This window comes from Eleutherodactylus coqui, chromosome 10 (assembly GCF_035609145.1).
Source record: "Eleutherodactylus coqui strain aEleCoq1 chromosome 10, aEleCoq1.hap1, whole genome shotgun sequence".
Lineage (NCBI taxonomy): Eukaryota > Metazoa > Chordata > Amphibia > Anura > Eleutherodactylidae > Eleutherodactylus > Eleutherodactylus coqui.
The window spans coordinates 53,959,941-54,032,029 of NC_089846.1; the positions used below are offsets into that span (position 1 = coordinate 53,959,941).

The 72,089-nt window shown below is 48.3% G+C and overlaps 1 pseudogene; it reads left to right on the forward strand.

The window, feature by feature from the left end:
* Nucleotides 1-22,014: 22,014 nt before the first annotated feature.
* LOC136580435 (proteasome subunit beta type-7-like) lies at nt 22,015-52,082 on the forward strand (annotated as a pseudogene).
* Nucleotides 52,083-72,089: the final 20,007 nt, after the last annotated feature.

Below are 72,089 nucleotides of genomic sequence, written 5' to 3' on the forward strand. Positions count from 1 at the left end.
TGAGGGCTTTTCAGAAGTAAAAATTGTTGGGAGGGGGGGCACTCTTGCCGCTATTGTGGCTTAATAGTGGGACCTGGGAACTTGAGATGCAGCCCAACATGTAGCCCCTCGCCTGCCTATCCGTTGCTGTGTCGTTCCCATCACTTTCTTGAATTGCCCCGATTTTCACAAATGGAAACCTTAGCGAGCATTGGCGATATACAAAAATGCTCGAGTCGCCCATTGACTTCAATGGGGTTCGTTACTAGAAACGAACCTTCGAGCATCGCGATAATTTCGTCCCGAGTAACGAGCACCCGAGCATTTTGGTGTTCGCTCATCCCTAGTGTTGACATTTCCCAGCCTCACCAATGCTGAGGCCAGTAATTGACTACTGTGATCACGTATTTGTCACATGATCCCACAACGTGGAAGACGGCGAGTAATAGAACGGCCATTGCAGCTGACACGGAGCTACAGAGGAGTATGGACTGAGTTTTCTTTTAATTAAACACACTTCAAATTAAAATCAGGAAAGCTTCACTGCTGTGCCTACCCACCAGCCTGGGTTCCCCCTCCGCCCCATCTCTAGTCAGCGAGTGGAGTGCGCCTCGGCCACACAGAACTGTATTTAGAGTGACCCTCCAGGTTCCTGGACTGGAGGTTGGAGGTAGTGTTGCCACCTTTGTCACAAAAAAATACTGCCCTAATAGTGTCCTCCTTAGTGGCATCAATATTATTAGTGACCCACCCCCACCTTAGTGTTCTTCGTAGCAATAATGATCCCGCTAGTGGCCCCAGTATTAATAGTATCCCACTATAATAATAATAGTGCCCCCTCTTTGTGCTCTCCCCACCCCTTAACCTCCAGCTAGGCAGCAACCCACACAATCAAGTATTTCACTCATCCTCTACTGTAGCTTCAGTCCAGCCACTGCTGACATAATCAGAGACACTGACTCTTTCCTCCCTCCTGGCGAAGCTAGCCTGTATGTCTTGCATGCAGCAGAGACACTCGATGGGGATATCAGGAGTCAGAGTCTCTGATTACATCAGCAGCAGCTGGACCAGAGCTAGAGAGGTGTGGGGTTACCACCGCCATCATGACTGCAGGAAAATGACAGCCGGAAGTGGCAGAATGGAGAGACTGTTGAGAAGATCATCTACGAGTAATATACCCCTCCACATTCTGATCCTGGGACTGAATTTTGCCCCCAAACCAGCGGTTTGCTTAAATGGGGTTGTAGGCTATTAGAAAAACATGGCAGCTTTCTACCAAGAAATAATCGCAGCTGCTCACAGGTTGTTTGTGGTATTGCAGCTCAGCAGTATGAATGTGAAGGGAGCTGCAATACGACAAACAACCAGTGGACAGGTGTAGTGCTGTCTTTTGCAGACAGTAGCCATGTTTTCCTAATCCTGTACAATCCCTTTAAATCTGTGTCCCTCTAATTTCAAGTTTTGGAGACTGTAGTAATAATCATTGTCTTGAAGGGCAGGAGTATGGCTCCGGACTAAAGGGAGTGGAGATTTTAGTACAGGTCCCTTTCTGTTTTATCTCCCTGGCACCCTGTCACCCCTCCCCCGGTTTATTTCTCCCAGGGAAAGGGCTATGTAATTAGGTGGTGCCCCCACCTCGCCTCTCCAATTAGGGTTTGTATGGAGAGGATCAGGGGTGGGGGCGATCCCGCACCATCTGTAGTGTCTCAGAACATTATCCTGGTCCCCTCCATAAATGTCATACATGTTTGTCTCGTGTGGATGCACTGTGCAAAGCTGTCTTGTTATTTCCAGTGTGTGTGTGTTGCACAGCTGCAGGGCTTGAGAGGTTAACTCCTGTAAAATCATTGCCTGCCTGTATATGTATCAGTCTGTCACGTCAAGTGGTATGAGTAAGGGTATGAATAGGAGTGCTTGAGAGTGGGAAAGGGGTCTTCAATCTGTGTTCAGTTGGCGCTTTCATCTGGTCTTCAATCGGAGAGAGTGCCAAAACCTTGAGCCACATGAAAACACTTTCAGCTTCCTTGTGGTGAAGATGGAGGAGAAGGAGAGATATCCCATAGTGACTGCACTTTGAATGTGAGTGGAGTGAGCCCCAAGCCTAAGAGAGAGCTTTGTAAGTAATCACTTTTTCTGACAAGACACAGTTCAGAGGTACTAATTCAAACTCACAAGTTTTCCTATGCGGCCGTCCGAATTCAGGATCACCGTGTAGAAGTACTCTCCTAAGTCACACCCACACATCTCCAAGTGCAGGGTGCAAATCCTAAAAGTAAATAATACTACCAATGTGTCTGTGGAGTGACCCCTACCCCCTTCCTCCTCCTGAGTGCTCCCAGTCCAGGAGCGGTACCTGACAGATAACGTGGACTGTAGGACTGGTTTCATTCTGTGTATCCTCCCTGACATCTGAACCTTCTTTCTCTACCTGCACTGTGAAGAATTGTACCTGAATTGCTGTAAATAATCATTTTGCCGAAGTTATTCCAAGTTAAGTTTATACCGGGCCCTAACCGTTCCTGGGGACCTGAGGTACTAGAAATCAGTGTTTATGTTTATTCTCCGCCATGTGATATATCGGTCTGTAGGCACGGTGGCGTCACCTGTGACAACTACTACCCCCATCATTCTGTTTATTGGTATTCTCTATCATAGGGGTGTCAACGGTGGCCTGCAATCCTGCTCTGGCCTTGGCTGCATGTCATCCCTCTGGGAAAGGAGCCTGGTAAGTGCCACCATGACAAGCCAACACTTAACCTTCCCAGCTCCCCACATTTGTCAAGTGTCCGGGGTACCCCTCAGGGGTGTTGCACATACATAGCAGGTTTTCGGCTGTTTCTGACCCATCCGCAATAGCTCTGATCATTGCTCCCACTAAACGCAGATATTAAACCTTTAACCCCTTAGTGACAAAGCCTGTTTGCGTCTTAGTGACGGAGCCAAATTTTGGAAATCTGACATGCGTCGTTCAACGTAGCTTAACTCCGTAAAGGCTTTACATATCCAAGTGATTCTGACATTTTTTCGCCACATGTTGTACTTCATTTTGGTTGTAAAAAGAGACCGATATAATTTGTGTATATTTATTAAAAGCGCCCAAATTGGGAAAATTTTGAAAAAATGGTCATTTTTTTCACATTTTCAACTGTAATACCTCAAATATGTCCAAACATACTGTACAAATTTTTTATAAGATATATATTTCCATCTGTTTACTTTATTCTGAATGCACATTTGAAAAACTTTTGTGTTTTTTTTTTTTAACCATTTAGATGACCTACAAATTTAAAGGAGATGTCCCGAGGCAGCAAGTGGGTCTATACACTTCTGTATGGCCATAATAATGCACTTTGTAATGTACATTGTGCATTAATTATGAGCCATACAGAAGTTATAAAAAGTTTTATACTTACCTGCTCCGTTGCTAGCGTCCTCGTCTCCATGGAGCCGACTAATTTTTGGCCTCCGATGGCCAAATTAGCCGCGCTTGCGCAGTCCGGGTCTTCAGCAGTCTTCTATGGAGCCGCTCGTGCCAGAGAGCGGCTCCGTGTAGCTCCGCCCCGTCACGTGCCGATTCCAGCCAATCAGGAGGCTGGAATCGGCAGTGGACCGCACAGAAGAGCTGCGGTCCACGAAGGTAGAAGATCCCGGCGGCCATCTTCAGCAGGTGAGTATGAAGACGCCGGACCGCCGGGATTCAGGTAAGCGCTGTGCGGGTGGTTTTTTTAACCCCTGCATCGGGGTTGTCTCGCGCCGAACGGGGGGGGGGGTTAAAAAAAAAAAAAACCCGTTTCGGCGCGGGACATCTCCTTTAACATTACTTTTCAGCATTTTGAGGAACACTTTGTTTTCCTGCACCAAGCCAAGTTTGCAAAGGCTCATTAGTGTCAGAATAATAGATACCCCCCCCCCCAATGACCCCATTTTAAAACTACACCCCTTAATGTATCCACTGAGGGGTGTCATAAGTATTTTGACCCCACAGTTTTTTTTCAGGAATTAATTAAATTTAGAGGAGAAAAAAAAAATTTCATATTTTTGCAAATATGTCATTTTAAAGACATATATTTTTTTCCTATATTGCCCATGAAAATGAGGATTTACACCCCAAAATGGATACCCCCGTTTCTCCCGTGTTCAGAAATATACTCATTGTGGCCCTAATCTTATGTCTGGATGCACAACGGGACCCAAAATGAAAGGAGTAGTCCGTGTCTTTCAGAACATAAATTTTGCTTGAAGGCGTTTTAGGCCCCATAGCACCTTTGTAGAGCTCTTAAGCGGCCAAAACCAAAGAGAACCCCCACAAATGACCCCATTTTGAAACGTAGACCCCATAACGAATTTATCTATGGGTGTACTGCCCATTTTGACCCCACAGTTTTTGAATGAATTCAAGCAAAGCAAAAGAAAAATGTCAATTTTTTTGTCAATTCTGTCATTTTAAAAACAGCTTTTTTTGTACAGCACACACGTGAATGAAGCCTTGCACCCCAAAATGGATACCCCTGTTTGTCCCGTGTTCAGAGACATACCCATTGTGGCCCTAATCTTATGTCTAGATGCACAACGGGGCCCAAAACGAAAGGAGTAGTCGGTGGCTTTCAGAACAGAAATTTAGCATGAAGGTGATTTAGGCCCTATAGCACACTTGTAGAGCCCTTGAGCTGTACATAGGAATGAAGACATTCACCCCAAAATGGATACCCCTGTTTCTCCCGTGTTCAAAAACATACCCATTGTGGCCCTAATCTACTTACAGGACACATGGCTAGGCCCATAATGGAGGGAACATCCGTTGGATTTCAGGGCACAACTGAATAAATTACAGGCCCCATTGCCCACTTGTACGGAATAAAAATTGACACCTTAAAAAAACATCCCCTCCCCCACACACTCCGCACCCTTTTCAGCGTTCCCTAAATCTTAGATAAAATAATAATGTGAACTGTGTACTATTTCCAAAGATAGGGGTAATTACGGAGGCTGGTTGGGATGGGTACATGGGGCAATAAAACCGGGTATCCCCCCTCCTCTCATGCTTTTTGGGGGTATTTCTTGACCTCAGTGGCGGGTATGGGGTGTAAAAAGTGGTGTTCCGTGAGTCTCCGTAAGCTTGCCGAGGTGCAGCGGTCTCACACAAAAGGCGCTCAACAAGCTGCTCCTGGAACTGCATGAAGGCGAGCGTTCACGGGGCTTCTTGTAAATTACGGATTACAGGTAGCGGTCTGAATAACGCCGGGCTCACGCAGCCGTAGGCGGAATCCGCTTGCGGAGGCATGAAGCGGATCCCATCTGTGAGCCCAGCTGTGACCCTGCGTACGGCCGCGTAATGTACTGCGCATAACTGCCTACTCACACAGGCGGTCATGCGCAGTACACCTTTTTTGTTGTTTGCATTTCCCGCACCGTCGCTTAGCGATGACGCGGGTACCCGCAGCCCGTATACAACGTAGTTGCGTATGGGCAGCGGGTATATTCGCGACCATGGAGCACAATGGGCTCTATGTTGCGGATATCCGCGGTAAAATAGAACATGCTGCGTTCTCTTTTCTGCGAGTGGATTACACAATTCCGACCCGCTAATGTGAGCGGAATTGTGTAATCCAATGCGATTAATCTGCGTAATACCGCGGATCAGACGCAGGCGGAATCCGTAATTCCTATCCGGTCATGTGAGACCGGCCTAAGGTAGATCGCTACTAGAGATGAGCGAACACCAAAATGTTCGGGTGTTCGTTATTCGGAACGAACTTCCCGTGATGCTCGAGGGTTCGTTTCGAACAACGAACCCCATTGAAGTCAATGGGCGACCAAAACATTTTTGTATTTCGCCGATGCTCGCTAAGGTTTTCATGTGTGAAAATCTGGGCAATTCAGGAAAGTGATGGGAATGACACAGTGACGGATAGGGCAGGCGAGGGGCTACATGTTGGGCTGCATCTCAAGTTCACAGGTCCCACTATTAAGCCACAATAGCGGCAAGAGTGGGCCCCCCCCCCCAACAACTTTTACTTCTGAAAAGCCCTCATTAGCATGGCATACCTTTGCTAAGCACCACACTACCTCCAACAAAGCACAATCACCGCCTGCATGACACTCCACTGCCACTTCTCCTGTGTTACATGCTGCCCAACCGCACCCCCTCCCCCCCACAGCGCACACCAAACTGTCCCTGCGCAGCCTTCAGCTGCCCTCATGCCACACCACCCTCATGTCTATTTAGAAGTGCGTCTGCCACGACGAGGGACCGCAGGCACACACTGCACAGGGTTGGCACGGCTAGGTAGCGACCCTCTTTAATAGGGGCGGGGCGATAGCCCACAATGCTGTACAGAAGCAATGAGAAATATAATCCTGTGCCACCGCCATCAGGAGCTGCACACGTGGGCATAGCAATGGGGAACCTATGTGCCACACACTATTCATTCTGTCAAGGTGTCTGCATGCCCCAGTCAGACTAGTTATATGCACCTTAACAGTAACCGCGTTGGTGGTAATGTGGTGGTGACTGCGGACCTAGTACCACGGTTGTATTTTGTTGGTTTTCGGAATGTGGCCAGGATTAAGTGGGCCGTGGCGGGGGGATGGTGGGGGGGCTCTCTTGTAGTGTCGGTAAAGGTGAAATTCTTGGACTGCCACCAGACGAACCAATGCAAAGGCATTTGCCAACAATGTTTTCCCTGTTGGAGGAGGAGGGGGATGTTTTTGAGGCACTACGTGTCCTCTCCACGTGTCCGTGGTTATATGCACCTTAACAGTAACCGCGTTGGTGGTAATGTGGTGGTGACTGCGGACCTAGTACCACGGTTGTATTTTGTTGGTTTTCGGAATGTGGCCAGGATTAAGTGGGCCGTGGCGGGGGGATGGTGGGGAGGCTCTCTTGTAGTGTCGGTAAAGGTGAAATTCTTGGACTGCCACCAGACGAACCAATGCAAAGGCATTTGCCAACAATGTTTTCCCTGTTGGAGGAGGAGGGGGATGTTTTTGAGGCACTACGTGTCCTCTCCACGTGTCCGTTCCATGTAAGCAATAGTAGCACTCAAGACAGGCCCCAGTAACAATTCTGAAGCAGCAGTATAGCGGGAGCGCAGTCTTCGTTCCATGTAAGCAATAGTAGCACTCAAGACAGGCCCCAGTAACAATTCTGAAGCAGCAGTATAGCGGGAGCGCAGTCTTCATTCCATGTAAGCAATAGTAGCACTCAAGACAGGCCCCAGTAACAATTCTGAAGCAGCAGTATAGCGGGAGCGCAGTCTTCGTTCCATGTAAGCAATAGTAGCACTCAAGACAGGCCCCAGTAACAATTCTGAAGCAGCAGTATAGCGGGAGCGCAGTCTTCGTTCCATGTAAGCAATAGTAGCACTCAAGACAGGCCCCAGTAACAATTCTGAAGCAGCAGTATAGCGGGAGCGCAGTCTTAGTTCCATTTCAGTAGCCTTAGTATAGCCAAGGCACAAGTGACATTTATGTAGCTAAAGTGTAGGCCAACCCCACACACCTTTCTGTACCATGAGTGCAGGCGAAGAACATAGAAATTACTATGATTACACTGTAGGTGAGGGCCCCAAAAAATTGGTGTACCAACAGTACTAATGTACCTCAGTAAAAATTGGCCATGCCCAACCAAGATGGCAGGTGAATCGCTTTGGTTAATGTGGCTTAAGTGGTAACTAGGCCTGGAGGCAGCCCAGTGTAACGAAAAATTGGTTCAAGTTAAAGTTCCAACGCTTTTAAGCTAATTGAAACTTATAAAAATTGTTCTGAAAAATTATTTGAGTGAGCCTTGTGGCCCTAAGAAAAATTGCCCGTTCAGCGTGATTACGTGAGGTTTCAGGAGGAGGAGCAGGAGGAGGAGGAGGAGGAATATTAGACACAGATTGATGAAGCAGAAATGTCCCCGTTTTGGATGGTGAGAGAGAACGTAGCTTCCATCCGCGGGTGCAGCCTACGTATTGCTTAGGTATCGCTGCTGTCCGCTGGTGGAGAACAGAAGTCTGGGGAAATCCAGCCTTTGTTCATCTTGATGAGTGTTAGCCTGTCGGCACTGTCGGTTGACAAGCGACTACGCTTATCTGTGATGATTCCCCCAGCCGCACTAAACACCCTTTCCGACAAGACGCTAGCCGCAGGACAAGCAAGCACCTCAAGGGCATACAGGGCTAGTTCAGGCCACGTGTCCAGCTTCGACACCCAGTAGTTGTAGGGGGCAGAGGCGTCACCAAGGATGGTCGTGCGATCCGCTACGTACTCCCTCACCATCCTTTTACAGTGCTCCCGCCGACTCAGCCGTGACTGGGGAGCGGTGACACAGTCTTGGTGGGGAGCCATAAAGCTGGCCAGGCCCTTAACCCATTCCCGCTGCAGGGCGTAAGTTTACGTCCTGGGAGCGGGGTACTTCCCGCAACAGGGCGTAAACTTACGTCCTGGAGATAGCGCTGGATCATATGTGATCCAGCGCTATCCCGCAGCGGGAGCCGGCTGTCAGTCACAGCCGGCGTCTCGCTGCAGCAGCGGGGGGACATCGGAGATGCGCCCGCCACTTTTAACCCCTTCCCTGCCGCGATCTAAGTAGATCGCGGCAGGGGAAGAGTTCACAGCGGGAGCGCGGCTCCCTCTGTGTCTCCGGCCGGAACTCGCGATGTCATCGCGAGAGCCCGGCCTGTCACCATGGCAACAGGACGCCAGACACTGGCGTCCTGTATTGCCTATGCCTGAGATCGCTGTATGAGCGATAAGGCATGGGAGAGCAATAGCTCTGCCATGCCTTATGACAGCGATCATCAGGGCAGTGATTAAAGTCCCTCAGAGGGACACAAACAGTGTAAAAAAAAGAAAGATTTAAAAAATGAATTAAAAAAAATGTAAAAAAAAAAGAGTAAAAAAACCATTTTTTATGCTTTTTCTCAGATTAGCATAAAAAAAGGTAAAAAAAAAATAACCCCCCACATATTTGGTATTGTCGCGTCCGTAATGATGCGTACAATAAGTTGCACATGCTTTTGACTGTGCACCGAAAAAAACGCTAAAAAAAAAGCTAAAAAACTGAGGCAAAATGCTCATTTTTAGCATTTTGCCTCACTAAAAACGCAATAAAAGTGATCAAAAAAGTCGTATGTACGCCAAAATGGTACCAATAAAATCTACAGCTCGTCTCGCAAAAAATAAGCCCCCATAGAGCTCCGTACATCAAAAAATAAAAAAGTTACGTGACTTTGAATGCAGCAATTTAGAATAGAAAAAAGATTTCCAAAAAAAAGGGTTTTTATTGCAGAAAAGTGGGAAAACCTAAAAAAAATGTTAGAATTTTGGTATCGTTGTAACTGTACCGGTCCGCAGAAAAAATGGAAAGTCTCATTTATGCTGCATGATTAACGGTGTAAAAAAAAAAAAAAAAAATCTATGGCAGAATTGATGCGTTTTCTCTCTCTGCTATCATTAAAAAAAAAAAAAAAAATTTACAATATAGTCTATGTACCCAAAATTGGCATCGATAAAAACTACAGTTCGCCACGCAAAAAACAAGCCCTTATACGGCCGCGTCCACGGAAAAATAAAAAAGTTATGGCTTTTGAAAAATGGAGATGGAAAAATACCAAAAAATCGCTTGGTCCTCAACGCCAAAATAGGCCATGTCATGAAGGGGTTAAAGACTGTTGCACTGCCTGGGATGTACATGCTGCTCGATCTACGCACATCCCCTGCAACATGGCCCTCGGAACTGCGCCTTCTGCCACTAGCGCTGTCGGCTGGGAATTTTACCATCAGCTTGTCCGCAAGGGTCCTGTGGTATAGCAACACTCTCGAACCCCTTTCCTCTTCGGGAATCAGAGTGGGCAGGTTCTCCTTATACCGTGGATCGAGCAGTGTGTACACCCAGTAATCCGTCGTGGCCAGAATGCGTGCAACGCGAGGGTCACGAGAAAGGCATCCTAACATGAAGTCAGCCATGTGTGCCAGGGTACCAGTACGCAACACATGGCTGTCCTCACTAGGAAGATCACTTTCAGGATCCTCCTCCTCCTCCTCCTCCTCCTCCTCAGGCCATACACGCTGAAAGGATGACAGGCAATCAGCCGGTGTACCGTCAGCAGCGGCCCAAGCTGTCTCTTCCCCCTCATCCTCCTCATGCTCCTCCTCCTCCTCCTGTACGCGCTGAGAAATAGACAGGAGGGTGCCCTGACTATCCAGCGGCATACTGTCTTCCCCCGCCCCCGTTTCCGAGCGCAAAGCAGCTGCCTTTATGGTTTGCAGGGAATTTCTCAAGATGCATAGCAGAGGAATGGTGACGCTAATGATTGTAGCATCGCCGCTCACCACCTGGGTAGACTCCTCAAAATTACCAAGGACATGGCAGATGTCTGCCAACCAGGCCCACTCTTCTGAAAGGAATTGAGGAGGCTGACTCCCACTGCGCCGCCCATGTTGGAGTTGGTATTCGACTATAGCTCTACGTTGTTCATAGAGCCTGGCCAACATGTGGAGCGTAGAGTTCCACCGTGTGGGCACGTCGCACAGCAGTCGGTGCACTGGCAGCTTAAAGTGATGTTGCAGGGTGCGCAGGGTGGCAGCGTCCGTGTGGGACTTGCGGAAATGTGCGCAGAGCCGGCGCGCCTTTACGAGCAGGTCTGACAAGCGTGGGTAGCTTTTCAGAAAGCGCTGAACCACCAAATTAAAGACGTGGGCCAGGCATGGCACGTGCGTGAGGCTGCCAAGCTGCAGAGCCGCCACCAGGTTACACCCGTTGTCACACACGACCATGCCCGGTTGGAGGCTCAGCGGCGCAAGCCAGCGGTCGGTCTGCTCTGTCAGACCCTGCAGCAGTTCGTGGGCCGTGTGCCTCTTATCGCCTAAGCTGAGTAGTTTCAGCACGGCCTGCTGACGCTTGCCCACCGCTGTGCTGCCACACCGCGCGACACCGACTGCTGGCGACATGCTGCTGCTAACACATCTTGATTGCGAGACAGAGGAGGAGGAGGAGGAGGGTGCTTTAGTGGAGGAAGCATACACCTCCGCAGATACTAGCACCGAGCTGGGGCCCGCAATTCTGGGGGTGGGTAGGACGTGAGCGGTCCCAGGCTCTGACTCTGTCCCAGCCTCCACTAAATTCACCCAATGTGCCGTCAGGGAGATGTAGTGGCCCTGCCCGCCTGTGCTTGTCCACGTGTCCGTAGTTAAGTGGACCGTGGCAGTAACCGCGTTGGTGAGGGCGCGTACAATGTTGCGGGAGACGTGGTCGTGCAGGGCTGGGACGGCACATCGGGAAAAGTAGTGGCGACTGGGAACTGAGTAGCGCGGGGCCGCCGCCTCCATGATACTTTTGAAGGACTCCGTTTCCACAACCCTATACGGCAGCATCTCAAGGCTGATGAATTTTGCGATGCGGACGGTTAACGTTTGAGCGTGCGGGTGCGTGGCGGCGTACTTGCGCTTGCGCTCCAACAGTTGCGCTAGCGACGGCTGGACTGTGCGGTGCGAGACATTGGTGGATGGGGCCGAGGACAGCGGAGGTGAGGGTGTGGGTGCAGGCCATGAGACGGTCGTGCCTGTGTCCTGAGAGGGGGGTTGCATCTCAGTGGCAGGTTGGGGCACAGGGGGAGAGGCAGGGGTGCAAACCGGAGGCGGTGAACGGCCTTCGTCCCACCTTGTGGGGTGCTTGGCCATCATATGCCTGCGCATGGTGGTGGTGGTGAGGCTGTTGGTGTTGGCTCCCCGGCTGAGCTTTGCGCAACAAAGGTTGCACACCACTGTTCGTCAGTCGTCAGGCGTCTCTGTGAAAAACTGCCAGACCTTAGAGCACCTCGGCCTCTGCAGGGTGGCATGGCGCGAGGGGGCGCTTTGGGAAACACTTGGTGGATTATTCGGTCTGGCCCTGCCTCTACCCCTGGCCCTGGCCACCGCACTGCCTCTTGCAACCTGCCCTGCTGATGCCCTTGACTCCCCCTCTGAAGACCTGTCCTCCTGAGTAAGCGTTGCACACCAGGTGGGGTCAGTCACCTCATCGTCCTGCTGCTCTTCCTCCGAATCCTCTGTGCGCTGCTCCCTCGGACTTACTGCCCTTACTACTACCTCACTGCAAGACAACTGTGTATGATTGTCATCGTCCTCCTCACCCACAGAAAGTTGTTGAGACAGTTGGCGGAAGTCCCCAGCCTCATCCCCCGGACCCCGGGAACTTTCGAATGGTTGGGCATCAGTGACTATAAACTCCTCTGGTGGGAGAGGAACCGCTGCTGCCCAATCTGAGCAGGGGCCCGAGAACAGTTCCTGGGAGTGTTCCCGCTCCTGAGCAGGTGTCATTGTAGTGGAGTGAGGAGGCTGGGAGGAAGGAGGAGCAGCAGACAGAGGATTCGGATTTGCAGCAGTGGACGGCGCAGAACTGCGGGTAGACGATAGGTTGCTCGAAGCACTTTCTGCCATCCAGGACAGGACCTGCTCACACTGCTCATTTTCTAATAACCGTCTCCCGCGTGGACCCATTAATTGGGCGATGAATGTGGGGACGCCAGAAACGTGCCTCTCTCCTAATCGCGCAGCAGTCGGCTGCGACACACCGGGATCAGGAGCTCGGGCTGTGCCCACACCCTGACTTGGCCCTCCGCGTCCTCGGCCGCGTCCACGTCCTCTAGGCCTACCCCTACCCCTCAGCATGCTGTATTACCAGTGATTTGATTTAACAGGCAGGAAATAAATTGGCGCAAGACTGCAGGCCAAATATAATTTTTGCCCTTTTGGGAAAACGAAAGGCCCCACTGCCTCTAGTGAATGAATAATCTAAGTTTAATAACTGTGCTGTGTCCCTGCTTATGTGTCACAGAACGTGAGGGTAGCAGAGTTATTATAACTCTGGCAGAGCAGGTATTTTTTTTCCCAATTAAGGAAAGCAAATGGCGAAGCCAGCAGTAAAGCGTAGCTGGGTGCGTATGATTTAGCAATGTTTTTCACGCAGCTCACACGTGTCCACAGGCGTTAGGACGGACAGAGGCTGGACAAATAGATTTGTTTTCAGTTTTTTCCCACCAAAAGGCAGCACTGCGTATATTCAATGAACATGAGAAGTTTAATAACTGTGCTGTGTCCCTGCTTATGTGTCACAGAACGTGAGGGTAGCAGAGTTATTATAACTCTGGCAGAGCAGGTATTTTTTTTCCCCAATTAAGGAAAGCAAATGGCGAAGCCAGCAGTAAAGCGTAGCTGGGTGCGTATGATTTAGCAATGTTTTTCACGCAGCTCACACGTGTCCACAGGCGTTAGGACGGACAGAGGCTGGACAAATAGATTTGTTTTCAGTTTTTTCCCACCAAAAGGCAGCACTGCGTATATTCAATGAACATGAGAAGTTTAATAACTGTGCTGTGTCCCTGCTTATGTGTCACAGAACGTGAGGGTAGCAGAGTTATTATAACTCTGGCAGAGCAGGTATTTTTTTTCCCAATTAAGGAAAGCAAATGGCGAAGCCAGCAGTAAAGCGTAGCTGGGTGCGTATGATTTAGCAATGTTTTTCACGCAGCTCACACGTGTCCACAGGCGTTAGGACGGACAGAGGCTGGACAAATAGATTTGTTTTCAGTTTTTTCCCACCAAAAGGCAGCACTGCGTATATTCAATGAACATGAGAAGTTTAATAACTGTGCTGTGTCCCTGCTTATGTGTCACAGAACGTGAGGGTAGCAGAGTTATTATAACTCTGGCAGAGCAGGTATTTTTTTTCCCCAATTAAGGAAAGCAAATGGCGAAGCCAGCAGTAAAGCGTAGCTGGGTGCGTATGATTTAGCAATGTTTTTCACGCAGCTCACACGTGTCCACAGGCGTTAGGACGGACAGAGGCTGGACAAATAGATTTGTTTTCAGTTTTTTCCCACCAAAAGGCAGCACTGCGTATATTCAATGAACATGAGAAGTTTAATAACTGTGCTGTGTCCCTGCTTATGTGTCACAGAACGTGAGGGTAGCAGAGTTATTATAACTCTGGCAGAGCAGGTATTTTTTTTCCCAATTAAGGAAAGCAAATGGCGAAGCCAGCAGTAAAGCGTAGCTGGGTGCGTATGATTTAGCAATGTTTTTCACGCAGCTCACACGTGTCCACAGGCGTTAGGACGGACAGAGGCTGGACAAATAGATTTGTTTTCAGTTTTTTCCCACCAAAAGGCAGCACTGCGTATATTCAATGAACATGAGAAGTTTAATAACTGTGCTGTGTCCCTGCTTATGTGTCACAGAACGTGAGGGTAGCAGAGTTATTATAACTCTGGCAGAGCAGGTATTTTTTTTCCCAATTAAGGAAAGCAAATGGCGAAGCCAGCAGTAAAGCGTAGCTGGGTGCGTATGATTTAGCAATGTTTTTCACGCAGCTCACACGTGTCCACAGGCGTTAGGACGGACAGAGGCTGGACAAATAGATTTGTTTTCAGTTTTTTCCCACCAAAAGGCAGCACTGCGTATATTCAATGAACATGAGAAGTTTAATAACTGTGCTGTGTCCCTGCTTATGTGTCACAGAACGTGAGGGTAGCAGAGTTATTATAACTCTGGCAGAGCAGGTATTTTTTTTCCCAATTAAGGAAAGCAAATGGCGAAGCCAGCAGTAAAGCGTAGCTGGCTGCGTATGATTTAGCAATGTTTTTCACGCAGCTCACACGTGTCCACAGGCGTAAGGACGGACAGAGGCTGGACAAATAGATTTGTTTTCAGTTTTTTCCCACCAAAAGGCAGCACTGCGTATATTCAATGAACATGAGAAGTTTAATAACTGTGCTGTGTCCCTGCTTATGTGTCACAGAACGTGAGGGTAGCAGAGTTATTATAACTCTGGCAGAGCAGGTATTTTTTTTCCCCAATTAAGGAAAGCAAATGGCGAAGCCAGCAGTAAAGCGTAGCTGGGTGCGTATGATTTAGCAATGTTTTTCACGCAGCTCACACGTGTCCACAGGCGTTAGGACGGACAGAGGCTGGACAAATAGATTTGTTTTCAGTTTTTTCCCACCAAAAGGCAGCACTGCGTATATTCAATGAACATGAGAAGTTTAATAACTGTGCTGTGTCCATGCTTATGTGTCACAAAACGTGAGGGTAGCAGAGTTATTATAACTCTGGCAGAGCAGGTATTTTTTTTCCCAATTAAGGAAAGCAAATGGCGAAGCCAGCAGTAAAGCGTAGCTGGGTGCGTATGATTTAGCAATGTTTTTCACGCAGCTCACACGTGTCCACAGGCGTTAGGACGGACAGAGGCTGGACAAATAGATTTGTTTTCAGTTTTTTCCCACCAAAAGGCAGCACTGCGTATATTCAATGAACATGAGAAGTTTAATAACTGTGCTGTGTCCCTGCTTATGTGTCACAGAACGTGAGGGTAGCAGAGTTATTATAACTCTGGCAGAGCAGGTATTTTTTTTCCCAATTAAGGAAAGCAAATGGCGAAGCCAGCAGTAAAGCGTAGCTGGGTGCGTATGATTTAGCAATGTTTTTCACGCAGCTCACACGTGTCCACAGGCGTTAGGACGGACAGAGGCTGGACAAATAGATTTGTTTTCAGTTTTTTCCCACCAAAAGGCAGCACTGCGTATATTCTATGAATAATAACTGTGTTGTGGCCCTGCCTATACAATTCTTTCCCTGCAGTATCAATGGAGGGTGGAATGCTCTGCAGAGGCGATTTTGAGAAGCCGAAAAAAAATGCAGCACAGCTAACAGCAGCCTGGACAGTACTGCACACGGATAAATATGGCCCTAGAAAGGACCGTTGAGGTTCTTGAAGGCTACACTCACTCCTAACACTCTCCCTGCCTATGCAGCACTTCTGTCCCTAATGCCAGGTGCAACGCTCTGCAGAGCCGATTTTGAGGAAAAAAAAAATGCCACTGCTAACAGCAGCCAACACACAGCTATCAGTGGCCCTAATAAGGACCTTTGGGGGGTCTTGAAGCCTACACTAACTACCAATTCTTTCCCTACAGCAGCTCCGGTATAAACAGCACTGTCCCTCATCTAACTCACACCGCATCTGAGGCGAGCCGCGGGAGGGGCCGACTTTTATATTAGGCGAACACCTGATCTCGCCAGCCACTCACAGCAGGGGGTGGTATAGGGCTTAAACGTTGCAGGGGGAAGTTGTAATGCCTTCCCTGTCTTTCAATTGGCCAGAAAAGCGCGCTAACGTCTCAGGGAAGGAAGTGAAAGTAACCAGAACACCGCATGGTGTTCGTTACGAATAACGAACATCCCGAACACCCTAATATTCGCACGAATATCAAGCTCGGACGAACGCGTTCGCTCATCTCTAATCGCTACCTTTTTATCATGTGACCGGGGACCACTCAACGAGGCCACCCGTCACTGCTCCAGGCTCTCGGCGACCATTGGTCGCCTGGGAGCAAGGAGATTTTAATTTTCCTGCACTCCCTGACTCCTGCGCATGTGTTCGGTGTTTTGCCGGCGGTCGCATGTGCAGAATCCGGGAAAGTTCACGGAGGAAGATCGCGTCGGAGTGAAATACGGAGGCCTCCGGTAAAAGTTTCATCTCCTCTCACCGATCGCATCGGTGAGGGGAGATGAACCTTCACCTTTTTTTACTTTTACGTGATCGCCATTATCCATTGGATAACGGCGAACACGTGATCAGGAGAGATTTTAAATTATCACAGCTTTTGCGTCTGCGTCTGCCATTGTGGCGACGGCGGCATGCGCAGAAGTTGGGGTAAGGTCCACGGATAAATCCACGGGCCTTAGGTACATCATTTCATCCTCCCTCACAGATATGATCTGTGGGGGGAGATGAAATGCAAGCTTTTTTCACTTTTTAAAACTTTTTAAAACTTTTTTTTTTACTTTTTACACTTTTTTTTTTTACTTTACATGATCACTGTCATCCATTGGATGACAGTGATCATGTCCCTGGTGACATCTCTCTGCTCCGGGCTACACATGGCAGCCTGGAGCAGAGGGATTTTAAATTTCCCGGGGCCTGAGCCCCTCTGTGCACGCGCCCGATGTCAATCATCGGGCGCGCATGCACAGACGGGCACTTCGGGTCCTGGGACATCGGGACATCGCAGAGGACCCGAGTTGAGTATTTTCACCTCCCCTCATGGATCCAATCCATGAGGAGAGGTGAAACTTTCCTTTTTTAAAACTTTTTGTAACCTTTTCGCGATCGCCGCTATCCAATGGATAGCGGCGATCGCGTGCCCAGGGACCGCTCACAGCGGTCCCCGGTAACACCTTCTGGTTTCCGGCTACTTTCAGGAGCCGGGAGCCAGGAGTTTTTAAATTTGCCGGGGACTCCCGGGCTTCTGCACGTGCGCGTGATGTCATCGTCTGGCGCGCATGCGCAGAAGGCCGGCGGCGGGTGCAGGAGGACCAGATCTTCAGCGGGCAGCGGGGAGAAGGCGGGTGAGTATTTTCAGCTGCCCTGATGGATCCGATCCATCAGGGCAGCTGAATATCTAACTTTTTTCACTGTTTTATTTACTTTTTTGCGATCGGCGCTATTCATTGGATAGCGCCGATCGCAATACCAGGGGGGACTGCCCGCATCCAGGGATGACAGCTCCATGCTGTCGGCTACCTGCAGGCACCGACAGTATGGAGCTGTCACGTCCTCAGGCAAGTGGGCATTAATCCAAAGAGGATGCATAAAACTACGTCCTCTAGGATTAAAGCCCACTTACTGAGGACGTAGTTTCCCGATGGGGCAGTCGTTAAGGGGTTAAATGCCACAGTCATTTCTGGCAGTGGCATATAAATGCCTCAACAGATGTTCAGGAGTCCGGACCAGCCCCTTATGATGAGATGGCAAGGTGCCGTTTGGTTGCTATGGCAGCTGGGGGCCTTCTGAAATCCCTCAGGGCTGCAAATGCAGATTGCCTATCAAGCCATACCTGTGGAGTGGCTTGATACATTATACTGCAATCTGACATGAAATCTAATACTATGGAATTACATCATACTGCAGGAGCGATCAAACCACCGCAAGTCCCCCCCCCCCCTCTCTGCTTGGCCCTGTCATTTCCCGCCGTAAGCTCTGTGATTGGCTGGTGCTCGATCCAATCACAGCGCTTACTTACACAGCCCTGACAGCGGGGGATTTGAAAGCCGAGCAGGGAGATAATAGCGGGGAGAATTCAAGCAGCTTGCCGCATCGCCACCGGGAACACAGAGATTGAAGCAGCTTTCCGCACCGCTGCTGGGGACACAGACGCTGGCTGGGAGGTGAGTATGGAGGTTTTCTTTTTTTAACCCTTTCCTGACTCAAGTATACGTCAAGGAGGCTTTTTCAGCACAACAAAATGTGATGAAAAACTCTGCTTATACTCGAGTATATATGGTGTGATAGAGGTGAGCAATGGCCAACGTAAAATGTCTGTTTGTTGCACAGCTATATGTATTTCACTATAGTTATTTGACTTAGGGCTGACACCCACTGGCATTTTTTTTCTCTCTTGCGCTGCGAGAGTAAGTGAAAACACTCGCCTCGCAGCGTGATAAAAAAGCCAGTCTTTTCAATGGGGCCAGCGGCAGCAGCGCTGGTCCCATTGTAAAGATAAGGAGAATACCGCGGGGCTTCTGCAACAGCTGTGACAGCTGTGGCAGGAGTTTCCTTCATCCCCGCGGGTACTGCGGGGATGAAGGAATCCTCTGTGACAGCTGTGGCAGAAGTGCAGCATACTATCCCATTGCTTTCAATGGGATCGGCGCTGCTGCCAGTCCCATTGAAAGCAGTGATTTGTGGCAAACCCCGCAGTATGATTTCTGGGGAAGGACTTGAAATATAAGCCCTTCCCTGAAAATCATCTATAACTGGTTAAAAAAAAGTAAAAAATAAAAATTACTCACCTCTCCGCCGCTCAAACGCGTCCTCCGGCTGGCTCCCCGACACTGCTGTCCAGCACTTTCAGCAGGCTGGGATTTTAAAATCCCCGCCTCCTAAGAGGGCTGTGCTGATTGGCTAAGCGCTCAGCCAATTACAGTCAGTGCTTGATGTAGTCAAAGCCGAACATCATGTTCATGAGAACGTGCCTAATGTCTACACAGACTCTCGCTATGCCTATGGCATGGCTCATAACCACGGACCCATCTGGAGAGCGAGGTCATTCTTGAAAGCAAATGAAAAAAAAAAGGAAAGCAATTCAAAACCAGAAAAGGTGTACCAGCCCTAATGGAAGCCCACTTGCTGCCTGAGAAAGTGGCCTGAAAATGCAAGAAAAGGCCACTCCAAGGATGGCACAAAAGAGGCAACCGTAAATCACCCGGCTGATCAGGCTGTGAAGACAGCTAGACAGAAGCCCACACTTGATTCTCCAGGAGTTGGGACGATACAGTTACCCACTCAGATGTCACCCCCAGTGGATTATGACCTGTTGATTCAGTTACAAAGGCAGGCAACCAAAGGGGGCAAAAGGAACAATGGGAACCAGCGAGAGGGGCAGAGAGACACCTAGAGATAAATGGATGGTATCCAACAAGCCTTGTCTCCCACAGGCCCCTATCCCGTCACGGTTCCAGCCCCCACGGAAAATCACACCTGTCAAAAACAGCTATGACAGATGTGGTTGCTAGTCACTGGTCTGCAACAGGATTTAGCGTCACGGCAGCCAAACGCACACAGGGCTGTCTGATTTGTGCACAGAACAACGTGGCTAGGTCTGTATAAGCTCCCATGCAGTGCACCCCTCGTCCTGACTGCCCGTTCCAACGTCTTCAAGTAGACTACTTCCAACTGCCAAGGGTGGGCAGGTACGCGTTTGTTCTGGTCTGCGTAGATCCGTTTTCAGGGTAGCCAGTCTGGCATACCCACTTACAAATTCCACCACCAAAAACTGATCTCTGAGGTGGTATACAGGTGCAGAGTACTAGAGACAACTGAGAGTGACCGAGGTACTCCCTCAATGGGAGAAGTGATGCAGAAAGTAATGTAAGTGTTGGGGGTACAACTGGCCTTTAATGCTCCGTACCATCCACAAAGCAGTGGTAGAGCAAAAAGTTTAAATGGTACCTTAGAAACCACAATCCAGAAGGCCATGGCAGAGCTCAATAGACCGTGGACCGAGTGCCTACCCCTGGTACTCTTCTCCATAACGTACACACCTGACAGAATAGGCTTCAGCCCATATAAGGTACTTTTTGGGTCGGCCCCAAGGTTAGGATTGTATTTACCACGATATCTCCAGATGCACCCTGGTAGCTTGACAAACTGTGTTATTGCTCTCATAAAACACTTAACTAATGTATATTCTTGAGTGTTTACTTCCCTTCTAGATCCAGAGACTGACACGGGGACCCATGACCTGCTCCCCAGAGATTGGGTCTATGTGAAGAATTTGTTAGAAAATACTCCTTGAACCTCGTTTTAATGGTCCCCACCAGGTGCTCCTGACTACTGCCACAGCTGTGAAGCTGGACGGAAAACCTACTTGGATCCACGCTTCACATTGTAAGAAAGCCTCACCTCCAGAGGAGCAGGCCTAGTCATGCTGTGGGCGTTGCTCCTGTTGGGACTGGTTAGAGGGGATGAGGGAGGGGAATTTCCATCTACATCGGGAATTACACTTGCTATGCAAACAGACAGGGTGGACGGAGATTTTTAGGGAACTTCATCAATGGATATTGCTCCTTCTACAGTACATTGGGGGGTAGGGATAGACACATAACCAGGTTGAGTCCTTAGGAGATGTTTATTGGCTTTGCGGGGACATGAAGTTGAGGACCCGCCTGGTAGGTAATTGGAAAAGAGAGTGTGCCTTAGCCAAAGCCCTTATGCCCCTCCACATCCTGTCAGACAATGTTGGGGATAATGAGGTTGCATCCAATAGTTACCATAGAGTAAGAAGAGAGGCCCCAGGTGGTAGTTTTGATCCGCAGGTGTATATTGACGCCATAGGACAGACAAGGGGGGTATCTGACGGGGGGTATCTAATTTAAAGCTAGAGACCAGGTTAAGGCTGGGTTCGAGTCCATTTTCCCAATCATTATGGTAAATAAAAATGTTGACTAGATTAACTATATCTCTTATAGTCAGCCACGGTTTATAAATTATACTAGAGACTCCCTACAGAGACTAGGCAATCAATTAGGGCCCACCTCGACTATGACTTTTCAAGATAGAATGACCCTAGATATGATATTAGCAGAAAAGGGGGTGTCTGTAAGATGATAGGGGAGACTTGTACCTACATCCCAGACAATACAGGACCACACGGGTAAAGTCACAGTTGCCATTAGGAAGCTGACTGCACTATCGGAAGAACTATAAAGGAGCACATAAAGGCACATAAATCACAGTTTGCAATCAGGAGGCTACAAAATACCCCAACTCCTGCTGGAGAAATTTTGATCCAGAACAACAATATATACATTTGGTAGCGTAGAATTTGTACTGATCCATAGCATAACATAATCATGTCATTTTGTCATAAATTTATCATGTCATAAGCGTGTACAGCATAGAAACAACCCCCCCCCCACAGATGGTGCAATTTCGTTGTGTTTCTATTTCACTCTACCTTGAAGTTTTTACAATTTTGCAGTACATTATATGATACCTTACATAGTACCAGTGAAGAATACAACGTGTCCCGCAAAAACAAGTCCTCCAACAGCTAAGTTAATGGATAAATAAAAGAGCTATGATTTCTTAAAAGTGAGGAGGAAAAAACAAAAATTAAAAAGAAAAGGACTGCGTCCAAACAGGTTAAATATGTATAAGGGGAGTGGAGGCCTCGATGGCGGACTTGCCCGGGGTGTAGCCTCCAGTTGGCATTTTGCTTCTGAGTAAAATGGAAGTTCATGCAATTTAAGTATGTTAATGTACAGTTATAAAAATTCTGTGATAAATTCCCATCCAGGAAAAGAATAATAGTTGTTGTGTATTCTGGCCTCAGGCCCAGGTGACTGTGCTAAATTGGGGGGTATTTTGGGTTCTGACATCAGTCCAGAGTCTTTGGGCCCTAGTCCAGGAGCGCGGCGTGTCATCTAATATACATACACTCTTAACTTCTATCATGTGAATGGTAAGAAGATGAAAGTGAAAGCAGAATAGACCGGAGGGGGAAGAGACGAGAAATCAGACTGAGCAGAGAGAGCTGACACGGAAAGGATCTCAGGTAGAAGAAAGGGTTAACACCCCATACAACAAAGACTGTCAGTGACAGGAAAGCTGAAAGAGGGGCGAACGGAAGACCTCTGAACACCCAACACTCAAAATGCTGCCAAGTAGCTCCAGATATGACACCCCACAAGGAGGGTTCAACTTTGAGAACTGTCTCAGGTAAAGTCTTCGACCTGAAAAGTTACTTTTTTCATCCACTATGGGTGATGTGGACCTTCACAGCGGTCACTGACCACCAGTGGCGGAGCACAGACAGGGCATGGATGAGGGGTAGGCAAAGTAGGTGACTGTCTAGAGCGCCACTGATGGAGGGACATACGGTAGTTTATATTTGCCTTTAAATTTCTTTTTAAAGCTAATCAGTTGCAGCGTCTTGTAATAGAGACTCATAATGCTTACATATCACATATGTGTTCGGCAGAGGAAGCGTGTGTAATACTGGTTATATTCAGGGTCTCGCCTACAAACCCTCCATTACTGAGCTGACCAAGAAAGTGACGCCATAAGGACAAACCAGGGCACATTTGACTGATAATGCTGCCACTGTCGTGGAACTTTACACTTACCAAAGGTTTCACTTTCTCTGCACACACAAAATGTCCACCGGCCGATGTATGGTAATGGCGGCTGCTGCCGTACCCTTTATACATGGACCATGGACAATCCGAATACACTGATGTCAGGCTAGCTCTATTGGGTTCATTCCTATCAATCTTGTCATGGAATACTTTTGCTGATGCCAGATTTGCTGTTTTTTATTTTTTCTGGATCACTAGGTAAAGGAATTTCACTATATATATATATTAGTATGAGGGTTGTGCTAAAAGTAATGCAAAAGTGGTCATAACTTCTCTATTAACTGCTGTAGATCATTCAAATTACACATGTACTTGGAGTGACTCTTCCTTTATACAAATTTGCTACTCAATATAGTCTCCATTAAAAGTGATGCATTTGCGCCATGTACCGCTCGCTGATGATGGTACGGCTTTGTTCCAGAAAATCAAGGAGAATGACGCCCTTGTCATCCCAAAAAACAGTCACCATGATTTTCTGTGCTGATCACTGACTCTTGAATTTCTTACGCCTTGGAGAAGAGGTGTGCCGCCATTACATGGAGCGATTGTTCGTTTCCGGATCATAAAGATACGCCCATGTTTCATCCCCTGTCACCAGATCGGAAAAAAACATCTCTTCATTGGCTTTGAACGCTTCAAGGAGATCAGAGCAGACTTCCATCCTTGGAATCCATTATTCACCAGCAAGGAAGAAAAATATTCTAAACCACCTGTATAGAGAAAGAGTCACTCCAACTACATGTGTGATTTCATTACAGCAGTTAATAAAGAAGTTATGACCACTTTTGCATTACTTTTAGTACGGCCCTCATAGCCCCCGTGTGTCTGTGTATGTATGTATGTATGTATATGTGTATACACTAGTAATTGTTAGGACATTATAATACCAGTGTTTCTGGTGGTGTAATGCGCCACTTACTGATATACTATAGTGAGAGGGATTGGAGTTGTAAGTGCCCTGCTGCTGCTTTAGGACCTGTGATGACATCACTGTCGTTGCGCCTCTATGGTGTTTGATAGATAATAGATAGCTCTGCTACATGCATGTCACACACATACACAGCTCTGCTACATGCACGTCCCACACAAACACAGCTCTGCTACATGCACATCACACATACCACACACAGCTCTACTACTTGCACGTCACACACACACAAATCTCTGCTACATGCACGTCATACACACATAGCTCTGCTACATGTAGGTTACACACACACGCAGCTCTGCTACACGCACGTCATACACATGCAGCTCTGCTACACGCATTTCACACACACAGCTCTGATACCTGCACGTCATACACACAGCTCTGTTACATGCAGGTCAAACACAAACACAGTTCTGTTACATGCACGTCAAACACACAGGTCTGCTGCATGCACATCACACACACACACACACACACTCAGGTCTGCTACATGTACATGACATACAGCTCTGCTACATACAATCATCTCATACAACAGAGATCACAATCAGCACAGCAGAATCCTGCACACACTGATCACCTCCTGGTCATGTAATCCCGGACTCCTCCCATACAGGTGACTGATGACATAAAGTTTACATCATCACAGATCTTGTAAGCACATGGCTGCTGTCAGACTCCGCATGTTTTAGGATCTGTAATGACGTGACTGTTATGTGATCAGGGGCGGAGCATGTAATTTACTCACGGGCGAATATGTGGTCATTAGTATTTTTGAGATTTATAGTGGGGATTCAGAAATAGGAATGTTGTAGGCAAATGACCTTCAGGGCTTCGATTGTAATCATGGGGGTAATCTCAGACCCTGAAGTATTTGATATCCCAAAACTGAGATCTTAATTTATTTTTGGGTCCTTTTTAGTAATATCTGTTTCTGGGAAAGCTGGATGATGAAGTTTGGCTATAACTATGGTTGGATTGACACTGACTAGTCATGTAGTGATAGACAAGATTGCCATTCAAGACTCTAGGAAAGTTGTGTGATCCTTGTGAGATCTGTAATAGAGACCGTATGATTGTCACATGCAGCTCAAGGAGTTGTATTGACAGGGAATTTTTGGTTTATAGGCTATTGGGAAGGTTGGATTAAAATAAATTTAGCTGAAATTGTAGGCAACATTGATACCCAGCTGTCCTGAATGGAAAACTGACTTATACTGTCAAAAGTCCCTCTGTATCATATAGCGCTGCATAGCTAGGCAGAATTGGTATTAAATCACAATGGGGGCTGTAACATAGATTATATTGGTTGTCACCCAACTTTACCAAAAATAGATGAAAAGTCACAGTAAGGGCTAGTTCACATGGGTGTCATTTTGACCCCGAGTTAGCTGCGCTAAAAAAAATGTCTAACTCAGCCACAAATCGGATGAACCAAGAATACCCACGACCAAGTCGTAGCTTTTCTTTGCGATTTTGTCATCCATTCAGACAGCTGGTTGCGGTGAAATAACACTGCTGCCCCGAAATTGCTAGTTCATTACTTTAAGTGCCTCACTAGAGGTACCTGTCATTGTTTAGCAGCGCTCCCCCTCCCTTTTTGGATGACTCCCCATAGACTGCCACATGTCCTATTATTTAGTGCACCAAGAATGTTCGGCGTTGAAATAACGTACCTATGTTCTATCTTTTGACGTGCAATTTTTTAGGTTTGTCAAAAAATCCTTTGCCTGAATGAACCCATAGGAAATCATTGGTTCTAATAGACACAATTCTTTGGACTGCCTACATCTCGTCAAAATGACGCCCGTGTGAAAGAACCCTAGGGCTGGGCGCACACTTGCTGTGTGGACGAGTTGCTCACAAAAGGTTCAAGTGCAACTTGCAACAGACACCACATGGACACCTGTATGTGTGCTGGCCCATACACTGACTGCCCGCACATTGCATGTTCTAATACTTGTCCATGATGCAGACAAGAATATGAAATGCAAGTTTTTCAAGCGGGCCAGAGGCTAAATTGGCCCATGTGCTATCCATGAATTAACACAGACATCACACGGACCTAAATGTGCCTTGAGTCGTCCTTCTCTGACTATTTCTAGAAAAACTGGTGGACAACCAATATTCCTATTAGATCTTCTGGGTGCTGCTTTCCAAAACTCCCAAGTGGCAAATCTGCCAACTTCATCCCACTACTGCATTGTTGATTAGGTAGGCAGATTAGCCAATCAGGAGTCTAGGAAAGCTATAGCCGCAATCATAATATCACTCCGATAAATATACATAAGATGTTCAGTCACTTTATAAATCCCTTCCTTTCATGCTCTTGTACTGATCATGTTCTCTTCTCTATTCACATCTATAAAGCTAAATATTGAATTCTGCCAATTTCCTGTGATCAGAGAGCAGTGCTTTGTGGGAGTTTACTGGTCATTGTCTGATGATGGGATGTAGCCAAACTGTTGTCACTTTCCAAGGGCAACCAGTAGAACTTTGCAATAACCTACAGACATGAATGGAGATTATAAAATATATACGTTATAAAACCTGAGCATCACTTCCTTGTGTCCTCTGTACATCCTCAGAAACAGCTCCATAGAGGCAAATGCGTCAGCTCTTGGTCTCAAACCACCGAAAGCTCGTAAGACGGGGACCACCATTGCCGGGATCGTATACGCGGTAGGATGGAGCGGCAGGGGTTGAGTTGCCCATTGACTGAGGCTGTTGTCTAACTGACCTGTGGTTGGTTCTATAGGATGGCGTTGTCCTAGGAGCAGACAGAAGAGCCACCGATGACATGGTTGTGGCAGATAAAAACTGTGCCAAGATCCACTACATCTCCGACAACATATAGTAAGTATGACATGAGGGTGGGCCATTGTTCACAGATATCCCGCCTATGGTAGGACGCCACATAAATATCAGTAAGAGTCCCTGAGCTTAGACCCCCAATAACTCCCAGAAAGACGGGATTCATGGCCCTCCGAATCTGAGATTGTCTGCTTCTGAGGGTCCCACTGCCCTAAAAGGGGCCTGTCTGAGATTTGGACAAATCCCCCACATTGGGTGACAGAGGCAAAGGATCTAACCTACTAGGGGATATGTATTGGGTGGGCTACCTTTACAGCCCCGATGGTAATGCCAGCATTTACATGAAATACATGACCCCCTATTTCCTCTTTGCCCTTAGTTGTTGTGGAGCTGGAGTAGTCGCCAATGCTGAATATGTGACCCAACTATTATCCTCCAACCTAGCGGTTCATGCTATGACCACAGGAAGACCCCCTCGTGTGTGCACTGCAACTCGAATGCTAAAGCAGCTGCTGTTCAGGTGAGTACGAGGTGTAGCAAGAATAGTCAGTAATGGAGATAATAGATGGGAGTAGGCAGGTGACCAGAAAACTCAGCTGTATTACCTTCAAAATGTCTGACAATGGTTGTAACTTGTTTCAAGTTATAAAAGGAAAAACAGCTCTGAAGCACAAACTGCTGTCTGTGAAGTGCTGTGCAAGACTATGAGAGAACTAGTGCTCCTGTATCTGTCCAGAATATATATCTGCCATGATATAAAAATCATGCTTGGTGTATAAAGGTTGCTGTTGTGTGTTCCCTCTCAGATATCAAGGTCACATTGGAGCATCGATCATCATAGGGGGGTTTGATGTGCGTGGCCCCCATATTACCAGCATCTACCCTCATGGATCCACGGACGTCATTCCCTACACGGCTTTAGGTGAGACTCATGATGATCTGTATATCATATCTTAAAGGGAAGGTGTCATCGGATAATGACCTATTGTATGAATCAAGATTTTACAATTGCAATCACATTTATTCAACCCTCATGCTGGGGGTGTTTTCAGCGACTGCGACAGGGAGACCGGTCAGGGTTGATGGAAAGCTGAATGGAGCAAAGTTTAAGAGATATTCTTAATGAAAACCTGATCCGGAGTGCAAGGAACCTCAGACTGGGCAGAAGGTTCACCTTCCAACAAGACAATGACCCCAAGTACACAGCCAGGACAACACTGGGGTGGCTTAGGGACAACTCTGTGAATGTTCTTGAGTGGCTCATCCAGAACCCGGACTTGAAGCCAATTGAAAAACTCTGCAGAGACCTGAAAATGGCTGTCCACAGACGGCCCCCATCTAACCCGACAGAGCTTGAAAGAATGTGCAGTGAAGAATGGCAGAAAATCCCCAAATTGGGGGGGTGCAAACTGTGTGGCATCATACCAAGAAGACCGGAGGCTGGAATCACTACCAAAGGTGTTGCAACTGAGTGCTGAGTACAGGGTGTGAATACTTATGTCAGTGCAAAATGTTAGTTTATTATTTTTTAAAAATTCACAAAGATTTCTAACATGTTATTCTCACTTTGTCGTTATGGAGTACTGAGTGTAGAATGATGGGGAAATGTGACTTTTTTTTTATTTGCTCAAGGCCACAACTTAACAAAATATGAAAAAAGTGAAAGGGTCTGAAGACTTTCCAAACACATTGGAAATGAACCTCAGAGACCGGCCTCCATGAAGGACATTTATGCCATGGGTCTTGCAGATGCATAATCACAGCAAGGGCTCTGTGTTGACTGTCAGCCGAGCTCTCGCTGTAATGGCCAGGATCAGAGACAACTCCGATCCTGGTCATTTAATTCTCTAGATGCTGTTGTCAGTAGCAACCATCGGCCTCCCGCAAATGCAATCACAGGATGCTAATGGGTAGCTATGACAGTCAGAGGCGTAGGAAAGACCTCCAGGCATATCACTATTGTATGCCCATTAGGCGACGTCTTCAGCACAGCTTATTACATTGCTTTGCAGTTTTAGATTCACAGCATAGTAACTTGCCTAGTGGGACTAAATAACTGAAGGTAAACGGGGGGGTCCAAGTTATATTTTTTCAGTAAAAGTATGTTCCCCATGCAGAAAAATTAATAAATAGTCAGATACTCACCTCGGCGTGCACCCGCTCTGTCCCACGCCAGTGCTCGCTCCTCTGCTGCTCTGTATATTCACAAGGGCAGTCCCGCCCGGTTTACGAGACGTCACATGTGATCGCACAATTGCTTTGGGGCAGTGTAAAAAAGCAATTGCACATTGCATTCAGGGCTTATTCACACCAGCGTATATTGGCCGCAGTTTTCACAACCAGCCGATATACGCTACCATCTGATGCATTGGATTGCAATGCATCAGATCACATAGGCGTATTCCTGCGGCATAAAAGTGCCCGGCTGGCAAATATAGTGTTGGGTGCTTTTACGCTGGGCAGGAAGGATAGTCCTAGAACTATCTTTCCAGCCGGAATACGTTGGCCGCCGCATAGATTCTTATGGGAGCCTATGACAGTGCCGGAGAAGGGAGGTGGGAGGGAGTTTAGCGCGTGACTGCCAAACTTCCTTTCCCTTCTCTCCTCCTCTCTGTTTGCAATGGGAGGGGGCGAGACAGGTGTGGAGCTAAGATGCGGACAAGACCATTGCAAACAGCCGGAGGGGAGGAGAGTGGCAGAGAGACGGTGAGGGGTAGGTAAGGCATTGCGGCCTAAGCGTATATGCGCTAGGCCTGGGGCGTCTGAACAGGCGCACAAACGTTACATTTGCAACGATCGCAGCATCTGTGGGGTTAAACATTATAGAGTGATTAGATGAGCAAGTCCTCATCATTTCACTACTTTTTTGTAACAACCTCAATCCGACCCCACTTCAAACAGCTCTAGCTTCGATTAGAAGCTACCGACATGCTGTTGGTGTTATTTTAAAGCCAGTAATCTTAGTCTTAAAATGACACCAAAAGCTTGTGGGTAGCCCTGATAGAACTGGAGCTACAGACGTAAATAGAACAAGCCCGTCCTAAACTGCTGGGGGTTAAATTGTTCTTGTTTGTTTTTTGCAAACAGCTGAAAGTTTGTAGATTTAGCAAATAAATCTAATTTGCAATGGGGGCTGAATATTTGCCATTGCAATAGTATGTTAAATATATATTTTTTTTAGAATTTTGGGTGATTTTTTTTTTTTCGATGTCACCATCTACATTTCAAAAAAAATAATCGGCCTATGTAAACAGGTAGTCATTCATCTATGAACAACTGCCTATTTACTCGGAATGGAGACGGGAGGCCGAAGAGATCTCTAGCACGCTCTGTCTCCATTCAATGAGCGATTATTGCTCCTGTGTGAAAGCACATACCGTATATACCAGCGTATAAGACGACTTTTGAACCCCGAAAAATCTGCTCTGAAGTCGGGGGTCGTCTTATACGCCGGTAATACAAAAAAAAAAAGTGTCAAAAAAAAAAAATCAGTACTCACCTCCCCTGGCGTTCTGTCGCGCTCCGGCATGCTGTCGCTCCCTCCTGGTCCCCGGCAGAGCATTGCTTTCTGGACGCAGGGCTTGAAATCCCCGCCTCCAGAAAGCTAATACTGTGATTGGCTAAAACACACGTGGCTTCAGCCAATCACACTATTCAATGACATCATTGAATGGCTGTGGTTGGCTGAAGGCGCACGTGTGTTAGCAATCACACCCATTCAATGATGTCATTGAATAGTGTGATTGGCTGAAGCCACGTGTGTTTTAGCCAATCACAGCCATTCAATGATGCCATTGAATGGCTGTAACTGGCTGACGGCGTGTGTATTAGCTTTCTGGAGGCGGGGATTTCAAGCCCCGCATTCAGAAAGCAATGCTCTGCCGGGGACCAGGAGGGAGCGACAGCCTGCAGCTGCGCCGCAGAACGCTGGGGGAGGTGAGTAATGATTTTTTTTTTCTCCACTGTATTACCGGCATATAAGGTGAAAGTTGGGGGGGTCGTCTTATACGCCCCGTCGCCTTATACGCCGGTATATATGGTAAGCAATGATCATTGGAATGACTGTTGGGCACATAACTGCTTGACATTTGTCCTGTGCACTAACACAGGAGCCACCAACAGGGGCGCCAACACAAGATCCACCATTCACAGTGCAGCTCACCTCGTCCTTCTTCCTGCACATAGATCACAAAGCACACCCACAACACCCTCCCATGGACGTTAATGGGTCAGCTCGTGTCTATTGTGTATGTGGTCCATGTGGCTGCTGTAAAACATCTCCCTAAATGCTGTTAAAAAGGTTTTCGGAGATTTAAAAGGATGACAGAGAGACGATAAAAGTGTAAAATAAAGAAAAAAGCAATACACTCCTTTACAATGGCGTCCTCTGTTTAGCGGCGCCGCTCTCTGCCCTGCTCGACTGATCCCGGAAGTTACTGCAGCGGCCACTATCATATATTAGTAAAAAATATATAGGTGATACATTCCCTTTAGTGGAAGAATGTTCATAAGTGAATATTCAGATGACGGCCAGGACGTAGTGGTCCACCTCATCTGTTCTGTCTATGAAACCAGCAGGCCCAGTCTAGAAATGTGTCTTTTATCGGATCCGTCTGCAGAGATCCCCAGGACCTTCCAGAGATCTTCCTAGAGAAAACAGATACAAAAGAGGGACTGAATTCGCACGCTGTGAATAAGCCTTCATACAAGGGCTGTCTCTTTTAATGAGTCATGCACATATATTAGCTGGACTCCATCAGGATGAGTATTAAATCTCTGGATGTAAACAATGATGTTTATATTTACTGACAGCAAGCAATTATTTTGAAAATTGCCTTTTTTAAAATGAAACCTGTAACCTGATTGGTTGTTATGAGCAAATGCATCATTTTCATTGTGCACCAATTTTGATACATCTCCCTTGCTGATTCCAGGATCCGGTGCAAGCGCAGCCATCGCCATCTTAGAAGATCGAAACCCAATATGCAGGTATGTGTGTAGTATAGGTAAGTGTGTATGTTGTACTGTGTCACCTATACAGGCAAACCTCTAAGAGCTATGCTATGGCTAAGGCCTCCCTCACATTAGCATATTTGTGGCGGTGTGATGTGCGTGTTAATCAACAGACAGCACATGGCCCCATTATAGGTCTACGGGGCTATGCACATTTACGGTTTTTCACATGGACCGATGGTCTGCGCGAAAAAAGTTATGGCCTTTCCTAACAATGTTTGTTTCACGGATGAGAAATAGGATTCATCAATGTATGTCACTGGGCTGCCACCGTGTAAATTGGGCAGCACACAGACTGCTTTCTGTGTGCCGTCCGATGCAAGTTTCGCCCAAGCCTGTTAGGTGATAATCACGCTCACAGCTAGTGTGCACACAGCCTACAACAAAGCTTCCGCAATCTAGATACACTGTATATTGGAAATTACATTGTTAGCAACTGTATACATTTGTTACCCGTATAACCAATAGCATCGTCAGTCGAATTCAGGTTCCTTTAGTTAGAGAATTAGGTCTCCCTCACACAGGCATTTGCAGAAACGCAGCATTCTTCAACGCTGCGTTTACCGCAGTTTCAGCAGGGTTGTCATGCATTTTTGACAACATTTTGGCTGCATTTTCAGCACTAGCAAAAGCTCCTCTGTCGACGATGACAAGTGCCCGGCAGCCTGCCCGGAGCTCCGGAGAGCAGCGGCTGGGACCCGGACGGCGCCTGCTAGGTGAAGATTTGTTTTTTAGGTATTGCAGCTAGCACTTGCATGTAGACCTATCTAAAAACATGGTACCAAATTGTGCCACATTTTAAGCAGCACTAAAACCGCTGCCCATTCATTTCAATGAGCAACGCAGGGCTGAAAACGGCCAAAGATAGAACATGAATCACTCTCAAAGTGCAGCGTTGAAGACGTTTCTTTTTGTCTCTTGTGTGAGAACCCCCATTGAGATAAACGGAAGCGCTGTACAGCGTTGAGCGCAGCGCTGAAAAAAGGCATCGCTAAACGCTGTACAAAAACGCCTGTGTGAAGGAGGCCTTAAGAGGGGCGAAAACTGCTGTGATGGTCCGTCACACTTTCTAGCAGCTCCTGAGGTCGGTCCATTCATAGAATACAGGCTGTCATAAATAGCACCTGTATTCTGATCATGTCACCAAGAGGAAGCAAAGTGCAATGTGCTGTTTTTGCAGTCCCTTAAAATAAAAAAGTGCCCCCTTCTGTCAAGATATTATTATTCCTTTCCATCAGTGGCAACTAATATGGTCACCAGGGACCGGCACTCAGCTTTCTCAGACTCCTGGATGCCAAAACTGCCTCAATAGCGGGTGCTCAGCTGTTGGATAACAGCCTGGTACCTTTTCAAACAGCGGGGATCAGAGAAACCTTCGAATCCCGTTGTTTAACCCTTTACATGTTGTGGTCAGTGTGACCGTGGCAGGTAGAATGCTGAACCCCAAAATGATTGTGCCAATTTCCAACCCACACATGCATGTCTTTTGATTGGTTCTTCCTCTTATTGGTAATCTGCATTTCATTTGCACTGCATCGGACTCCACCGTTCACTAACACGGTTCCACAATGATAGCGTCAGCCATGGAATGCACTGTCAAACAGCTCCATGCATGTGTAATAGCAGAAGGAGGCCACTTCAAGTACGATTTTCTTACATCAGACAATAGCGGGCACACGGAACTTAGAAAGATGCAGAAAGTGGATTTCTGCTTCTCAGATGCTCTTTTTCAACTTTGTAATTGGGTTCTACTCTCTATTCCTTACAGTGGCCACAACATAAAATTAAATTCCATGTACCAGGGCCCCCAGGGGTCTGTGCACCATACCATTGTGTAGCGCTACCATGCCTTTCTATTTAAGTATGCTATTGTAGGACAACAGTATTGAGATATAGCGCTGGATCTGTCTTTTTCACTACACTCTATATAACATACAGCACATATCATAAGCTGCATTAGTGACTGCTGGCGGAATTTTCATTTGAATAGGAATTTACATCATCTATATATATAAAGACGAAAGCCCTCACTGACTCACTCACTCACTGACTCACTGACTCACTGACTGACTGACTGACTCGCCAAAAGTTCTCCAACTTCCCGATGTCGTAGAAACATGAAATTTGGCGCAAGCATAGATTATCTCAAAAATAGGAAAAGTAATTGGGTCCCAACTCCATTATTCAATTCTAGCGCAAAAGAATTGGCGTCGAAATTTAACGTACATAATCTAAATCTCTCACTTCTCAATGTCATAGAAACGTGAAATTTGGCACGAGCATTGATTATGTCATAAATAGGAAAAGTTAATGGGTCCCAACTCGATTATTCAATTCTATGCGCAAAAGAATTAGCGTCCAAATTTTACGTACGGAATGTAATTTTCTCACTTTCCGGTGTCATAGAAACGGGAAATTTGGCACGAGCATCGATGATGTCATAAATAGGAAAAGCTAATGGGTTCCAACTCCATTATTCAATTCTATGCGCAAAAGAATTAGCATCCAAATTTTACGTGCGGAATGTAATTTCTTCACTTTCCGGTGTCATAGAAACAGGAAATTTGGCACAAGCATTGATTATGTCATAAATAGGAAAAGCGAATGGGTCCCAACTCCATTATTCAATTCTATGCGCAGAAGAATTAGCGTCCAAATTTTACGTACGGAATGTAATTTTCTGACTTTCCGGTGTCATAGAAACGTGAAATTTGGCACGAACATTGATTATGTCATAAATAGGAAAAGTTCATAGGTCCCAACTCGATTATTCAATTCTAGCGCAAAACAATTGGCGTCGAAATTTTACGTGCGGAATGTAATTTTCTCACTTTCCGGTGTCATAGAAACGGGACATTTGGCACGAGCATTGATTATGTCATAAATAGGAAAAGCTAATGGGTCCCAACTCGATTATTCAATTCTAAGCGCAAAAGAATTAGTGTCCAAATTCTATGTACGTAATCTAATTCTCTCACTTCCTGATGTCATTTTATATAAAGGAAACGTCGCATGGTTGCCTCCATGTGGTGTTTCCTGGGTAACACAGAGAATTATGCAAAATGGTGAACATATGTTTTTCCTCAGTATCTCTAAAGTAACCACGACTTCATAAGATTTTCCGTGTGAACACCAGATAAACACCAGTACCAAATTAACTCGGGCGAAGCCAGCTATATCAGCTAGTAGTCTATATGGCGCAGATTTTTCCATATGCAGAATTGAAAAGTGCGTCATGGGAAAAAAAAAGATGTGACATGACTTTTCTTGAGGAGCGTAGTATCTGCTTCAGGTTATCCGCACACATATTAGCATAATGGAATGGAGATAATGCAAACACGGATTCTCAGCAGCTCTAATGGAAATGTGCACTTGAATCGCCACGATTTCCATTGAAATCCGTATCAGATTTTCCCTCTGTGTGATCATAGCCGCCATATACTGGGGCAGTATGGGCTCCTGGGATTTTCCTATTCAGACGGTAAGATTTAATTTACTCTCCTTCCACTTTATCAGCTGGAGGAAGCAAAGCAGCTGGTGACAGACTCCATAACGGCGGGCATCCTGTGCGACCTCGGATCGGGCAGTGGAGTGGATCTATGTGTCATTACGCGAGAAGGGGCCCAGGTATTCAGGGGTTACACACAAACCGAGACCAAGGGACCAAGGTAAGATAATAATATATTGATAATGCAACATGGCCATACATATTTGTAGGTGGATCCAAAGATCGGGTGTAATGGCTTCCCAGGTCATCAGTTATCGAGTGTATAAAGGGGTTATGCCAAGATTACAAGTTATCCCCCATCTACTTGTTGATTGGTGGGGGTCTCACCCAAGATTCCTGCCAATTTTGAGAATGAGGGTCCTGTGTCCCTCATTGTCCTCACTGCAGGGTTAAGACTTAATGAAGCGCTGGTCGTGCAAGCGCCCTGAAGCTGCATTGACTTTCAATGGGACTGCAGAGATAGCTACTCACTTGCTGCTTGGCTATTTGAAAGCATGCTCACCCAGCGCTCTATTCATTTTGACATCACCGCAAGGGAGAGAAGTGACCCCCGCAGTGACAGGCAGAGTTAGACCCCCACCCCCTTGAGATGCTTGCCAAAGGTGAGACCCCCACAGATCAGCAAGTTCTACCCTATCCTGTGAGTAGGGTATAACTTGTAGTCTTGGTTCAAATGTATAGTGAAAAGTTTTACCACTCTCTTATATTTTTTGCATTTCAAACCTTCACCCATTTAGTGATCTCTGCTTGCTTGCTTGCTGTGAATGGAAGCATTCAGTTTACACATAAGTGTGAAAACCCATCTAGCAATGAGAGAGCTCTGATACACTATGACAAGCCCCACATCTCTTTCAGTAGAACATTAAGAATGTAAGCAATGCAAGTTCCATTCACTGACAGTAAGCAGAAATCTTGAAAATGATGGGAAAGTGTATATATGTAAGCTACAGAACTATCTCCGTTCTATGCCGTTCTGAAAGAGACTATAACTTGTTTCGATCTGGTGGAAGAGACTGTTCAACTAATGTACACGGAATAACCAAAAAAGGGGGTCACCTCATACCAATCCACAAACCATCAGCTTCATGCCTACTAATTATACCGAATGCTACAAAACCTGCTTCTGCCGCCAAATAAAACATGGAACCGCTTTGCCATACAGAAGACAATGCTACCAATGCCTGCTGGACTGTGCTTGTCATAACCGTACGGTACATTATCTGCTCCTCCGCGGGGCGGCCATATGCTCTGATTCTCATCATCAACACAGCGATGATTTATAGTATGTGTCAATTTTTCTCTAATAAAAAATCTCAAAACTGGAGTCATGAGAAGACTGTGTATGGAAAAATAGAGGAGTCAGACCGTTCATGCGCTCATGATGTAAGTACGGGGAAATTCCTCTCGGCTACATCTGGTAGTCAGGAGCAGGGAGATTTTAAATTACCCTGGTAAGCTGCGGCTTTTGCGCATGCTTCTGTCATCTTTGCGACGGGGGCGCATGCGCAGAAGCCGGGGTGAGGTCCATGAGTAAATCTGGGCGCCGTTGGTACGTAATTTCATCTCCCCTCACGGATATGATCCATGAGGGGAGATGAAACATAAACTTTTTTAAAACTTTTTTTTAAACTTTAAATGATTACTGTTATCCATTGGGTAACAGCGATCATGTGACCAGGAACCGCATACAGCGGTAACCGGTGATATCTCTCTGCTCCGGCTACACATGCAAGTCAGGAGTAAAGGGATTTTAAATTTTCCGGGGCGCAAGCCCTTCTGAGCACGCGGCCGATGTATGACATCAGGGGCGTATGCACAGAGAACGACGTCAGGTCCTGAAAGGAACAGATCACCGCGAGACATCGCGGAGGATGGGGGTGACTATTTTCATCTCAACTCATGGATCCGATCAATGAGGGGAGGTGAAACTTTAACTTTATTTAACTTTTTCGCGATCACCGTTATCCGTAGGATAGCGCCTGTCAAGGATGCAATCTTTTTATTGACAGTTAATGCAAATGTCAATAGGACTTTGTTAAAAACGCATTGCACAAAAATCGCAAGTTTGTGCTTTGCGATTTTTGTGCAATGCCTTTTTAACAAAGTCCTATTGACATTTGCGTTAATAAAATGCAGCGATATCGCGATCACAAGTGTGAAGGCACCCGAAAAGTTTTCCCCATGCTCCTTTCTGAGTGAGCGCTGTCATTCCTCCATAACAGACCCTCTAAGTGTACCAACCATGCATAACCCCACCCCAGTCAGAGTACCGCCATGGTGATGATCAGCTGACCGATGAATGTTCATTCATGTAATACAATTAGATCCGCAATCCAAACCGCTCATAGGGAAGCATGAGCGTCCGCAGCTGAGTTAAAGCATGCAGATTTGTTTGGCAGATCTTTTGGTGTGGAAAACAAATCTCAGCACGCTCCATTTTAGTGCGGATTCCATGCGGACGGCTTACAGTGAAGTCAATGGAAGCCGTCCGATTCGCGGCCCATCCGCTATTAAATTGGCAGATGGACCGTGGACTCCGCAGCAAAGCAGGAGTTTGAAAAAAAACAAAACTCTACTGCGCATGTGCTCTGGCCGGCACGTATGCACACATCCGCAGTAGAGAAAAAAGAAGACCCGGACAGGTACACAGGGTCCTCGGGCAGGGGCGGATTCCGCTGCGGGCTCCCGCATGTGGAATCCGACCCGCATGTGGACATGAGAACTACGGCCTCATGCACACAGCAGGTCAGAATTTCCGCCTGTGGAATCTCGCACACAATCCGGCCCTGATCGCGGCGGTTCACCCTGCATACCTGTGTGCAGGTGGCCTTCTTCGCCTGCTTCTGCGCGAACCTGTCTTCTTTCAGTTTCACTGTACTGCAGATGGTTCGCACGGTTCGACTACGGACATGGGCAGTACAGATTTTTTTTAAACTCCTGCTGTTCCCGCGGATCAGTGGCTTCCATTGACTTCAACGGTAGCCGTCCGCGCCGGAGGATTGCTCCTTTACTGAAGTGATTTTTGTGAGAAAAAACCGCCTCGCACCGGCGTAAAAATGCACGCTGGCAAGTAATGGTACCAAAATGGTACCAAAAAAACTACAGCTTGTCATGCAAAAAGCTAGCCTATGCACGGCCCCATCCAGGGATAATAAGAAAGGTCTCAGTCTTTGGCCTAATGCACACAGACAAACACGGATTCTGCATAGGGAATCCCGCATGGAATCCGCCCGTGCCCGCGGCCAGCAACCCTGCGTACCTGTCTTCTTTTTCTGTACGGCGGATGGTCCGCAATGGCCCGCCGTCGGACATGCACAGTACAGTGTTTTTAAACTCCTGCCTTTTCCGCAGAATCCGCGGCTTGTCAATTGCGGACGGACCGCGGGTTGGACTACTTCCATTGACTTCAATGATGATTGCAGAATGGCTGTGGGACGGACGGCTTCCAATGGACATCGTCAGTGCATAGCCCGCACAAAATCGCAGCATGCTGCGATGTCTTCTCCATGAGTGGAAAATCGCAATCAATTTCTGCTCGTGGGCAGGAATTCGCGTTTTTACATTGCATGCTATGGGGCTGGATTTACTGCGGAGTCCAGAGGCGGAATCCTGCTCCGGACTCCGCAATGCAAATCTGTCCGTGGACAGGAGCCCTTATACCGCATACTGAACACTAAAAAAAACGGAAGAGTTTATGTGTCCTTTCATTGTATTCCCCCCAAAATGAATAAAGGATCTACAGTTATGTACCCCAAAATGGTTACAATAAAAAGTACAGCCCGCCACGCAACGAACGAGTCCTCATACGGCTGTGTTCACTGGAAAAAAAAAACTTACGGCTTTTGAAAAGCAGTGAGTACGATGCCCCAAAATTGTTGCACCCTCAAGGGTTCCTTCACACGGGCGTATTTGTATGTGTGCAATATGTAGAGGATAGAACCCGTTGATTTCAAAGGGTTCGTTCACATTTCCGTATTTGGTGCACGTATTGCGGTCTTGCAAAAACGCAGCATGCCCTATTCCTGCGCACTAAAGGTCCCTATAGAAGCGGAATGCAGGTGGAAAAGTACAATAAAATACTCAGATAACCGTGTACAAAAAGCATAATGTGTTCCGCAAAAAAGGCTGTGCGCAGGCGCGTGCAAACGCATGCGCTCACGTGAAAGAGCCCTAAGGGGTTAAGCAGAAAAATCATATACATTACATTTAATTTTTTAAAAAGTCATCCTCCACAATATTTTTCACTGCTGCCGCCCTTTTCCTAAGCACCCCATAGTCAATAACCATGGCAACGCAGCGGGAACAGCTAGAGCTTTTCTTATTGTTTTGTACAATAAAGTATATTGAATAAAAAAAAAATTTCCCGCCGCTATTGGCCTGACCGAATTGCCACCCCGTTACCTAGGTAACCACAGGCTGCAAGCGGCCGGATGCTTCAATTCAAAGCGAGACTGAGCTGAGAAGACACGGAGTGTGGCGCAGCAGAAAGGTACAATCTGGGGCGGAGGGCTTCCTAGTGGGACTACTGCTCCCAGCCTGTCTTGGTCGCTCTGTCTCGCCGGTGACATGGCTGCCTGACGGCTATTGTGTTGTAGCGAACGTTTACAAATCTCCAGGTGAAATGGGGGGCAAAGGCAATTTGCAGCTTTGGGGAGGTTTTGTTTTCCCGGCGTTCACCATGCAGTAAACAGTGACTTCTGTGGGGTCTGAGCGGGTGGGCTGTGGGGTTACATGCGGTCCGAGCGGGTGGGCTGTGGGGTTACATGCGGTCCGAGCGGGTGGGCTGTGGGGTTACATGGGGTCCGAGCGGGTGGGCTGTGGGGTTACATGGGGTCCGAGCGGGTGGGCTGTGGGGTTACATGGGGTCCGAGCGGGTGGGCTGTGGGGTTACATGGGGTCCGAGCGGGTGGGCTGTGGGGTTACATGGGGTCCGAGCGGGTGGGCTGTGGGGTTACATGGGGTCCGAGCGGGTGGGCTGTGGGGTTACATGGGGTCCGAGCGGGTGGGCTGTGGGGTTACATGGGGTCCGAGCGGGTGGGCTGTGGGGTTACATGGGGTCCGAGCGGGTGGGCTGTGGGGTTACATGGGGTCCGAGCGGGTGGGCTGTGGGGTTACATGGGGTCCGAGCGGGTGGGCTGTGGGGTTACATGGGGTCCGAGCGGGTGGGCTGTGGGGTTACATGGGGTCCGAGCGGGTGGGCTGTGGGGTTACATGGGGTCCGAGCGGGTGGGCTGTGGGGTTACATGGGGTCCGAGCGGGTGGGCTGTGGGGTTACATGGGGTCCGAGCGGGTGGGCTGTGGGGTTACATGCGGTCCGAGCGGGTGGGCTGTGGGGTTACATGCGGTCCGAGCGGGTGGGCTGTGGGGTTACATGCGGTCCGAGCGGGTGGGCTGTGGGGTTACATGCGGTCCGAGCGGGTGGGCTGTGGGGTTACATGCGGTCCGAGCGGGTGGGCTGTGGGGTTACATGCGGTCCGAGCGGGTGGGCTGTGGGGTTACATGCGGTCCGAGCGGGTGGGCTGTGGGGTTACATGCGGTCCGAGCGGGTGGGCTGTGGGGTTACATGCGGTCCGAGCGGGTGGGCTGTGGGGTTACATGCGGTCCGAGCGGGTGGGCTGTGGGGTTACATGCGGTCCGAGCGGGTGGGCTGTGGGTTACATGGGATCCTAGTGGGTGCGGTGGGGTTACGTCTTGGCGGACATGCTCTACTCTTGTTTACGTTCCCGGGTTATTATCAATGTCTCATGTTTTTTTTTACCATAACAACCAGCACTTTTTCTCCGGGTAATTAGGCCGCCTGCAGACGGGCGGGTCGGATCCGGTGGTGAGAATTCTCGCCGCGGGACCCGACCCGAGCGCCTGCAGAGAGGAGCGCGTACTTACCCGAGCCCGGCGGCCCCGGCTGTTTCATGTGCCGGCTGCCGGGATGCGCAGACCGGAGCCGGCGGCCGGGTGAGTGGCGCTTCTGTGGGGGCTCGCAGAGCCCCGCACAGAAATAGGACATGCCGCGGTTTGCATAGGAGTGCGTATTGTAATGCACTCCTATGCAGATTTTGTGGCGGGAAATCCCGCCGCGGGAGGCAGAGAGGGGGCGGGAGCTCAGTTCCGCTCCCGGCTCTTCCATCCTCCCCCCTTCTGCAGACAAGGACTCCGTATATCGGCTCGGCCTGAAAACCGAGCCGATATACAGTCGTCTAAATCGGGGTCCCCAACCACCGGGGCCGGTTAGGTGTCTAGCGCCGGTCTGCGGCACCGCCGGGAACTTTTGCTCTACACACAAGCTCTCGGGCCGAATCCGGCCCGCTGCCTTGTGTTAGGCCTCCTTCCCACGAACGGATTTCCGCCGCGTAATTCGCGGCGAAAATCCGCTGCGTTGCACGCAGCTATTAGGTTCTATTGAACCTAATAGCTCCATGCTCACGATGCGTAATTCCACCGCGGAATTACGCACCGCGATTTCTCCCGTCCTCACCCGCAGCATGCTCTATTTTCTGCGGGTGAGGACGGGCTGTACGCACTGACGGCTTCCATTGCAGTCAATGGAAGCCGTCCATTCACGCTATCTCCCGCTGTAACCAGCGGGAGATAGCGTGAAAAAACGCTTTCCCGCCCACCGCCGAGCGTCATATGACGCCAAATGACGCGGTCCGGCCGCGTCACGTGACACGGCTGGTGACGCGAGAGCGGTGGGCGGTGACGAGCGGTGACGAGCGGTGACGCGGCGGTGGTGGGCGGGGAAGCGATTTCACGCTATCTCCCGCAGGTAAGTATAGGGGCTCTGGGGGGCGCCGTGACGGGCTTCACAGCGGAATATTACGCTGCGGAGCCCGTCACGCTCGTGGGAAGGAGGCCTTAGAGGCTCGCAGCGTGCCGACGCCGCTCACCGCTGAAGTGATTAGCAGCGGGGGCGCCGCAGCTCCCCGCTGGTCATCGTGCTGATCCCGGCGCACACTAACGTGTGCAGCCCGAAACGCTTCCTCACCGAGTCCCCTGCTCATTAGTTCCACAGGAGAAGACTTCGGGAGGAAGCGTTCCGGGCTGCACACTGAGGACAGGGCAAGCAGAGAGAGAGCGATGCTGACAGCAAGGAGGAGGTAAGTATATGGGTTGGGGGGCTGCCTATTACAGGTTGGGGGCTGCCTATTACGGGGGGGGGGGGGGGGGAGGGAGGGGTGGGTGCCTATTACTGGGGGGGGGGGGCAGCTTATTGCAGGGCAAGGGGCTGCCTATTACTGGGGGGGGTGGGGGCTGCCTATTACTGGGGGGGGGGGAGGGGCTGCCTATTGGGGGGGGGAGGGGCTGCCTATTGGGGGGGGGAGGGGCTGCCTATTGGGGGGGGGAGGGGCTGCCTATTGGGGGGGGGAGGGGCTGCCTATTGGGGGGGGGAGGGGCTGCCTATTGGGGGGGGGAGGGGCTGCCTATTGGGGGCGGGAGGGGCTGCCTATGGGGGGGGGAGGGGCTGCCTATTGGGGGGGGAGGGGCTGCCTATTGGGGGGGGGAGGGGCTGCCTATTGGGGGGGGGAGGGGCTGCCTATTGGGGGGGGAGGGGCTGCCTATTGGGGGGGGGAGGGGCTGCCTATTGGGGGGGGGAGGGGCTGCCTATTGGGGGGGGGAGGGGCTGCCTATTGGGGGGGGGGAGGGGCTGCCTATTGGGGGGGGGGAGGGGCTGCCTATTGGGGGGGGGAGGGGCTGCCTATTGGGGGGGGGAGGGGCTGCCTATGGGGGGGGGAGGGGCTGCCTATTGGGGGGGGAGGGGCTGCCTATTGGGGGGGGGAGGGGCTGCCTATTGGGGGGGGAGGGGCTGCCTATTGGGGGGGGAGGGGCTGCCTATTGGGGGGGGAGGGGCTGCCTATTGGGGGGGGGGGAGGGGCTGCCTATTGGGGGGGGGGAGGGGCTGCCTATTGGGGGGGGGGAGGGGCTGCCTATTGGGGGGGGGAGGGGCTGCCTATTGGGGGGGGGAGGGGCTGCCTATTGGGGGGGGAGGGGCTGCCTATTGGGGGGGGGAGGGGCTGCCTATTGGGGGGGGGAGGGGCTGCCTATTGGGGGGGGAGGGGCTGCCTATTGGGGGGGGAGGGGCTGCCTATTGGGGGGGGAGGGGCTGCCTATTGGGGGGGGAGGGGCTGCCTATTGGGGGGGGAGGGGCTGCCTATTGGGGGGGGAGGGGCTGCCTATTGGGGGGGAGGGGCTGCCTATTGGGGGGGAGGAGCTGCCTATTGGGGGGAGGGGCTGCCTATTGGGGGGGAGGGGCTGCCTATTGGGGGGAGGGGCTGCCTATTGGGGGGAGGGGCTGCCTATTAGCGGGGGGGGAGGGGCTGCCTATTAGCGGGGGGGGGGGAGGGGCTGCCTATTAGCGGGGGGGGGGAGGGGCTGCCTATTAGCGGGGGGGGGAGGGGCTGCCTATTAGCGGGGGGGGGAAGGGGCTGCCTATTAGCGGGGGGGGGGGGAGGGGCTGCCTATTAGCGGGGGGGGGAAGGGGCTGCCTATTAGCGGGGGGGGGAAGGGGCTGCCTATTAGCGGGGGGGGGGAAGGGGCTGCCTATTAGCGGGGGGGGGGGGGAGGGGCTGCCTATTAGCGGGGGGGGGGGAGGGGCTGCCTATTAGCGGGGGGGGGGGGGGTAGGGGCTGCCTATTAGCGGGGGGGGGGGGGTAGGGGCTGCCTATTAGCGGGGGGGGGGAAGGGGCTGCCTATTAGCGGGGGGGGGGGAAGGGGCTGCCTATTAGCGGGGGGGGGGGAAGGGGCTGCCTATTAGCGGGGGGGGGGGGGGAAGGGGCTGCCTATTAGCGGGGGGGGGGGGGGGGAAGGGGCTGCCTATTGGGGGGGGGGGAGGGGCTGCCTATTGGGGGGGGGGGGGGAAGGGGCTGCCTATTAGCGGGGGGGGTAGGGGCTGCCTATTAGCGGGGGGGGGGGGGGAAGGGGCTGCCTATTAGCGGGGGGGGGGGAGGGCAAGCAGAGAGAGAGCGATGCTGACAGCAAGGAGGAGGTAAGTATATGGGTTGGGGGGCTGCCTATTACAGGTTGGGGGCTGCCTATTAGCGGGGGGGGGGGGGGGGAAGGGGCTGCCTATTAGCGGGGGGGGGGGGGGGGGCTGCCTATTAGCGGGGGGAAAGGGCTGCCTATTACCGGGGGGGGGGGGCTGCCTATTACCGGGGGGGGGGGGGGGAAAGGGCTGCCTATTGGGGGGGGGGGGGGGGGGAAAGGGCTGCCTATTACCGGGGGGGGGGGGAAAGGGCTGCCTATTACCGGGGGGGGGGAGGGGCTGCCTATTACCGGGGGGGGAGGGGCTGCCTATTACCGGGGGGGGGGGGGGAAGGGCTGCCTATTACCGGGGGGGGGGGGGGGAGGGGCTGCCTATTACCGGGGGGGGGGGGCTGCCTATTTCTGGGGGTGGGAGCTACTTATTACAGAGGGAGGGGCTGCTAATTACTGAGGGGTGGGGGCTGTCTATTTACTGGGGGGGAGATATGCTGCCCTATGTGTGTGCTGGGAGGGGGGGAAAAATGGTCTTGCTTGAAGCTGGTGCCAAAAAGGTTGGGGACCACTGGTCTAAATACAGGTAGTCCCCGACTTGGGAACAGGTTCCGTTCCAGGAGCCTGTTCGCAAGTCCATTTTGTTCGCATGTCCGAACAAATGGTAGTATGGAGCGGGATCGCGGGTGGATCCCGCTCCATACAACGTCGGGTGCCGGCTGTTCTTACAGCGGGCACCCGGCGGCAGCAGTTCCGAGGAGCCGCGCCGCTTGTCAGAACTGTTAACACTTTAAATACCGCTCTGACAGCGGTATTTAGAGTGTTAACAGTTCTGACGAGCAGCTCGTCGGAACTGCTGCCGCCGGGTGCCCGCTGTAAGAAACAGCTGGCACCCGACGTTCAGGAGGCCCGTACAGCGTCCCATGATGAGATCGCGGGACGCTGTGCGGTTGCTAGGCAGCCGGGGACCTCCTGAAAGGCCCCAGGGCTGCCTATGCAGAGTGCCCATCAAGCGCCCTGCATAGACAGCCCTAGGGCCTTTCAGAAGGCCCCCGGCTGCTTAGCAACCGCAGTGTCCTGCGATCTGACCGGACAGGCTTGATAAAAGCCTGCCCGCTCCCTGCACAGTATGATGTACTGCCATAGCAGAACAGATAGTTCGTATGTAGCGAAATTCGTAACTGGAATGTTCGCAAGTCGGGGACTATCTGTAAGCCCTTAGTGTTTTGTTGTTTTTTTTTTCTTTTTTTCTGGGAGACGGGGTGAGTTAGTGCATTTTTGGCGTTCTTTATTTATTTAATTGTTTTTTTTTTTTTTTTCAAACGCCGTTCACCGTGTACGGTAAATAATGCACTACTTTGATAGATCGGACTTTTACATACGTGGCGTTACAAATGTTGTGTTTCTTTCTTCTTTTTTTTTTTTTTTTTTTTTTTTCCTTTTAGGATTTAGAATTTTTTTCCATTATTATTGATATGGCAAAAGGGGTGATTAAACTTTTTTTTTTTTAACAATAAAATTTTATTGCTTTTTATATTCTTTTTGTGAGATGTCCTTTAGTTTGTTAGTACCATTTTGGAATACAGGGACCAGCGCGTACTCGCCCGCGGCTCCGGCTGTTTGATGTGCCGGCTTGCCGCAGACCGGCAGCGGGTGAGTGACATTTCAGAAATGGAGCGTGCCGCGACTTGTTTGCCGTGTGAGATTTCGCGCTGCCAAATCGCAGCCTTCTGCATAGGATTGCGTTTTGTTAACGCAATCCTATGCAGGCTGCTAGCGGTGGAAATTCCACGGAAGACAGAAGACAGGGTGACCAAAAACGATGCATTTCTGGCGTTCATTATTAATTTTTTTTTTTTTTTTCCTGTCTTTTCTCAGGTGATGTTCACTGTGCGGGGTAAATAATACATTGCTTTGGGATAAAAACTAGTGATGCTTTGATCGCTCCTACAGTATGATGTAATGCCACAGCAGTGCATCATACGGTGATCTGAAAGGCAGTCTTTCAAGCCACCCCATGGGGACGGCGTGATGGGCAGTCTAATATGGCCTTTGGGCATTTCAGTCGAGGGGACTGCCATGACACCTGTACAGCTCCCTGCAACAGCAGTATTTAAAGCGTTAATGGTGCAGATCAGCCGCACGGCTAGTGCCCGTGCTGTATGAAGAGGTCGCCCCGTTATCTCTCTTCATACATACCCCAACCCCCGTGGGACATAACTGTATATCCTATAGCAGGAAGGGGTTATTAATGAAAACTGCATTTTGGTTACTCAGGGCATCTGCTCCATTTTTGCTTAGCATCAATTTTTATCTTTTTTATTTTTTTTTTATTTTTATACATTACATTTTTCTCTGGACCAAGAGTACCCTCTGACCAGCAGGTGTCGCTCTGCACACACTAGATTAACAATCAAGATGCTGTATATTAGCGGACTTCTGTTACTGCAGGACTATAACTCCTGGCAGTAGTCCATTCAATATCTCCCCCTAGTTACAGTGAGGGGGATCCAGGAGGAGATGTTCTTGAGGCCCATGAAGTCAGCACTGTGGTCCCCACAGATTTGTGTCCTTTCTTTATCATGACCCCGCAGAGCCGTTAATGATGCCACATTCACCGCCCGATCTCCTGCAGGAAGTTCTTTTATTCCTGCGGTATTTAACAGATGATTGATTTTTTTGCGGTTCTGATAATTGATCTCCCCCCAAGCGTCTGTTGTAGGAGTTACTGCAGTATACTTACCAATACCGGTACTTGCTGACATCCGGCAGTTTCTTTACTCTTGCTGTTGATGTCATCGTGTTCTTCCGATTGTCGCTGTTGATGTGTCTCGTCATCATAACCCGTCAGTATGGGGACAGTCAGCCTATAAGGCTTGGACTCCACTGTTACTTTAACTACCGCAAAATCACTGCTATCTGTGTGCCGCCAAACTTGTATGGATGGATCGCTTTTTTTTTAACCCAAAACCAGTGGTTTGGGGTGACATTGGCAAAAAAGAATGGCAGGTAATATTGCCCACCTCCTTCCAACTGTGGACAAAACCTTGTCCTAGCACCGGAGGGTCGCTTTAAGCAGACTGACTTGCTGATTCCACGTCATGGCGGAGTAATCCGTGTGATGGTTCCCTGTGTTTCTACCCCTGCTGTGTAGCAACGGCCAGAAGTCAAAGGTTTTTCACTTCTGCACAGCAGAACTGGAATTGTCTTGTTAGGCTGGGTTCACACAGGGCGGATTTCCCACGGAAGTTCCGTCTAGAATCCACCTGCGGCAGCTAATCGTGGGATTAACCAGCCATGTGGACCAGATTTCTCAGAAATCTTGTCCACATGGGACAGCGAATCCGTCGCGGCAAAGCCGGCGCTGCGGCTCCAAAACCTGTGGGTTTTGAAGCAGCGCTTTCCCGTCGGAAATCTTGCGGTTTTCCGCTGCGACCTACCCGTGAGATTTCCAACGGGAATACGCCCTGTGAGAACCCAGCCTAAAGGTACTTGGAGATGGTTTTGTATGAGCTTAGGCTACCCGGTAAGTCATTCTTAACCCCTTAAGGACATTGCCTATTTTGGGCTTAAGAACGGAACGATTTTTTGCGGATTTTCATCTCCATTTTTCAAACGCCATAAGTTTTATATTTTTCCGTTGACGCGGCCGTATGAGGTCTTGTTTTTTCCACGGATGGAGCTCTGTGAGGGCTTATTTTTTTGCGAGACAAGCTGTAGTTTTTATTGGTACCATTTTAGGGTACATACAGCTTTTTTTGATCACTTACTGCTTTTTTTGGGGGGAGGTAAAATGCTAAAAATTAGCATTTTTGCATCAGTTTTTTTTTTTACACTTTTTGCCAGGCACGACAAGAAGCGTGTTCCTTTTATTGTATGTAATCAAAGTTGCGGCAGCACTCTGTTGGATTCAACCACAATAATGGGAGGGAACAGGAAATAGTGCGCAAAAGCTCATGCAGGAGGATCCGACTCCCTTGGCTCCTCAAAGGTCATCAATTCATAAAGAAGTAGTGAGCAGCGCCAGAGATGGATAATTTTTCTTTAAAAGCGCATCAGTGGATGCCTCTTTATTGTATTCAACACATCCAGTAAAACGCACGACGTTTCGACCCGACAGAGGGTCTTTTTCAAGTGCATAAAAACCATATAACACATACACGGAATTTATATAAACCTCCACCAATCCACAGACAACACATAATTAAAAAACACCCACTTACACCTGTAGATCATGCAGGTGCCGTCCTCCACGCTGTTCCACAACCAGCTCATCTTCCTTCGTTGAAGAAAGGCGTCCGACGTCATCAGCAGGCGTCGCGCTATCCAAGTGCATCATCAGTCACTCTGACATCGTTAGCTCGGGACTGCGCATGCGTTTGGAGTTATACAGCGGAGCTTCTCCCGATAGTGTCTTGCGTTGCCATGGCAGCATCGGCACACACCCCGCAAGACTTCCCATACAGCGGAGCGCCTCCCGATAGTATCTTGCGTTGCCATGGCAGCATCGGAACACAAACCCCGCGAAACCTCCTATACAGCGGAGCGTCTCCCGATAGTGTCCCGCGTTGCCATGGCAGCACACACCCCGCAAGCCTTCCTATACAGCGGAGCGTCTCCCGATAGTGTCCTACGCTGCCATGGCAGCATCGGAACACAAACCCCGCGATGCCTCCTATATGGATTCGTTAGCCTGCAGTCATAACTGTAGCCGTAGCGGGCCGTATCCATAGTGATCACCGGCAATCTTCATTCTATATAGCTCAACGTTATAAATACAGCATAACGGGATGATAATAGTAATAATCTATGTTTGATAGACATTGCAGAAAGTGTCTGCAGCAAAACAACATATCTCCGTATAGGATAGTGTCACAGAAACCAGCCTACATTGCTAATTTCATTAAATACAAATAAGTACTTTATTACAAACATGCTTTATTAGCACCAGATACATTCTTTATATTAATATATTCAGACTGTGTGTTCCCCCAAAATTTCACTGTATTCAGCGGGAGTCAGACAGAGTAATGTTGCAATAAACTAATGAAGAATGAACCAGGTTGTGGACACAGCAGCGGTGGCGGTGCATGATCTGTGGGGACAAAAAACCAAAAATTAAAATCAATACAGATAGGATGGATCAATATTCAAAGAAATGGTAAAGGATCATATTCTAAGTTCAAACCATTTCGTTGTAGTGCATTTAATTCAAAGATCCACTTAGCTTCCCTATGCTTTAAACATTTCTCCCTATCACCGCCTCTGCTGTTCAATGGCTCACAACCTATTATTTGGAACTTAAGTTGGCTTATGGCGTGGTGGAAATCTACAAAGTGTTTGGCTACTGGTACGTCAGCTCTTTCTGTGCGGATCGTACTCTTGTGCTTCGATATTCTTGTCTTACATTCCTTTGTAGTCTCACCTACATAGATGAGGCCACACGGGCATGTGATGACGTAAATGATGTAAGTAGCATTGCACGTAAATCTGTACCTAATCGGGTAACGTTTTCCCGTCCGAGGATGTATAAACGAGCTGCCTTTAGTCATGTTATTGCAGCTTGAGCAGCCAAGGCATGGAAAATTCCCCAATTTGGATGGCGCAAGTACCCTCTGTGTTTGTATCTGTGTCCTTTTCACCGTGTGCACCAATTTATCTTTAAAATTAGGACCACGTCGATAGGACATGAGGGGTGGATGTTTAAATTCTAGCACCTCGGGGTGGCATTGGTTCAAAATCGACCAATGTCTCCTCAAAATGTTGGCTATACGTCCGCTCATGGGGCCGAAAGTAGATACGTATGGAATACGCGTCATCGTCTTTTCTCTTTGCCTAACACTGAGGAGGGTTTCACGTTTGTCACGCGCTTTCGTGACCAGAGGCTTAACAATCTGCTCCGGATATCCTCTGGCTCTAAACTTCTGATGCATTTCATTAAGCCTGTGGTCTACATGCTCGTCCACCACTATCCTGCGTACCCGCAGTAGTTGGCTCCAGGGTAAAGAGTCACGCATTTTAGGTGGGTGACAACTGTTGTATAACAGACTATTTCTGTCGGTGTCCTTTATATACAGGTCTGTTTTAAGGGTCCCTCCCTCCTTATATATCATAACATCAAGGAATTGGACCCTTTCATTTGATTGGGTGAGCGTGAATTTCAAGTCAGAGTGAACATCATTCAACTCGTCATGGAAAAGTTGCAATTCCGCCTCGGTGCCGTCCCAAATCAAAAAAATGTCGTCAATGTACCTTGTCCAGAATCGTACTTTAGACCAATGCGTAGATGTGTATACACTCGTTTCTTCAAAATGCGTCATGTACAGGTTAGCATATGTCGGGGCTACGTTCGTCCCCATTGCGGTTCCCCGCCGCTGTTTATAATAGCTCTCACCGTACATGAAGCAATTGTTGGTCAAAATGAGCTCTAACAATGTCAGTATAAACTGCATCCTTGCATTGTCAAAGTCAGACTCATTAAAAAAGGAGCGGACCGCCTCAAGACCTGCCTCGTGTTGGATGTTGGTTAGAGATGAGCGAACGTACTCGGATAAGCACTACTCGTCCGAGTAATTTGCTTTATCCGAGTATCTCGCCGCTCGTCCTGAAAGATTCGGGGCGCTCCGCTGCTGACAGGTGAGTCGCAGGGGAGAGCGGGCGGGAGAGGAGGAGAGAAAGATCTCCCCTCCGTTCCTCCCCGCTCTCCCCTGCAGCTCCCCGCTCCGCAGCGCGTCCCGAATCTTTCAGGACGAGCGGGGAGGTACTCGGATAAAGCACATTACTCGGACGAGTAGTGCTTATCCGAGTACGTTCGCTCATCTCTAATGTTGGTATATAGCGCAACAACGTCAAAGGATCCTAGGATGGAATTAGGTAGAATATCTACGTCACGCAATTTTGTCAAAAAATCGGTGGTGTCTTTTATATAAGATCTAGCCTTGACCGAAAATTCCCTAAGCACCCTATCCAAAAAAACGGAAACTTTACTATATAAGGAGTCCATTTATTGTATGTGTCCTTACGGACACAGCGATACCAAATATTTGAGATTAAGTTCTCTTTCTTTTTTAATTTATTTTTTATGCTAATATGAAAAAAGCACAAGTTGTTGTTTGTTGTTTTTTTTTTCTTGTTTTTCTACAACTTTTTCTTTTTGTCCCTATGAGGGACTTGCAGCATACCACCGATGATCACTATGATAAGGCATTGCAGGACTTCTCTCCTGCAATGCCTTATCGCTTCTTACAGTGATCATGGGCAGTGGTATAAAGGACGCCTGCAGGTGGCGCCCTGTTACCATGGCAACCAGCGAGAACCTGATAACCTCACAAAGGGAGAGCGCTCCCTCTGTGAACCCTTCCCATGCTGCAATCTACGTAGACAGCGGGAAATAACAAACGCCACCCCCCCCACACCCCCACCCCCGCTGTTATGTCTGGAGGCTGGCTATCAGTGACAGGCGGCTCCCGCTACTGGATAGCGCGAGATCTTTTCTGATCTCGCACTAGCCACATGACATAGGCAGATATTGATTCCTCTGCTTTCTGATGGTTAACAGCTCATAGCCAGGGAAACGGACCACCTCTTCTATGGAAAGATATAGCAGAGGACGCTAGGATCAACCTTTGATAGTTCCTACCGGACTCCCAGACCCCCTCCAGATCAACAACCCGCTGGTCACCTAATGTCTATATCCTGTAATATCATCCTGTAATATCATAGCGCTCTAAAAAGACATCTAGTCCCCTCTCAAACGTCTCTATGGATTTTGCCATCACCACGTCCTCGGGCAGAGAGTTCCACAGTCTCACTGCTTTTACAGAAAAGAACCCCCTTCTGTGTTAATGATGAAACCTGCTTCTTCTAGAAGAGGTGGTTGGTTTCCCTGGTAGCAAGCAGTAAACAACCAGAGGGCAGAGAAAACAATAGGTGCAATGTCTGGATATGACGAAATTCGGAAATAAACCTCTTATGGGTGAGTGCAATGTTTTGCAATTTGAAATAGGATTCCTGAAATGGGAATACTCCTTTTAATTCTTTTAATTTGCTATGCAGATTGTGTCTATTGGAAGCAATTCTTTCATCATGAGACCGACAACCAGCGCGGGGCCTTCGAGCCGAGCGGGGCCTTCGAGCCGAGCGGGGCCTTCGAGCCGAGCGGGGCCTTCGAGCCGAGCGGGGCCTTCGAGCAGCGCGGGGCCTTCGAGCAGCACGGGGCCCTGGAGCAGCGCCTCTCATAGAAGAAAATCGAAAAATCCGAAGAGGCGGTCTGCAGCTGCTCCACAGGCTCCTCCTCAATCCCCACAGAGTAAGTAGCACCGTGATTCAACTATTACTCCTTTTTTTGCACAGACCTCCTAACTTTTAAAGAATAAAAAGACTGACAATCCGTGCATTTCTCCTATTGGCGATCTTTTCAGCCACGCCTCTGTGCCTCCCTTAACCCGTTCCCGCTGCAGGGCGTAAGTTTACGTCCTGGCAGCCTGGTACTTCCCGCAACAGGACGTAAACTTACGTCTTGGAGATAGCGCGGGATCATATGTGGTCCCGCGCTATCCGTGATCCCACTGCAACAGCGAGGGGGGGGGGACATCGGAGATGCGCCCCCTGCTGTTAACCCCTTCCCTGCTGCGATCTAAGTAGATTGCGGCAGGGAAAGAGTTCACAGGGGGAACAGACTCCGTCTGTGTCTCCGGCCGGCTCTCGCGATAACATCGCGAGAGCCCGGCCTGTCACCATGGTAACAGGACGCCAGACACATCGCGAGAGCCCGGCCTGTCACCATGGTAACAGGACGCCAGACACTGGCGTCCTGTATTGCCTATGCCTATGATCGCTGTATAAGCGATAAGGCATGGCAGAGCAGTAGCTCTGCCATGCCTTATGACAGCGATCATCAGGGCCGTGGTTAAAGTCCCTCAGAGGGACACAAACAGTATAAAAAAAAAAAGCAAAGATTAAAAAGAGTAAAAAAAAAACTTTTTTATGCTTTTTCTCAGATTAGCATTAAAAAAGGTAAAAAAAAAATAAAACCCCACATATTTGGTATTGTCGCGTCCGTAACGACGCCTACGATAAGTTGCTCATGCTTTTGACTGTGCACGGAAAAGAAACACTAAAAAACTGAGGCAAAATGCTAATTTTTAGCATTTTGCCTCACTAAAAACGCAATAAGTGATCAAAAAAGCCGTATGTACCCCAAAATGGTACCAGTAAAAACTACAGCTCGTCTCACAAAAAATAAGCCCTCATAGAGCTCCGTACATCAAAAAATAAAAAAGTTACAGGACTTTGAATGCAGCAATTTAGAATAGAAAAAAGATTTCCAAAAAAAAGGGTTTTTATTGCAGACAAGTGGGAAAACCTAAAAAAAATGAAAAATTTTTGGTATCGTTGTAACCGTACCGGTCCGCAGAAAAAATGGGAATGTCTCATTTATGCTGCATGATTAACGCTGTAATAAAAAAAATCTATGGCAGAATTGATGCGTTTTCTCTCCCTGCTATCATAAAAAAAAAGTTTTACAATATAGTCTATGTACCCAAAAATGACGCCGATTAAAAACTACAGTTCGCCACGCAAAAAACAAGCCCTCATACGGCCGCGTTGACGGAAAAATAAAAAAGTTATGACTTTGGATAAACTGAGAAGAAAATCCGCCAAAAATTGTTGTCCTTAAGCCCAAAATAGGCCATGTCATGAAGGGGTTAAAGTAATGATGCCCCTCAAAGTGTGATTATGTATACAGTGATCTTCGCCTAGTGGCAGTTACAGGAAGCTTCATGTTCAGCTGCGCTTTATTTCTTTTTAAGGGAGACAAGAAGCAAGGGACGATAAAGGTGAAGGTGGAGGTGAACGTGAACCACCTAGACGACAACGCCACCGCCCAGGAGACAAGGCCTTAATTGACATAAGGAAATATCAGAAATCTACCAAATTGCTACTGCCCAAAGCTCCTTTCGCCCGGGCGGTGAGTGGACTTGCTCTCTGCGGCTGCTCCTTTCACTCTTCTATTTTCAGTGATCAGTAAGACAAATCTTTTACCATTTAATTCCTGCAGGTGAGACAAGTGTGTATGAAACATACCTGCGGCGTGCCATACCTATGGCAGAGTCAGGCCATAATGGCTCTTCAAGAGGTCAGTATATGATTGGCTGTGCATGTACTGAATGTGTGGGCCTGTGGGAAGAGCTGCTCTGAAGACCATCAATATGTTTCTTTTTTTTTTTTTGTGCTCCCTATTGGGTCTTATTCTGATACTTATGCCTTTTTTTGCAGTGCATTGTAATAAGGCCTGTGCCATTATAAGTGGGGGCCCAGCTGTCTGACAGCCAGGTTCCAGCTCTATTGGCTGGGAGTTGAGAAACCTCTGACCCCAGCCATTTAACTCTTTGCATGCCATCGTCCATGCAACCATGGCAAATAAAAGGCTGACAAAGGGAGAGGACCGAAGCGTGCCATTGGGTTGTTATGGCATCCAAAGACTTGAAGATTGCCTATGAGGCCTAGCCATCATGATGCCAGGTCGTCACTGTGGCTTCTGATTGGCTACAGAAATCGTCTGATTTCGGCACCAGAGGACAGGGATGGGGCCATGGAAGCCAAAGGCCGAATGCAGTCAGCTGGGTTGGATTCTGACAGCGGGATGTGACCCCCCCCCCCCCCCCCCCCTTCCCCCAGCCCCCCATTTTTCCTGTGTATACAATTGCACATAACTTGCATGTGCAAAACTACAGTAAACTGCTGTTGCACACCCAAATACGCAATGGCTGATGTGCAAATGCGCATGCGCTTGTGTGACTCCGGCCTTGGTATGTAAGAAAAAATCAAGAATTTAGTATTTTCATTGGTGATTACTCTTGTGGTTTAAAAAAAAAAATCCACATAATGTAACCTACACAATGAATGCCGTGGAAAAAATATCTAAGAGACCTGGCCAATATACCCTGTTTTCTTGAAAATAAGACTGGGTCTTATGTTACTTTTTTGCTCCCAAAGATTTCACTTTTTTACATGTATAGCTGCCTGGTCACTATTCAAATTGACTTTTTTTATTAACTGTAAACAGGGCTGAATTTTGGAGTAGGGCTTATATTTCAAGCATCTTCAAATCTTGCAAAATCATTCTGCATCTTGAAAAATCATGCTAGGGCTTATGCTTGGAGTAGGTCTTATTTTTCAGGATACTGGGGTAGTTAAGCTGTATTCCGGGCTCTTCTAACTGATGAACTAGCATCTGTATAGGTCATCAGTAGTTGATAGACAAGGATCCATTGCCTAGGATCCCTGCCAATTAGCTGATTGTCTGGCCCAATATCAGTGCAGTAGGGCCAGATGTCGTCATCAGTGGTCACGGGAGAAAATGTAACAACTGGCTTCACTCTTATTGACATCAATGCACTACCTGCTCCTCATTATTGTCAGAACTGGACCAATAACAACCAGCGATGACCACATCTGACCCTACCGCACTGACAGTGGGCCAAAGGATCAGCTTACCGGTGGGATCATTGGCAGCAGACCCTTGCCAATCAACTATTGATGACTTACTCTGAGAATAGGTCATTGGTTGGTTGTACAGACCCCTTTTAATTTTGCATTCCTCAGGATAGAAAGCAATCAGTCATGTAAATCACCAAATGCTAACATTAAAAAGGTCGTCTTTCTCTGCCAAAAAAACCCACCTTGCAGCACCTTTTGGGGGGTAGGAGGAGGGGGAAATTCTAGGAGTCTCTGAATGCGATGATAGTAAAACAAACTTTTCTTGTCCTTGTTCTGATACGATTAAGCAATGTCAGCGTTCAGGCTGATCTGTTACCACCTATTTCAGTAGCAGAATCCATGGTCAGAATAGCTGCTCCTCTACAGACTACATAACATACCTTTACAATCCCAGGAGGTTCAAGTTGTCTCATCACCTTCCATAAACCATGGTTCATAGCAAGACCTTATCTAACATGGTCCTGCCCCCGAATATCTTCATAACCACACCGTTCTGGCCGGTCCCAGACAACTGTTCCCCTTTGCACAGAGCAGGTTACCATATACCTACTACACTCTTCTGGCTTCTCAAAGTCAAGCCCCCCATAGCATCATTAGATCTTCCAGGAGGGGGAGTATTTAGGTTTCTGTAGTTCTCGTTTTCGGCAATGCTTCAAGTATCTGCCTTTTTGCTTTCCCTGGGAGGATCATTTCTGGATGGCATATTGCTCTTTCCTTTTTGAACTGTTCTTCTTAGTATGTTGATACTGCTCAGCGCTGGTACTGAATATTATATGTGGTTTGAGTTGCAGACATTCAGCCTAGAGGCAACCCCATTCTTCTGGGAGTCCTTCCAGCCAGCTGGATGGCACAGTAGTACCTATACTAGTAGTATCCTGAACCTTGTTCTTCTGACAATCCTTACCTTCCAGGGTACTATTGCTTCTCTAAAGAGATTCCTTCCTATCGTTCTAGTGCAATTCCCACAAGAATCCTAGCCTTTAAATTATTTTTAGTTCTGACTTTCCGACACCAGACCTCCTTATTTCATTCACTACTATAGGCCACTCGCATCAAACGGTGTCGAGTTTAATTCCACGTTACAACCCTCCTAGCTTAAATGTTTTGACGGCAGCACTTCTGTCCCAAATGGCCCTGCCGTGGTAAGATTACGGGGTGCTGTCCAGGTATTGTGGCAGATTGAGGACTTCTGAAAGTTCCCAGTCTGCCATGATCATTTGCCTCTTAAGTATGTGCTTGTTTAATAGGCAGGCTTTTAAAATATAGTACAATGCAATACCATAGTATTGCATTATACTCTAGAAGCAATCAGATAACCGCAAGTTAAAGATCCCTATGGAGACTAATAATATAAAAACTTTCTTTCGTTTTATTGTAAAAATCTGAAAAGTGCGCCTTTTTTTTTTTTTTTTGTCAAAATGTGCCCAAATAAAATTGGAGATGCTCCATAACCCAAAGGAGGAGAAAGGCCTGGCTTGACCTAATCCTATGGCATACTTTCTAGCTGCACAGATGCAAAATCTTAGGAGGTGGGAGACAGAAGAACAAGAAGCTAGCTTTCAAATCCTTAAACTATTTTGACGGAATGCGTTTACTAGAAACCCTGGAAAGAAATGATTTTAAACTTAATGCCTGCACCTTCCTTGCGCTCACTCATGCATAAAACATGGTGACTAGGGACATGGAGGGGATCTTGGGATGTACACAGTATACCCCAATATGGGATACTGCATGGCTACCAGAGCTTAGCAAACTAACAGGATTTGATGGGTGAAAAAGGAAATGCAGAGAGCGGCTCTCCCAGATACTGATGGAAACGGACATTGACAACTTTACCAATACTTACAGCTCAGGCACGCTTATCATAGTCTGTGGCCAGAGATAAAAATGTCCCACTTTTGTTGTGGCTGACAATATTAGTACATCTTCCACCACCGTGGGGGTAATATCTACGATGTATGAATAACTACAAAGAAAACTACATTTACAAAACCCACTGACCATCAAAAAGAAATGGGAAGCAGATTGTCCAGCCCATTGTGGATTCTAGTTATGACCTCTAAACTATCGTTGCATAGGCTGTCACAACTACATCTATTACAGAGTATATCGCACTCCAACGTTCCCGCATGACCTAGGAGTAAGGGATAACCCGCTATGTATAGATCCAAAGAGTGGGGTTAATACACATGATGTGGAGATGCCCCAAACTAAGCAGATATTGGATAGATGTGCACTCATTAGTCAACACCGTATACAAAGTAAATCTGGATCTCTCCCCACTAGGGTGCATACTCGGTTACATGAGTGATCTGCCGATTAGCGGAGCAAGTAGTGCTGGTCAGGTTGCTCTGTGGCAAAGAAACTGATAGCCCAACATTGGCTGGATGAAATGCCCCCCACAGTGGGAGAGTTTAAAACTAAAGTGAATGGCCTTTTACCCTGCGGAAAAGGGATATATCTCAAAAGAAACGCTGGCCACAAATATGACAAGATACGGGGGAAAATGGCTGAGTACAACTGGAGTAGCAAGCTGGAGACTTGGGCCTCATGTCCACTAGGAAATTCGGGCCTGCGTGGATTCTCCATGCAGAATCCCACAGCCGGTCCGTCCTTTCCCGCGGACATGAGGCCTGAAAATTGATTTTACTTACCTGTCCGGACCCTGCAGCTTCTTGTCTGTTGCAGATGGATTTTTGTTTTTTTCTCTGCCCTGCGGATGTGCTTGGCACGCCAGCAGCGCCCGTGCATCATGGACTTTTTTTTTTTTGAACTCCTGTTCTCCCACGCTTCCGCGGCAGAGCAGAAATTCAGGTGCGGGTGTACCACAGATCCGGACTGCTTCCATAGGCTTCAATGGAAGCCTGCAGGAGACCCGCAGAAAATGGAACCTGCTGCGGGTGACTTCTCCACACATGCGATCCGCGCGGCAGGGAAAAACAACATCCGCAGGTATTTACTTACCTGTGGGTGTCCAATGCATCCCTATGGGCACAGATCACGCGTGCGGGACACCCGCACGGATTTTGTAATTCTAATTGTCCAGTGGACATGAGGCCTAACTGTTACCACCTAGCCTATAGCAATGTCCCAGCCTAGGAGTGAGAGCTGTGGAGGTGCAAGCTTAACCCCTTAAGGACCAAGCTGTTTTGTACCTTAAAGGGGTTGTCTCACGCCGAAACGGGTTTTTTTTTTATTCGATAGGCCCCCCGTTCGGCGCGAGACAAACCCAAGGGATGGGTTAAAAAGAAAAAAATTTTTTACTTACCCGAATCCCCGCGCTGCGGCGACTTCTTTCTTCCTTTACCAAGATGGCCGCCGGGATCTTCACCCACGATGCACCGCGGGTCTTCTCCCATGGTGCACCGTGGGCTCTGTGCGGTCCATTGCCGATTCCAGCCTCCTGATTGTCTGGAATCGGCACACGTGACGGGGCGGAGCTACGAGGACCAGCTCTCCGGCACGAGCGGCCCCATTCACCAGGGAGAAGACCGGACTGCGCAAGCGCGTCTAAAAACGCCAGACGACAGCGAATTTAGACGGATCCATGGCGACGGGGACGCTAGCAACGGAGCAGGTAAGTGAATAACTTCTGTATGGCTCATAATGCACGATGTATATTACAAAGTGCATTAATATGGCCATACAGAAGTGCTGAACCCCACTTGATTTCACGAGACAACCCCTTTAAGGACCAGACACTTTTTAGGGATTTTACCCATGTGGCGGTTTTACTGCTCCTTTTTTTTTTTTCCTTTAGCTACCAAAATTATTTTTGCTGCGTTTTTTTTTTTTTTTCCGTGACATATAGGACTTTTTTAAATATCTTTTTCACTGACTCTTTTTTCCGTTTTTTTAGTCTTATTTGGGGGGTAAAATGCTAAAAAAAAAAAAAATTATTATTTTTTTTAACATTTATAGTTTTGTTTTTTTAATTCTTTTTATATTTACACTAAAATAAAGTATGGAAATGGGTTTCTATTTATTTCGGATGTTTTGATATATAGTATGTACAATTTTGGTTTACAGGGCGCATACGGCGCATGTTTTTGGTGGCGTCTGCTTTGTGTTATTCTCTTTCCTATGTATGTATTGTTTTATTCTGTTTTGTTTTACTTATTTATGTAATTGTGTTTTTTTCTATCTATGTCCCCCATGACCTCATATAAGACCTCTGGGGGACATTCACTTTTTTTTTTTTTTTACTTTATTTGACACTTTCCCACTATAACAGGGGCGTCCATAGGAGCCCTAATTATAGGGGAAAGCAACCCCTCTGTTGACATTAGTCACCTGCAGAGCTGCCAGGGTCTAAGTCTGACCCTCCAGCTCTGCATAGCAGGGAATCCTGGGAGGTCACATGACCCCCCCCCCCCCCCTTCTGTACTTGATGGAGCTCTACAGGCCGGCTACCCTTGTTCTATGGAAGAAGGGATCACACCACAGAATACCAGACTCTTCATCTAAGGACATTATGTATAGACTGAAATAACTCCTCTAATATGTTTGATGGATATAGTGTTACATGCCGATGTAACTGTTGGGAATGGGGGGGGGGGGGCAGGCGGGAAGGGGGGGGGGGAATGTAAGTTTATGTTAAGAATAAGTGTCAAAACACTCAATAAAAATTATTGAATTTAAAGAAGAAAAAAAAAACAAAGCTAGGTCATAAAAGGAAGGGCCTCAGTGGGGGATCCTGTCTACTAGTCATATGGCTTAGCTGGACATAGGCAGGATGCATCCTAAGGTCCCAGAGGCAGGCCCAGTTCATTTAAGCTGTGTAGGGATCTAGAGAGGAATCGGTCACTGTAGGAAGGACTAATTGCTCTTCTGTCTTTCTGTATCCACAGGCTTCTGAGGCCTATCTTGTAATGCTTCTACAAGATGCCAACCTCTGCAGCATTCATGCTAAGAGAGCAACGCTCTTCCCAGTTGATATGCAACTAGCACAGAAAATCCGTGGCATCACTGATGGCGAGGGATAGACCCTCGGCCGACTCCATCAATGACCACATGGGAATAGTTTTAAATTCCACAAGATTGTTCTTATTGTTACAAGAATGTTATAACTTCTATTATGTTCAAGTTCTAGTCTGGAAAGTGAAAGATCTCAGTGCCCTGACATTGTGCCGACCTGCGGGGTCTGAGACAAACAGCTGATCACCTAGGTGCAGCCACACCACATCTGCTACGTCTTAACGCACCCTTATGGCTCCTTCACGTGAGCACATGCACAATTGTGCGCTCCATATCTGTGCGCTTACAACAGCTTTTTTGAGCATGGCTGTATATTTCAACCCTCCCCCCACACACACACTTTTTTTGTTTGTTTTGTGTGTTTATCTCACGATGCAGGAAGGTTGCTCTTGTGAAATCCCAAATATACGTCCCTCACTGAGATAATCATTGGTAGTGGTTGTAATAAAACCACATGGTGGCGCTGCTGCGCTCAACCACTAGAGCCACCTCTGACTGGCTGAGGGGGAATTCCTGACTATTGATTTCATGCCGTTTTGTTTGGTAATGTCTTGTTTTTATATTTGCATTTTATTCAAAGAAATGTTTTATTCTGTTAATAAAAGCTAAAAGTTTTTATAACTTTATTTAATGTGGTGATTGTCTCCTGCTTATAGTTTTATCTCCACTCAATTAGGACAGTTAGCTGTAAGGTGGTCTGAGATCCACCTAGTAGCTTATGAGTGTTTCAGCTTGTGCTATGTCCATCCCTCATGCTTCACACTGCAGCTCTGCTTGTTCACATTGGCTGAAGCTCAGTAGGAAGTTGGTACATAGAGAACAGATTTCTGTTGCAGTTAGGACAGGATGATTACACAGTGCAAGCTGTTTTTATACTGGCCAATTAGTTGGCCAAATCACTCAAATGAGCAACTATAGCTGACTGTTTGTCTGTGTATATGCTGCCCCTGACTTATACCGGTATCGGTCGGGGTATATGCTGCCCCTGACTTATACCGGCACCGGTCGGGGTCTACGCTGGCCCCTGACTGGCACCGGTCGGGGTCTACGCTGGCCCCTGACTGGCACCGGTCGGGGTCTACGCTGGCCCCTGACTGGCACCGGTCGGGGTCTACGCTGGCCCTTGACTGGCACCGAGTGAGGGAGGAGTCATTGTGTATTCTCTAGTCGTTTTTCAAATCACTAAAGCTGGATGACTGGGCGACTTCTTGCTCATTGTAAGCACCACAGAAGTTTAAGTGTCAGCAGAAGAATCTGTCATGATGCTGCCTTCCAATAGGTGGCGCTGCAGAGGTATTCTTTTAACAGGTGTTGCCCAGTCAGCAAACTGCAGCTTCATACAATGCTGGTGCTCCAACTATTATCTGAATGCACAGCTCGCCAGTTCCAGTGCCATTGGGTCTAGGAAATGCACAAAAGCAAGAGTCCAGTGGGTAAAAGAGCATAAATTGGGTCACTAAGCAGTGGAAAAACATCGCCTGGTGAGATGAATCAAGGTTTCTGTTGTACCGTGCTGCTGGGAGGTTAGAATTTGGCACAAGCAGCATGAATTTGACTCCCTTCCTGTCAGCTGATCAGGACCTGTCAATTCCATCTACCTTGTGGCGCCTAAAATAAACTTCCTGTCCACATGGGCCAATATTTCCGCAAAATGCCTTCAACACCTAGTGGAATCTACGCAACAAAGAACTGCGCGGTTCTGAAGACCAACAAGCTTCTAGATAGCGTCTCTAATAAAGTGTCTGTTTAGTGTAATATACAACACTGCCTGTGTGCGGTCTTCTCTTATCCCGCATTCCATCTCCCCTTGACTTATCATTCTGGGCTCAGAATCCATCTTCTCGGTCTGTCCAAGGTCGACAGTCACGTCAACCTCCATTATTCATTAGATGAAGCGATAAAGCACAGACAAAGGTCATGGCCCACGATTGTGGGTTGTGAGAAGAAAGCTTGCCATTTAAAGGGCCCTCTTACCACACGGCATTATCGGTAACGTAAATCAGTACGAAGCTATAAAAAACAAACTGCAGCATTTCGGCTCTGTGAATTTAGTCTAATCAGGAAGACGTTGTTGCACTGGTGACCCGGTTGTGGGCAAGGTATTCCATTTTGGATGACAAGCCGCACATCTTTCCTGTTTATACTAAATGCACACCTGGTGGAAATGTTACAGATGGTCCATGTGGATTTGGGAAGGGAAAATCCACAATCCTTATAGTATCGGTCATGGAAGAAATCTGATCCACGTGTAGCAGCAATCGACTCGCAGTACTGAATATATAACATTTATTTATTTTTTTTAAGTCTGCAGTAGGAGAATTTCACCAGCAGTTTAGTTACTTGTGAACCTATTTTATCCGACGTGTGCCTTCAGACGGGACGGAAATGCTGCAGAAATTCTGCAACCTTTACAGTACAAGCCACATGGACGAGATTTAGACAAAAAAACAATCTCCACATGGAGCGGAACAATTCGGCGCAGAATCTGCAGTGTATGTGAAACGCGCTGCAGGGTCTAAATCCACAGAATGCCAGTTTATGATGTGGATTTTGACAAGTTTCAACCTTTTGAAATGCAAACCTGCAGCAGATCGGCACCAAAATCTTTGAATCCTTTAGGCCTCATGTCTACGGGGAAAATCAGGCCCGCTACGGATTCTCCATGGAGAATCTGCAGCGGGTCCCTCCTGCCCCGCGGGCATGAGCGCTTAAAATAAGAATTAACTTACCTCTCGCCCGCTCCGGATCTTCCCTTCGCCGAGGCTTCATCTTCTCTCCGTCGCGGCCGGATCTTCTTTCTTTGGCTCGGCGGATGCGCAGGGCACGTCGGTTGCGTGCCTCGCGATGCGCCGGCCCGAAGAAAGAAGTTCCGGCCGCGACGGAGAGAAGATGAAGCCGCGGCGAAGGGAAGATCCGGAGCAGGTGAGTATATTCTTATTTTAGGTCTCAAGCGGATCCGGATGGCTTCCATAGGCTTCAATAAAAGCCCGCGGGAGCCCCGCACGAAAATGGAGCATGGTCCAGATTTTTTCATGCTCCATTTTTTTTTAAATCACTTTCATTGACCATTCGCGGGTATTTATCTACCCGTGGGTGGTCAATGCATCCCTATGGGATGCGGATCCGCGGGCAGGAGCAGTGTTAAAATCCGCTGCTGATTTTAGTTCTTCTTTTGCCCGTGGACATGAGGCCTTAGTTGTAGATTTGGCTGTTGCAGATTTGCAGCGTATTGGCTGCCAATTTTTTTACTGTGGAAAGTCAGCAGCCAATATAATTTTGTGTGAAGACACCCTAAGGCTTCATTCACACGGGTGTGACGATTTTCGGCTGGCCACAGCACGACCAAAAATCGAGTGAATGAGACGCAGACGTGACTTGGTTAAAACTCCTGTTTTAACGCCCATTTAGACAGCCAAGGCTGCGGCGCGTATATGCTGTAGCCCCGGGGTACCATCGGCCAGGGGGTGGGAGTTTTAGCTCTGCTAAATACAGCCCCCTCTCCGCCTTTTGCCAGCTTATTACGACGAGGGGGGGAGGGTTTAGCGGACCCAGTCCCTCCCCCTCTCTGCTCCAGCCTATGGGAGCTGCTGGCAAGGTGGCGGGATTTTAGCATACTAGCTTCCGCCCTGCCGATTGAAGACAGCTAGCATGGGGGAGAGAGGTTAGCAGTGACTCTGCTAAACTACCGTCTGCAGCTGCAACCATAGAAGTCTATGGCAGTGGCCACCGTATTGCAGCTGAACACAGTTCCAGAACTATCTTTTCTGGCCAGCATAAAAACATCCGTTCAGAATGTGGACCGTATGCCCTTTCTTTGCCGGCTGACCATTTTTACACATCAGGAATATGCCCATCTGAACTGATGCATTGGTAACTAATGCATCAGATGGGCAGCGCATATCATCTGGCCGTGAAAACGGGGCGATCTATGCTAATGTGAAGGAGCCCGAAGGCTGCCTTACCCAAAGCAAATACACCAAGAATCTGCAATGGCAAAATTTGAAACCTAAATGATGTGGATTTGGCTGCAGTTTTTCATGCGGATCTGTTATGGATTTTAACCCTTGTATTTCAATTTTATTTTGCGCTGCAGGTGAAGGAGATTTTAGAAATCTCAACATGGCTTGTATTGTAAATGCTGCGGCATTTCGCAGCCTCTCGCTTTGTGGCAAGGCGCCCTTAGGCTGGCTTCACTCGCACCAGGAATGCTATGAAGCTCTGCAGCATTTTCAGTACAAGCCATATTGAGATTTTATAAATCTTCACACGATACAGACATTTTTCACAACTACCCTATTTTTTGCTTTAGAAGACGCACCCTTCCCAATGCGTCCTGTAAAGCGCACAATGCTGAAATTCGGACCCGTCAGGCGTGTGAAAAAGATCGCAAGTCCCTCTCACACAGCTGCCGGCCAGAACCGCATAAATAGCAATGGAGTCCTACTGAGCAGCGAGCAGCAGCAGCAGCAGCAGCCTCGGACACAAGGTAATCAGCTGTACGTAGGGTGGCTTTTCTCCCCTGCTGTCTGATTAGGATAGCAGTTCAGCTCTATAGCAGCCACCCCTAGGAACTGCTGGTATTAGTGTATCTTGACGCCACCGGAAGAGTGGGTGGTGACCAGATACAGTGTTTTTGACACGCCGGCCACTCTCCCCTGTCAGGTCCTGGCACTCACTAACAGCGGCTTAGCGGCGTTGGAGTGCCCTGCGTATCCGGACAGTGAGGGAGCAGCGGCACAGTGAAGTTCCCGGGCGGCTGTCAGCATTCTGCAGCGGTGGGGAACACAGAGTGAGCGGCAGAGCCGCTTCCACGTCGGCCTTCCTGTACTCACCATCGGCAGCATCAGCAGCAGCGGCCGCCGTCCTGCGATGCCTTAATGTGCCTACCCAGTAGTGTTTTTTTTACTGCGAAATTCGCAATGTTTTTTTTTCCTGCAGGGGTCTTTGGGCTATGGGACATGTAAAGCTAAAATCGTGATCGCGCAAAATCGTGATACCGCGGTAAATCGCTATTTTGCGTGATCGCGATTTTAACATTACAAGTCCCATAGACCCCTGCAGAAAAAAAAAACCGCTGCGAATTTCGCAGTGAAAAAAAACGCTAGTGGGTAGTCACCCTTATACTGAGTAACGGAGGGAGAGGGAAGGCCAGCGGCGGACGTAGAGGAAGTCGCTTTCCCGTCGGCCTCCCTTCACTCTGCAGCGGACCGCGAGACACGGAGTGGGGGAGTTGCGGCCCTGACTGTCACTGAGGGAGCGGTGCAGGGCCGCCAGAGCCACTATCCATCGCCCTCCCAGCACTGTGCAGAAAATAAAGGACCTTCCAGCCTTGGGCCTATCGGGAGCTGGGGGTGTGACGGGCGGTCCTCCATCAATCAGCTTACTGCTCTCCTCCATTCCTTATCACACAGCTGGCTACATAGCAGAGGAGGAGAGCTGTAAGTACAGCTCATTTCAGCACAACTTGGCACCAATGTATTCCTCACTGTAATCAGAAGTGCCATGCAGGGTTTCCCGAAAATTTGTGTTACTACTAATGGAATCGTCCTTTCATTGTAGCTCAGCTCTTCAAGGATTCTGAATGCCAGCTGCAGAGTTATGCAATCATTACATTGCTATAACTAGTCAAACATGGCATTCAGGGAAAGCTGAGTGACAATAAGATCACCATTACATTTACACGCAGCTGTCCCTGGATCCTGAATGGCAGGTTGACCTAGTGGTGTATATACTTCATTCCGAGGCGGTACTACTGCTCTTTATTCCTCCAACACGTCCTGGTCTGGGTTCAAAATATTTTTTCCCTATTTTCCTCCTCTAAAACCTTAGGGGCGTCTTATGAAGCAAAAGATACGGTAATCTTTCATGGTTTTTGAAAAAGACTGCAGATTCCAAATTCGCAGCGTGCCTTTTTATGCTGTAGCTGTCTGATGCCGAATTCAGTCTTTGGAATGCAAGGGTTAAAATTCTTGACAAACCCACACCATTTAGGTGCAGATTTGGCCCCTGTGGATTGCCAGCATGTGTAGGATGGAAAACCTGTACAGTCACGCTGTGTGAAGTCCGACTGTGAGAACAAGTTGTATTTTATTTCCATGAAATTTCTGCAGTTTTACAAACAAACTAAAACGTGGCAATTTGATATAATCACGTTAATAAAATGCGACTTGGCTGCACTGTCTGAATAAACCCTTAATTAGACTTATTAGTCTTGGGCAGAGTCCATTCTTCTCATGTGAGATGCAGCTGCTTCTACCTGCAGCCTGTTCTCCTTCACTCGCCTCCCCCTGTGTGTCCCAAGGTTATCCCCATCATACATATACACCCGCCGCCGCCTCCATCTGAAGCTTCATTATGGTCCCTCTGCTGCTGCTCCCATCCCTCCTCATCCTGCTGCTTCTATATGTAGGATGTTCTCACATCAAATGTCGCCTCTCAGGATTCAGCCAGAACCAGTTCCCTCCTCGCCCCACACCTCTACCTTGTTTGGGCAATCTGCTGGATTTGGGGCACAGCGATCTACCTCTCCACTTCATGCATCTGGCCCAGAAATATGGCCCCATCTATCGGCTCAGCTTCTGGGGTCACGGTGAGTATATGATGGTCGGGGAGATTTTGGGAAAGTTCTTACTATAACTTTGCATTATTGCTAAAACTCTTTTAAGATGTTGTTTTAAAGTTACAGTAACCTATTTTCAGCATTCATTCTGCACCATACGATGCTTAAAGAGATACAACCTATACTAATGACCTGCTGTTTCCGCCACTTCAGACATTGTTATATTGAACAATGCAGCTTTGATCCGTGAAGCTCTGATTAAGAAGTGGGCTGACTTTGCCGGCAGACCACTGAGCTACGTGGGTAGGTCCATGTTGTATTGGGGTATTGGATGGCTTTCCTTCTCCGATTTAGTCGTTATACGTAAGTTGACTATTGTTGGCGTTGGCTTACGCTCTACCTTACGTTGCAGGTGATCTGATCTCACTGGGCGGGAAGGATCTTTCCCTTGGAGATTACACGCCTATCTGAAAAGTGCAGAGACGTCTCACTCACATGTCCCTACAGAAGCGGGTGAGAAGGAGGCTGGAGGTGACCTTGGTGGCAGAGGCCAAGGAGATGTGCCAGGTGGGGACCACTTATCACTATGTCCCTCAGTTCTATAATAATTGATCATGATAGGTGGTAGAATTAGAAGTGGGCGCACAATCCCCGTTCCTGGCAGAGAAGTTGGCAGACTTGACTGCATTTATCAGCCAGGGAGTTGGCACCAAAGGTTATAGGATAATTGGGTTCCAGAGTCCTCACCAATCACAGCAGCTCTAGTGAGGAATCCATATGGGATACTGAGGCCCCTTCTTCTCTTTTGCAGGACTTTATGGACAGAAATGGGGATCCAATCAACGTAGCAGAAGACTTCTCCCTGCGCACATGTAAAGTGATCGCAGAGCTGACATTTGGCATATCAGTAAGATTTCATTCTACTCCATATCTGTATTCCTGCTGTACAACTACAGGTGTAGCAGAGCTGAGTGTGCGACAGTCATCGTGATACCATGATGTGCTATGCATCCTTAAAATTGAAAGTGAACTTATTGCGAAATCACGAATTATCCCAGTGCTCAAAAGAAACGGACGAACTGAGCTCTGCTACATCTATAGAGGAATATTCATAGTTACATACCTTAAAAAAAGTCATCTGTCAAAGCTCAATCCTACAGCGTACAAATAAGGCTGTTATCACTACTTTTCAAGAAAGTGGGTGCGGTTTAGCGGAGGGGCGGGACTCGCAAAACCCAACATATTAAGTGTGATTCTTCACCAAGAAATCAGCATAAACTATAGTGCAAATCTATGCCAGCAAGTGTAAATTTCAGTTTTTGCTATATGGGTATATGGGAACAGGAGGTGAGCCGCCAGCAGATGGACACCAGGGGGAGCTCACCATGAGGAACTGAGACATACAACAAACTAAAAAGTTGTAGAACTTGATATGATGATTAAGCTTTATTTACATAAATATGTTAAAAACCTTTTAAAGGGGTTTTATTAATATCCCAAAATATTTTCTAGTGGGCAGGCCCGAAGTAAAAAAAAAAAAAAAAATACTCACCTCTCCTCAGCGGCCCGGGGCGCCGTTGAGCAGCTCTCTTGGCTTCCGGGAGTATGGCCCCCTTGGAAGTCAGTTGACTGCTATGGCCAATCTTGGCATCAGCGCTCAAATCTTGGGCGCCATGATGTCAGGAATTTGAGATTGACGCTGTGGCCTCTGATTGGCCGCAGTGGTCAGCCGAATTCCATCGAGCCATACACCCAGAAGCCTATGTCAGGGCCATAGGAACAGCTCAGCTGCGTCCCAGGTTGTCAAGAGGTGAGTATATGCTTTTCTTTATTTTAAGCCAGGCCCAGCCACTAGAAATTATTTTGTGGTAGTGATAAAACCCCACGTAAATTCATTCTGCATTTGTGCACTGTATGGCGGTATTAGCACAGCGGAAGATAGCATGAAACCGCTTCCCCGCCTACCGCCGCCGCGTCATATGACATGGCCGGCCGCGTCATGTGACGCTGTGGGCGTGTCATGTGACGTGGCCGGTGTGTCACGCAGAAGCATCATGCGGGACGTAGGACGCCGGATCCGCAGGTAAGTATTAGGGTCTCTGGGGGGCGCGGTGGCGGAGCCCGTCACGGCCGTGTGCAGCCGGCCTAATGCATGGAGAAATTTTTTGGATACTTTATCTCAGGAAGGATGTCCCTCCATAATGTTTTTCTCAAGGATCTCCACAGATCTTGATCCAGCCCTGTGACACCTGCATACAGGTATCACTTTCCCTATGTACAGTCTGGCGGTTGTGGGGTACAGCACCCCTCTCATACACATCATTTATATCTACTCCTTTCTATACACACAGTCACTTTGCAGACTTTATACTTCAGATCACATTTCCTCCTAGTTCCAAACTGAAAGCAACTTCTCTGGAAACCCCCTGCGGGACAAGTGTGTGTACCAAGGCCAGAAGTAATTTATATCTCCACCCCAGCAAATAGAGGCAGATATAGCAGAAGCAAACTGTAATTTAACTCCTTACGGGCTACTCACACGTTTCAAAAAGGCTGACCTGCAGTCCCATGTAAAAATCACAGGTGAAATATTCAGGCACACAATGTTGGTGTTAATTTGGATTTGTCCATAGCGCATCATCCTACAGGCTCCTTCGCACGGGCATATCTGCACACACAAAATTTACACGTGCAAAACGCAGAGAATAGAACTAATTGATTTCAGTGGGTTTGTTCACACGCATGGATTTTCCTGCACATTTTGGTCACGCAAAAAACGCAGCATGCTCTATTTTTCTGAGCATTTACTCACCAAAGGTCCCCAGAGTCATTGGGGGGTGCGCAAATGCTCACGCAATATGCAAGGAGATACATGATACGCCGTGTAATTCCACTGGAAGAACACATCTGGAACTAATAAGCCATTTCAAGCGGTGCGTCCTGTGCCACCTGTAAATGAACGTGCCTTTTGGGGGCGGGAAAAGTACAGTAAAATACGTTGATACATGCACAAAAAAGCATCATTCGTTCCATAAAAACACAGCGCTGAGGCACGTGCAAGTACGCATACAGTCATGTAAAGGAGCCCTATCACTGGTTCTGGCCACCAATAAACCAAATCACCCCTTGAAGGTCTATTGTCGTATCCTACATGTGGCTGTGCCCTGTACTGCAGAACAGCCCCATGCAGGTACCAGTCACAGCCCCTTTATTCCGTCGATTTGGTGGGGGAGACGAGAAAAGAAGACCTCACTAATCACATATTTATGGCCATTGCAGTGACCCAGTATATCATCCTGGTCCCCTCAATAAATGTCATACATGTTTGTCTTATGTGGATGCACTGTGCAAAGCTTGTCCTGTCATATCCAGTGTGTGTGTTGCACAGCTGCAGCGCTTGAGGGGTTAACTTTAATAAAATCCAAAGCCTGCATGTAAATGTATCAAGTCTATCATGTCATGTGGTATGAAAGAGTTTATAAATATGAGTGTTTGAGAGGGGCAAGAGAGTCCATGCCTTCAGGAGTGTGCTGTTCAGGAGGTCCAGGTACATGGGGGGTACCTTTAGGCCTCCTTCCCACGGACGGATTTCCGCTGCGTAATTCGCGTCGGAAATCCGATGCGTTGCCCGCAGCTATTAGGTTCTATTGAAATGCCGCGGGTGAGGTCGGGTAAATTCACGGTGCGGAATTCCGCGGTGGAATTCCGCACCGTGAATTCACCCGACCTCACCCGCGGCATGCTCTATTTGCCGCGGGTGTACGCGCGGATGGCTTCCTTTGCAGTCAATGGAAGCCGTCCGTTCACGCTATCTTCCGCTGTAGCACAGCGGAAGATAGCGTGAAACCCCTTCCCCGCCCACCGCCAGCCGCGTCACATGACGCGGCCGGCTGTGTCCTATGACGCGGCTGACGTGTCACATGACGCTGCGGCGCGTCATGCCGAAGCGTCGTGCGGGAGCAAGGACGCCGCATCCGCAGGTAAGTTTGGGGGGCGCCGTGACGGGCTCTGCCGCGGAATTCCGCGGCGGAGTCCGTCACGGCCGTGTGCAGCCGGCCTTAGTCCTCATGTACTGAAGCATAGAAGAGAAGGAGAGATTTCCCGTGTTGCTTGTAAGGAGAATGAGCCCCGGGAAAGTGAGATCTGTATGGCCCCCTGTCCACGGGTGTGATTCCGCCGGTGGTAATTCGCGGGCGAATCACGCCATCTAAAGCTTTCCATAGCTATTCTATGGAAGATGCCGGCCCCTGTCCACGAGCAGAGAATCATTGCGATCAGATAGGCTGACAGCGGAGATCCGGCTCCTGTGGTGTAGATCCGCTGCGGGATACCGCAATGCCCGTAGACAAGGGGCCTAAGTGTCAAACTGTTCTTGTGCAAGGCCAGGGCAGAGGTACTATCTTAGCTGTCATTTTCCTACATGGCTGTCTGAAGCTTGGATCACCATGTAGAGGTACATCCTTTAATTGTCACACGCACGCATCTGCAAGTTTATAGTCTCTGTTTACACATGTGGGTCATGGAGTCTATAAGAGCCTGCACAAGTGAAATTACTGAAGTGTATTCATTTTCCTGCACTGAGAAAACTGTCACTGAATTGCCTTGTATAATTGATTACCATTCAAGTAAAGTTATTGCCGGGCTTTAACCGTTCCTAGCCACAGACTCAATACTGTCTGTGGCTGCATTTATTACTCGCAAGGGTCATACCGGCATATGCAGGAACGGTGGCGTCACGTGTGACAATTTACTCACTGCCTCCAGTTTGTCGTGTATTCCCTATCCCAGGAGTGGGCCATGGCGCTACTCTTGCCTTTGCTGCGTGTGTCCCTCTGGGATGGAACATGATAAGTGCCACCGTGGCAAGTCCGCACTCTACCCTCCCAGCTCCCCACGTATGTCAGGTGCCCGGGGTCTCCCTATGGAAACTCCGTGCCTGCCCCACCATCAATGTATTTTCCCAGTAAAACCCTTTAGTTGTCTGCTTCTCAACCATATCTGCTGGAAGGCTGCGCAACAGATCCATCCCTCTTTCGGGTACATTCACACGGGATGGGTCCAGGTTAGCGGAAAATTCACAGCCTATCTGCTGAAAATTCGCAGTGCGTAATTGCTGTGGGTCTTGCAAATTTCACCATATGCATTGCAAAGATCTGCGG